Below are 72089 nucleotides of genomic sequence, written 5' to 3' on the forward strand. Positions count from 1 at the left end.
TATGAACTGGACCACATCCATGTTCAAAATATCCAAGGGATGGACTAAATGAGCATCAAAGTCCCACTGAAGCAAGTCATGCTTCATAGCGTCGACTCCTCCACAGCAGTTCCTTCATTGTAGTTTCAGCTGGTCCTCACAGCCTGTTGGCCTTGGGGTAAATCTGTCCCAGTAACATCAACAGCAAGCAAGGTTCAATTACAACAGGACAGTACACATAGGTTGCATCTGGAGTGCCCAGCTAAGGTGACTAGAGTGGCTGCACCACTGGGCCCTACAGGACACCTCCTACACAAGGTCATTCTACCAAATCCAGGAGACATAGCAGCTCTACCTAATATATGGGTGGGGAAACTTTTCTGCCAAGTGCCATTGGGATATTTATAATTTGTGGGCCATACAAAATTAGCAACTTAAAAATTAGCCTGCTTTATTTGGGCAAACATTTACCTCACACCTAATACCTTGGCAAGGCCAGACCGAGTGATTTTGTGGGCCTTATACAGCCTGTGGGCTGAATGTTCCCCACCCCTGACCTAGTACATAGAAACAAACATAGGGAAGCAGCCAAAACATGAAGACAAAGAAACATGTCCCACATGTCAGAAAGGAGAAATCTTCTGAATAAAATCTAGACAAAATAAAGGGAAGAAAACTACCAGATACAGAGTTCAAAACAATGATTGTAAGAATGCTCAAAAAACAGTGAGAATTTTATGAGCATGAAAAAGTACATAGAAATTATAAAAAAGAACCAGTCAAAAATAAAGAATACTGTTAATAAAATAAGAATAATTTACAGGGAATCAACAGTAGATGATGCCAAGAATAAGATAAGTGATGTAGAATATAAGGAAGCAAAAAATACCCAATCAGAACAGAAAAAATAAAAAAAATTTGAAGATAGTATAAGGAGTCTCTGTGACAACTTCAAGCATACCAACATTCACATCATGGTGGTGCAGGAAGGAGAAGAGAGAGAGCAAGAAATGGAAAACCTATTTGAAAAAATACTGACAGAAAACTTCCCTAACTTGGTGAAGGAAATAGAAACGCAAGTTCATGAAGCACAGAGTTCCAAACAAGATGAACCCAATATGCCCACACCAAGACACATTATAATTAAAATGCCATTGGTTAAAGACAAAAAGAGAATCTTACAAGCAGCAAGAGAAAAGTAGTTAATTACCTACGAGAGAGCTCCCATAAGACTGTCAGCTGATTTCTCAACAGAAACTTTGCAGGCTAGAAAAGAGTGGCAAGAAATATGCAAAGTGATGAATAGCAAGGACCTACAACCAAGATTACTCTACCCAGCAAAACTATAATTTAGAATCAAAGGACATATAAAAGGTTTCCCGGACAAGAAAAGGATAATTAAGTTCATCACCACCAAATCAGTATTGCATGAAATCTTAAGGCAGGGGTCCTCAAACTTTTTAAACAGGGGGCCAGTTCACTGTCCCTCAGACCGTTGGAGGGCCGGACTATAGTTTTAAAAAAAACTATGAACAAATTTCTATGCACACTGCACATATCTTATTTTGAAGTAAAAAAAACAAAACGGGAACAAATACAATATTTGTATTTGCATGTGGCCCATGGGCCGTAGTTTGAGGACCCCTGTCTTAAGGAGTCTTCTTAAAAATAAGAAAAAGGTTAAAAAATATAAGCAATAAAATGGCAATAAAAGTTGAATCTAAAAATCAAACTAAATGAATAAGCAGAACAGAAGTAGACTCATAGGTACAGAGGATATTTTCATGGTTTCCAGATGGGAGGGGGATTGAATGGATGGGTGGAAAAGGTAAAGGGATTAAGAAGTACAAATTGGTAGCTACAAAATAGTCATGGGAATATAAAGTACAGCATAGAGAATATAGTCAATAATATTGTGATAACTATTGTATGGTAACAAATGGGTATAAGATTTATCAGGATGATCACTTAGTAAGTTATGTAATTTTTAATTACTGGAGGATACACCTAAAACTAATATAATATTGTATGTCAACTGTAATTGAAAAATAAAAGTATGATATAAAAATAAAAATAATCATTTATTCCAATGATGCAAGGTTAGGAATCCCTGCAGAACCAGACCTAAACTGGCAGTCAGACATTCCTCTAGCAATCCGGGACTGCTGGCTCCTAACCACTTGCCTGCCTGCCTCATCCTCCTTAACCACTCGCCTGCCTGCCTCATCGCCCCTAACCACTCTGCCTGCCTGCCTAATCACTCCTAACCACTTGCCTGCCTGTCTGATCGCCCCTAACTGCCTCTGCCTCAGCCCCCACCCCTGCGGCTTCATCCAGAAGGTTGTCCGGAAGGACATCCAGAATGATATCTGAAAGGCTGTTCGGCTGTCTGGTCTAATTAACATATTATGCTTTTATTATTATAGATTGTCATAAAACTTCCCTCCAAAGCACTGATATTATTAGTAATTCTCTTAGAATTCATCACAACTTTTTTTTAATTTAATTGATAAAAGATGAAAGGCTTCCACATTTAGTGATAGCTTATATTTCTAAACATCCAACTCAATGTGCCCAAACCTGAACTCTTCATCACCACCTATAACCTAGCAAGCCCACTTCTCAGTTTCAGTAATTGGCTCTCACACATTCTTAACCAGAAACCTGGAGGGAATCCTCAGTAGTTCTCTCCTTTAGCTGGAAGCACTTACAGTAAATGAACTTCAACAAGTACTATCTTCCTTGCTCAATCTTAATGATACTTACCTGCTGTAGCTCAGGATATTATGAAACCTGCATTTGTGCAGCCCACTCACCTGAGGCTCTGACAGAGATAGGGAAGAGTGTACAGGAGTTGTGTAGGAGAGTCCAGGCTTGGGGACTCTGGGGTTGAATCTCAGAGGGAAGCCACTCATGTTTACTGTGCTAAATCATTCCCTCACACTGTGGAGCAGATCTTCCTCCCTTGGGTGTTTGCTATCTAGGCGATTTTTCACTGGGGCGAAGACAGTTGCCCCACCCTGATGAATGATCTCTAACCTTACCCTGTGGTCCTTTCCAAAGGCATCCAGTCCAAGCAGAGGGAGCCACGAGATATGGATTGCTGATAGCCACAAATAGTACTCTGGGTCAATCACAAACAGTGTCTGACATTGTCCTACAGTAGAGATTGGAAATCATAGCATATCTACTTAATACACAGACATAAACCAAAACAGTCAGTCAAAAAGGGAAGACAACAAAACAACACCTAAATGAAATAACAAGAGAATTCTCCAGAAGAAGAATGAAATGAAATGGAGATAAGAAGTTTATTAGATATAGCGTTCAGAATAATAATGGCAAAGATGCTCAACAGCATGAGAAGGAACACTTTCAAGCTATTTATATGAGACCAGCATTTTCCTATTCCTAAAACCAGATAAAGTTACTACAAAGAAAGAAAATTACAGGCTACTATCCCTGATTAACATAGATGCTAAAATCATCAACAAAAATATTGACAAATCAGATCCAGCAATATATAAAAATATCATGCACCATGAACAGTGGTATTTATTCCAATGATGCAAGGCTAGAACAATATTTGCAAATCAATAAATATAATAAATAAATAAACAAATTTAAAGACAAAAATACATGACCATATCAATAGATGCAGAAAAAGCATTTGACAAAATCCAACATCAATCTATAATAATAAAAGTGTAATATGCTAATTAGACCAGACAGCCAAACGACCTTCCAGTCATCATTCTGGATGAAGCCATGGCAGCAGGGGCCAAGGCAGAGGTGGTTAAGGACAATCAGGCAGGCAGGCAGGTGAGCGGTTAGGAGTCAGTGGTCCCAGATTGTGAGAGGGATGTCCCAGATTGCGAGGGGTTGCAGGCCAGGCTGAGGGACTCCCCCCTCCCACACAAATTTCATGCACTGGCCCTCTACTTTTTAATAAAAACTCTCAGCAAAGTGAGTATGGAAGGATATATCTAAATATAATAAAGGCCATATATGACAAACCTACAGCCAACATCATACTAATGGGCAAAAACTAATATCATTTCCCCTAAAAACAGGAACAAGACAGGAATGTCTGCTTTCACCACTCTTATTCGTCATAGTACTGGAAGTCCTAGCCACAGTGATCAGACAAGAAAAAGAAATAAAAGGCATCCAGCCGAAACCGGTTTGGCTCAGTGGATAGAGCGTCGGCCTGCGGACCGAAAGGTCCCAGGTTCGATTCCAGTCAAGGGCATGTACCTGGGTTGCGGGCACATCCCCAGTAGGAGATGTGCAGGAGGCAGCTGATAGATGTTTCTCTCTCATCGATGTTTCTAACTCTCTATCTCTCTCCCTTCGTCTCTGTAAAAAGTCAATAAAATATATTTTTTTTAAAAAAGGCATCCAAATTACAAAGGAGGAAGTAAAACTGCCATTATTCGCATATGACATAATATTGTACATAGAAAAACCAAAAGACTCCACCAAAAAAACTACTAGAGTTAATAAGGGAATTCAGAAATGTAGCAGGGTACAAAATTAACACAGAGAAATTTATGGCAATTTGATACACCAATAATGAATACTTAGAAAGAGAAACTGAACAATCACATTTACCATTGCAACAACAACAACAACAAAAAACTAAGATACTTTGGAATAAACTTAGCAAAGGAGTTAAAAGACTTGTACTCAGAAAAGTACAAGACATTGAAAAAATAGATAGAGGAAGATATAGACAAGTGGAAGAATATACCATGTTCTTGGTTTGGAATAATTAACACCATTAAAATGCCCATACTACCCAAAGCAATCTACAGATTCAATGCAATCCTATTAAAATGCCAAAAGCATATTTCACAGATCTACAACAAATACTCCAAAAAAGACCCCAAATAGCCAAAGCAATCTTGAGAAAGGAGGGCAAAGTTGGGAGGGATCAAAGTACCAGATATCAAGTTATACTACAAAGTCATTATATTATAACCAAAACAGCCTGGTTATGAACATGCATATAAGTCAATGGAATAGAACAGAGACCCCAAAAATCAGTCTAAGCTCAATTAATATTTGTCAAAGGAGTGATATTGGGAATATTGTACAGACACGGACAAATATGTATATAAAAGAATAAACTCAAAATAGATAAAATACTTAAATGTATGTAATGAAACTATAAAAATCCTAGAAAAAACCATAGGCAGCAAAATCTCAGACATCTCTTGTAGCAACGTGTTTGCGAATACATCTCCTAGGGCAAGGGAAACTTAGGAGAAGATAAACAAATGGGACTACATCAAAATAAAAAGCTTCTGCACAGTGAAATAAATCATCAACAAAATGAAAAGGGAGCCCACTGTATGGGAGAACATATTTGACAATGAAACATCTGATAAAAGGTTAATATCCAAAATATATAAGGAACTCATACAACTTAACAAAAGGAAGACAAACAATCCAATAAAAAAAAATGGACAAATGACCTAAATAGACACTTCTCCAAAGTGGTCATACAGAAAGCCAAGAGACATATGAAAAAAAAAAATGCTCAAAATCACTAATCATCAAAGAGATGCAAATTAAAATGACAATGAAGTATTACCTCACACCTGTCAGAATGACTACCATCAACAAATCAACAAATGACAAGTGCTGGCAGGGATGTGAAGAAATGGGAACCCTAGTACACTGCTGGTGGGAATGCAGATTGGTGCAATCACTATGGGAAGCAGTATGGAGTTTCCTCACAAAATTAAGTATGGAACTGCCATTAGAACCAGTGATCTCACTTCTAGGAATATATCCTAAGAAACCCAAAATACCAATCAGAAAGAATGTATGCATTCCTATGTTCATAGCAACACAATTTACAATAACTAAGATCTGGAAACAGCCCAAGTGCCCATCAGTAGATGAGTGGCTAATAAAGCTGTGGAACATTTATGGCATGCTATATGGTGGTAAAAAGAAGGATCTCTTTCCTTTTGAGACAGCATGAAGGGACATGGTGCATATTATGCTAAGTGAAATAAGTTGTTTTATTAGTTTGCTAGAGCTGCTCTAACAGAGTATCACAAACTGGGTGACTTGTCATTCAGAGAAAGACAAGTATCACATGATTTCACTCATATGTGGAATCTAGTGAACCAAATAAACATGAACAAAATAGATTGGGAGACATAGAAGCATGGAACAGACTGGAATCTCAGAGGGAAGGCAGAAGTGAGTGGGTGGGTGGGTAGAGATCAACCACAGAACTTGTATGCATATATGCATAACCTATGGATACAAACAATAGGTTGGTGAAAACCTGGGGCAGGGAATGAGGATGGGCTAGAACAGGGGTCCTCAAACTTTTTAAACAGGGGGCCAGTTCACTGTCCCTCAGACGTTGGAGGGCCGGACTATAGTTTAAAAAAAAACTATGAACATATTCCTATGCACACTGCACATATCTTATTTTGAAGTAAAAAAACAAAACGGGAACAAATACAATATTTGTATTTGCATGTGCCCCCCAGACGGTAGTTTGAGGACCCCTGGGCTAGAAGGTTACAAATGAGGGGACAGGGGGACATATGTAATACTTTCAACCTTAAAGAATTATTTTATTTTAGTTTTATATTTGGGAAAGACTTTGCTCTCAAACATCGGCTTTGTTTTGGTTATGTTCTTCTTTCTATTTTCTTATTTTCAGCTGTGAGCAAGTATCCCTTAAAGCCAAATACATGCAAACTGTCCCTAAAGATATCATATGTCTACATCTATTCTTATGGTACCACCATGATCTTTTCCTAAATGAGCTTTCCTGAGATAGTGTAGAAGACATTATTGATTTGTTGTGGATGTTGTTAATCCTCACCTGAGGATATTTTTCCATTGATTATTAGAGAGAGTGGAAGGGAGTAGAAGGGAGGGGGAGAGACAGAGGGAGAGAAACATGAATGTGAGAGAGCCACATTGATTTGTTGCCTCCCACACTCACCCTAACCAGAGCTGGACATCATGCCTACAACTGAGGCATATGCCCTTGACGAGAATCAAACCCTCAATTTTTCAGTCCATGGCTGATGTTCTATCCACTGAGCAAAACTGGCTAGGGTGGCCTTATTGATTGACATCCTATTGACCAACATCTGGGTTCACTTATGCTGGGCTGGACAGCATTTCATATCTTACAACTGCCTACATCATGTGCATACATCTTTTTGTTTCTCTACCTGTGGCTTTTCTCTGATTTATATGTGCTTGCTCATCCCAGGACAAAAGTGGTCTCAGAGTACTAAGCATTTAATTCCCTAAGGGGCAACTTTCAAACAATGATAGAAATGGGTGAAAAATACTCCAGCTTTCCAGTCTCTAAGAGACAATACCAAGGTGTGTCCTGCCTGGTTCTTCAGAGCTCCCCAATGGGATTGAACTTCAGTTGCCTACAGCAGTACCCCACTAAGTGATGCAGCTTTTATGGCTTTCCTCCCTTCTCAGTTTCTCCTTCCTTTTCAATTTTCCATTTATTTTCCTGTGGTTATTTTGACCACTTCCCAAATAAATGACCCATACTCAAGTTGCCTTGGGAGAAACTATAATTAAGATGGGTAATAGTTTGGGAATGTAGTGTCCAGATAGTTCAGAACATCAACAAAACCAGGAAGTGCAATAATAAAATCACAAAGTTTTGGAGCAAATAGGGCCCTAAATATCATGATGTCTTATGAATTCTGTCTCTTTCTCTTTCCCTCTGAAGCCCTTGGCTATCCTGGTTTATTTCTATATAATTCTTTGTTCCCTTGTCACTTGACTAAAGTGAAATAGTGTTGGATTTTTCCAAACTAATTATATAGGCAGGCAAAATAAAAACCAAACACAAGACATCATAAAAGCATAAAACTTGACAAAGTTGCTTTATCAGTTTGCTAGAGCTGCTGTAACAGAATATCACAAACTGGGTGGCTTCACCAACAGAAATTTATTGTCACAGTTCTGGAAGCTAGAAGTCTTAGATTAAGATGTCAGCAGGTTGGTTTCCTTCTGCGAGCTGCGAGGGAGAATCTGTTTCAGGCCTCTCTCTTCATCTTATAGTAGACTAGTGGCCCGGTGCACAGATTCGTACACATTGAAAGGAAATTGGGAGCCCATGCCTGTGTGCCTGGGGAGTTTCCATGTCCCTGTGAGCCACCGGGAAGTCATGTGGGGAGTCTGTCCTCCTCCCCACAGCTTCCTGAAAAAATATTTCCAAATGTCCCTGCTGTGGCCACGGTCATGCCTTGCTGGCTGGGAGGTCTCCGGTGGACGCCTTGATCCGTGCTGGACTCTTTCCACTGCTTGGAGCTGGATAAGAGATACTCTGAGGTGAACAATACAATGTTGGGGACCTTGGGGAGTTGGGGAACTCTGTTGCCCACACCCCCACCCTTCAGATTCATCTAATTTGACTTTTACCCTGATTGTCAGTCACCAACTTGTAGCCACTCTTATATTGCTGCCTATCTCTGTAGCTCCAGGGCAATTGGTAAGGGATTAAATTTGATCCTGATGCCAAAGGCAGAGTTCCAGGAGTCTGGTGGTGATATCAGGCTCATCCTGGTTACTCCGAGTGTCCATGCTTCAACCATTATCCAGAGATTGTAATGGCAGGATTATGGGATATGAGAGATGTAGTGGTGTTCTAATTGACAGGTGGCCGGGGAGGGGCCCGAGACAGGAACTGGGCACTGCATCACTCCCACTCACTGCATCACTGCAGCCTCGCTGCACCTGCTGCCGCCGCCACCACCACTACCACCACCACCACCACCACCACCACCACCACCACCACCACCACCGCAGTCACTTCATAGAGCTGCTGCAGAGGCAGGAGAGGCTCCCACCGCCACAGCTGCGCTCGCCAGCCATGAGTCCAGCTTCTGGTTGAGCGGCACTCCTACTGTGGGAGTGCACTGACCACCAGGGGACAGCTCCTGTGTTGAGCGTCTGCCCCCTGGTGGTTAGTGTGCATCATAGTGACTGGTTGACTGGTCATTTCAGTCGTTCGATCATAACTGTCACTTAGGCTTTTATATATATAGACTAGAGGCCCGGTGCACAAAAATTTGTGCACTCGGCGGGGAGGGGGAAGTCCCTCAGCCCAGCCTGTGCCCTCTCGCAGTCTGGGACCCCTTGGGAGATAACGACCTGCTGGCTTATGCCTGCTCCCAGGTGGCAGAGGCAGGCCCAATCCCTAGGTACAGCCCCTGGTTGGGCTCAGAGCAGGGCCAATTGGGGAGTTGGGGCACCGCCCTCTGTCATGCACAGAGCAGGGCCAATCAGGGGGTTGGGGAGCTCCACCCTGTCACTCACAGAGTAGGACCGATAGGGGAGTTGGGGCACCGCCCCCTGTCACACACAGAGCAGGGCGGATCAGGAGGTTGGGGCGCAACCCTCTATCACCCACAGAGCAGGGCCAATCAGCGGGTTGGGGCGCCGCCACTGTCACACTCAGGGCAGGGCCGATGGGGAGGTTATGGCTCTACCCCATCACACACAGAGCAGGGCCCGTGTGGTGGGCGAGGGTTGGGGCGCCGCACCCTGTCACACACAGAGCAGGGCCGATCAGGGGGTTGGGGAGCTCCCCCTATCAGGCACAGAGCAGGGCTGATCAGGGGGTTGGGGTTCCTTCCCCTGTCACTAACAGAGCAAGGCGGATAGGGAGGTTGTGGCCCCACCCCCTGTCACACACAGAGCTGCAGGGCGATCAGGGGGTTTGGGCGCTGCCCCCTGTCAGGCTGATCCTGGTGCCGGGAGGCCTCATGGCTCCACTGATCCCGGTGCTGGGAGGCATATTACCCTTTTACTATATAGGATAGAGGCCTGGTGCATGGGTGGGGGCCGGCTGGTTTGCCCTGAAGTGTGTCCTGGATCATGGTGAGGGTCCCCGCTGGGGTGAATGGCCAGCCTGGGTGAGGGGATGATGGCTGTTTGCAGCTGGTCACACACCCTTCAGGGTGGGGGTCCCCACTAGGGTGCCTCGCCAGTCTGGGTGAGGGGCTGAGGGCTGTTTTCAGGCTGGTGGGTGACTAAAGCTCCCAACTGCTCCTTTTTTTCTTTTTCTTTTTTAATTCTGGGCCAGCTTTAGCTCTGGCTCCAGCTCTGAGGCCTCTGCTGCTGAAAGCAGGTATCTGGTTTGTTTGTGTTCTATAATTGAAACACTGTATCAACTCCAGCTCTGAGATCCCGGCTCGCTGAAAGCAGGTTTCTGGGGTTTTGTTTAGCTTCTATATTTGTAACTATGTTTCAAACTGCAAGCTCAGAGGCCAGCAAGGCAGGCGGGGAACGTTGGTTTCCTCCGTCACTGAAGCAAGCAAGCCTCATGTTAGTTTCAAGCTGCCTGGCTGCCGGCCGCCATCTTGGCTGGCAGCTAATATGCATATCGCCCTGATTAGCCAATGGGAAGGGTAGCAGATGTACGCTAATTACCATGTTTCTCTTTTATTAGATAGGATGGTCATCTTCTATAGGTATCTCTTCACTTTGTCTTTCCTCTATATGTGCCTCTCCCTGTGTCCAAAATTGTCCCTTTATAAGGACTCCAGTCGTATTGGATCATGGCCCACTCTACTGACCTCATTTCACCTTGATTACTCTGTAATGACTCTATCTCTAAATAAGGTCACATGTTGAGGTCCTGGGAGTTGGTACTCTAACATATCTATTTTGAGGGGACACAATTCAATCATAGCTCTTTACAGCACAGACTTCTTATGAAACTAAAGTGGGATATTGCCTCTGCTTTTCTTATACAAGCACAGATAACTTAGGCTCATGTTCTCATTTCAGCCCAATCTAGCTGAATGCTGCAGCTGTGGCAAAAATCAACAGTTTGTTACTGTATGAGGGTAATAAACTTTAGTCTTTTTGTAGCACATTAAATAGTTCTTAGAAAATATGCAAATTCTTATGTCTTAAACATTATTTTGTGTCATTATAATATAGTTCTAATTAATGCATACACTTACATACAATATCCTCCCTTGATAAACATTTTCACATGTCACTGTATACAATTGCAGAAGTATTAAATTTACATCTTTATATATATATATATATATATATATATATATATATATATATATATATAGTTTAATTTTTCACATGATTAAATGTTTTCTTTTTAGATTCTCAGAATTAAAACTATTGGATTTGAAGTATGTCATTCAGACAGCAATTGCCAGATTTCTTTTCAAAAAGGGTATACCAACTTGTTCTTCTAAGATCAATGCACAAGTGAATTGTTTTTCCACATCCTCGCCAGCACTTGTTTGTTGATGTATTGATGATAGCCATTCTGACAGGTGTGAGGTGATATCTCATTGTGGATTTAATTTGCATTTCTCTGATGATTAGTGACTATGAGAATTTTGTCATGTGTTTCTTGGCCATTTGTATGTAGTATTTGGAGAAATGTCTACTCAAGTCTTCTGACCATTTTTAATTGGATTATTTGTCTTCTTTTTGTTGACTTGTATGAGCACTTTATATATTTTGGATATTAACCCCTTATCAGATATATCATTGGCAAATATATTCTCCATAGAGTGGGTTCCTTTTTCAATTTCTTAGTGTTTGTGTTTTTTTCTGTGCAGAACCTTTTTATTTTGACGTAGTCAAATTTGTTTATTTTCTCCTTAGTTTTCTTTGCCCTAGGAGATGTATCCATAAACATATTTCTATGTGAGATAGCTGAAATTTTACTGCCTATGTTCTCCTCTATGATATTTATGGTTTCATAATTTACATTTAAATTCTTCAGTATTTTCTTGTGCATGGTGTAAGTTGGTGGTCTAGTTTCATCTTTTCGCATGTGTCTGTCCAGTTTTCCCAGCACCATTTCTGGAAGAGGCTGTCTTTACTCCATTGTATGTTCTTGCCTCCTTTGTCAAATATAAATGGACCATATGATATGGGTCAATTTCTGTGGTCTCTGTTCTGATTCATTGGTCTATATGCCTGTACTTGTGCCAGTACCAGGCTGTTTTGGTTATACTGGATTTGTAGTATAGTTTGATATTTGGTATTGTGATCCCTTCTACTTCATTCTTCTTTCTCAAGATAGCTGAAGCTTTTTGGGGTCTTTTATAGTTCCATATAAATGTTTAAAGTATTTGTTCCAGCTCTTGATATTTTAATAGGGACTGCTTTGAATCTGTAAATTGCTTTGGGTAGTATAGACATTTTAATAATGTTAATTCTTTTAATCCCTGAATATGGCATATGCTTCCATTTGTTTGTATCTTCCTCTACTTCTTTTTTCAATACCCTATAGTTTTCCAAGTACAGGTCTTTTACCTCCTTGGTTAAGTTTATTCCTAGGTATCTTATTTTTTGTTGCAATGGTAAATGGGATTGTCAACTTATTTTCTCTTTCTGAGAGTTCATTATTGGTGTATAATATTGCTATCAATATTTTGGGTGTTGATTTAGTATCCTGCTACCTCTCCAAATTCTATTAAGTCTAGTAGTTTACTGGTGGAGTCTCTAGAGTTTTCTATGTACAATATCATGTCATCTGTGAATAATGACAATTTTACTTCCTCCTTTTCAATTTGGATGCCTCTTACTTCTTCTTGTCTAATTGCTGTGGCTAGGACTTTCAGTACTATCTCTCTCTCTCTCTCTCTCTCTCTCTCTCTCTCTCTCTCTCTCTATATATATATATATATATATATATATATATATATATAATATGCTGTGTCTGACCATCCAACCAGTTGCTATGACATATACTGACCACCAGGGGACAGACAATCAATGCAGGAGCTGCCATGATGTGCACTGGCCATTTGCAAAGAAATGGAACCACAGACCTGGCACCCACAAAGCAACACTTGCCTTCCCCCAAGTGGGACAGAGGCCCTGCCACCACCCCAGAGCAACAGCCCACCAAATCTCAACCAACACTGCTGAGACCCCATGGAGCAAAATGCAGCCCATAGCCCAGCTGAGCCTGGAAGCAATGGCTGTGGGCACCGGGTAATGATGTCACATAGCAAAGCCCAGCTTCCTCTCCCTAGCGACTAGCCTCCCTACAGTTTCTTCAGCCAAGGAACACAACTTGCTTTATAGCCAGGTGGAAACATTTTACACTTGAGCCAACTGTCTGTGAAGAGTTTTCCCATGCCTCATCTTATTTGAGCCTCACAGAAGTCCTGGAGTAGGTAGATATGAGACTCTGGAATCCTATTTTGTTTTCATGAGCTGGAAAACAGAGATTTAGAAAGTTTAGAAACTTGACCCAACTGAAAAGAAGAAATGGTGGAACTTGAAAATGACTTCAGGTTTTCTCACTATGCAAAATATAGTCAAACACTGCTACAGTTCAATATTTTACCCTTTATTCTCCCTGTGTTATCTACAATAATAATCTACTTCATGTTGATATTTACTGCTGTGTTGCTGACAATTACCTGAAAGAGAAGTTGGGGTGCTTCACTGGGCTGGAAAAAGTTTAGCTCAATCAGAAAACAGGTCTAATTAAGCAAGTTCATTCTATACGAGAGGCCAGGTGCATGAAATTCGTGCATGGAGGGGGGATTCCCTCAGCCCAGCCTGCACCCTCTCCAATTGGGGACCCCTTGTGGGATGCCTAAACCGGCAGTCGGACATCCCTCTCTCAATCTGGGACCACTGGCTCCTAACTGCTCACCTGACTGCCAGCCTGATCACCCCTAACTGTCTCAGCCTGCCTGTCTGATCACCCCTACCTGCCCTCCCCTCCCTGCCTGGTTGCCCCCAACTGCCCTCCTCTGCAGGCCTGATCTTGCCCCCAACTGCCCTCTTCTGCTGGCCAATTTGGTTCTGATTGGTCAGTTTCTATGCCAGTCAGTGTCAAAAGCTCCACCTCCTAGGCAGCCATTGGCTCCCCACAGCACCCAGATTTGGTTCTGATCGGTCAGTGTCTATGCCAGTCAGCATCAGAAGCTCTGCCTCCTAGTCAGCCATTGGTTCTCACAGCAAACACATTTGGTTCTGATTGGTTGGTTCCTATGCCAATCAACATCAAAAGCTCTGCCTCCTAGGTAGCCATTGGTTCTTCACAGCACCCACATTTGGTTCTGATTGGTCGTTTCCTATGCCAGTAAGCATCCCCGGGCCTATCTTTGGGCGTGATTAGAGAGACAGAGATGAGTAGCAGCCCCCATGGAGTCGGGGAGAGAAAGAAAGGCCCAGCTGTTGATGAAACCCAGAAAGAAAGAGGGCGGGAAAGAGAAAGGCAAGTAGTATTCAACAGCTGCCACTGAGGCTGCGGATCAGACCCTGCCTCTCTCTCTGGATCTCAGCCCCCTGGGCAGTCAATGCTGGGTCGCCAGGCTACAGTGGGGCAGTCAGTGCTGGGTCTCCACAGCAACCCAGTGCTGACTGAAGGACTTCCAGGTTGATCATCCTTTGGTTGTTATGACCCTGGGCTTTTATATATTAGGATATTTAAAAGGTTAAATTGACTCACACATGGACGACACACAAAAAAAGCTCTTGCTGGTGTCAATCGAACACATGTGTTTCAATCTGTCATTATTGATCGTGAATTTGGTTGACACTTCTATTATAGAGAAATGGAAGATAATGATATTAAAATATTTCTTGTGATTAATTTCCTTTCAATGTACATGAATTTGTGCACTGGGCCACTAGTGTTGAATAAGAGTGGTGAAGTGTACATCTATGTCTTGTTCCTGTTCTTAAGGGAAAAGCTTTTAGTTTTTGCCCATTGAGAATTATGTTGGCTGTAGGTTTTTCATAAATGGTCTTTATTATCTTGAGGTATGATCCCTCTATTCTCACTTTACTGAGGATTTTTATTTTTAAAAAAGAATGCTAGATTTTGTCAAATGCTTTTTCTGCATCTATTGATATGATCATGTGGTTTTTATCTTTCAATTTGTTTATGTGATGTATAACATTTATTGATTTATGAATATTGTATTGGCCTTGCATCCCTGGAACAAATCCCACTTGATCATGGTGTATGACCTTTTTAATATATTGCTGGATCCGATTTGCTAATATTTTGTTAGGATTTTAGAATCGGTGTTCAGCAGGGATATTGGCCTGTAATTCTCTTTCTTAGTAGTGTCTTCATCTAGTTTTGAAATTAGGATAATTCTGGCTTTGTAAAAGGACCTTAAATGTTTGGTAAAATTCACCTGTAAATCCATCCCATCCAGGACTATTGTTTGCTGGAGGTTTTTTCATTACTGCTTCTATAACGTCAGTTGCTACTGGCCTCCTCAGGTTTTCTGATTCTTCCTGATTGAGTTTTGGATGATTGTATGTTTTTAGGAATTTTTCCATTTCACCAATGTTGTCCAGTTTTGGGCATATAGTTGTTCATAGTATTTTCTTACAATGCTCTGAAATTCTGTAGTGTCAGTTACTTCACTGATTTCATTTCTGATTTTATTTATTTGGGTCCTCTTTGTTTCTTGATGAGTCAACCTAGAGGCTCATTAATCTTGTTTGTCTTTCCAAAGAACCAGCTCTTGGATTTATTAATCTTTAATAATTTTTTTGTCTCTATGTCATTTATTTCTGCTCTGATTTTTATTCTTTCTCTCTTTTTTTCTACTTCCTATGGGCTATTCTTGCTGTTCTCTTTTTAATTCATTTAGTTGTAAGGTAGATAGTTTATTAGTCCTTTATCTTGTTTCTTGAAGTAGGGCTGTAATGCTATGAACTTCCCTCTCAGGACTGCTTTTGGCATGTCCCATAGGTTTTAGGTGGTTGTGTGTTCATTTTCCTTTGTTTCCAGGAAGTTTTTAATTTTTTGCTTGATCTTATTGGTAATCCATTTGTTGTGTAATAACATGCCATTTAGTCTCCATGCATTTGAGTGTTTTTCAGTTTTTTTAAAATTGTAGTTGATTTATCAATCTTCTTGAATTTGTATAATCTTGTTTTGTGCCCTAATGTGTGGTCTATCTTTGATAATGCTCTATGTGTGTTTGAGAAGAAAATATATTCTGTTGCTTTAGGATGAAACGTTCTGCACAGGTTGGATAGATCTACCTGATCTAGTGTGTCATTTAAGGCTTCTATTTCCTTGTTAATTTTTAGTCTGGAAGATCTATAAAGTGATGTAAGTGGGGTGTTAAAGTCCCCCACTATGACTATATTACTGTCAATCTATCCCTTGAAGTCCATTAAGTGTTTTTTAATGTATCTGGGTGCTCCTATATTGGGTGAATATATGTTTAGAAGGTTATATTTTCTTGTTGTATCATTCCCTTTAGTATTATGATGTGGCCTTCTTTATCTATTATTATGGCCTTTGTTTTGAAGTCTATTTTGTCTGAGTATTGCTACTCCAGCTTTATTTCCCTTTCCATTTGCATGGAATATATTTTTCCATCCTTTCACTCTTAATCTGTGTATATCTTGTGTTCTGAGGTGGGTCTCTTGTAGACGGCATATATATATGGATCATGTTTTCTTATCCATTCAGTCACTCTATGTCTTTTGACTGGAGCATTTAAGCCACTTACACTTAAGGTTATTATTGATAGGCATTTATTTCTTGCCATTTTTTATTTTCTTTATGCCTATGATCCTCTCTCTATCTCTTCTCTCTCTCTCTCTTTCTTCTTCTTCTCCTTCTTCTTCTTCTTTTCTTCTTCAAGCAGTCTCTTTAACATTTCTTACATTGCTGGTTTGGTGGTAAATTGCTCCTTTAATTTTTTTTTCTTTTTATTTTTGCCTGGAAAGCTTTTTATTTCACTTTCAATTTTAAATGATAGGCCTTTTCTTTTCATTACTTTAAGTACTTCATTCCACTCTGTTCTGGCCTGAAATGTTTTTCTTGAGAAGTCAGTTGACATTCTAATGGGAACTCCTGTGTTTGTAATTCTCTCTCTCTCTTGCTACCTTTAAGATTCTTTGTCTTTAACTTTTTTTTCACAAGTAATGCTTTAATGGCTCAGCTTTCTACAGTCTTCAAAACAGACACAGACAAATCCACAGTGTCCTCTAAAACAACTGAAGCCAACAACCTGGGAGACACTGCTCTGCTTCTCTTCTGTCAGATGTTTTTACGGTGATGGTTACCCCAGCTGGTCAGCACCTCCGTGCCTGGCACAGGCATGGCCCGGGGTCCCCTGGGGACCCCAGCGGACTCCTCACATGTTAGTCACACACGTATGGTAAGACACCAGCTGCCTCTGGGGAGAGAAGCGTGGGGAGACAAATACTGATGCATCTGATGCATGCATGTGTCACCAGCAAATACAATTACAAACATCAGACTGAACTGTAACAACACTTATGAAACATCATCATAAATCTGAACGGGAGACACTTTGATTTTTAAAATCAGAGGCTACTGTCGGCCCGCGTGGCTCAGTGGTTGAGCGTAGACCCATGAGCCAACAGGTCACAGTTCAATTCCTAGTGGAACATGCCTGGGTTTAGGGCTTGATCCCTAGTGTGGGACGTGCAGGAGGCAGCTGATCAATGATTCTCTTTCTCATCGATGTTGCTATCTCTCTGTCCCTCTCCCTACCTCTCTCTCTAAAAAATAAATAAAAACATATTCAAAACAAATAAAATCAGAGGCTGCGTGAAAGCACAGATTGAATTTAGTGCACTTTACAAAAAGAACAGAGCTCCTTCCTAATATGAACCAGAGTCTGGCAACACTGGAGTCCTGTAAAACACTGCCTGGAGGGGCAAGAGCATTTGAAAATCAATCTAGAAAGTCCCAAATGGGTATCCAGGCTACTTGTTATGCAACAAGTTAGAATGAGGCTAGAGACCTGGCTGGGGAAAGCATCCTCAGCTCTCTGCATGCCCCTCCGCAACCTCTCTAGTGAAAGGCCCCTCTCTTGATGCCTCACAGCAAAAAAGCTAGAGCGTGAGTCTTAGAATCAACTTAACGACACTGTAACCCCTGGACTGCTTTGCCACTTCAGAGCCTTTCTCAGTCCTCTGTGTGGGCCTCCTGGGCTCAGGGTCCACCCAGCACTCACAGTCAGTCCCTCCTTCCCCTTAACAGGAGGAGTCAAGAACAAGACCTGTTCTCTGTGAGAAAGATCATAGATCTGTTCTGCAGGAAACTGTTACCAGAATATAAAACTAAACAGTTTTAGAAATGAACCAGTCAATGCAAAATGTCACGAGAGGTTAAATGCCTCCAGTTTCAACACACGAAAAATATAAAAGTCATTCTAATCTGACTCTACCTATAAAAGCCTTACCAAAACTTTAAAATATAAGCATAAGGAATGTTTCTCTTCATTACAGTTACCAAATAGCTAGAGGGCCGTTACTAAATATAAAAAAGTCACCAATCCTCTGAGGCCCAGGACTTGGAGAGATGGCCTCGCGCTCCCTCTGAAGGCCTCCTCGCCCAGCTGAGGGCAACGCCAGGGCTGAAGCATCACCCTGTGCTGCCGCTAAGTGTGGGCTGGGACAAGTTGCTGCACGTCCCAGACCCCAGCGCCTCCATCAGTAGCATTTTTTCAACATGTGAGCCAAGGAATACTCATCTCTGGAACACAGATCTGTGGTCAAATGAAGTCGGAAACTGCTACACGATTTCTCCCGAGTCACCGTGGGCATTAACGCCATTAAAGGCCCTGAGCAGTCCTGCTGCACTAGGTGTCCATCTGAGTAGACCTGAGAATCCCCTTCCTGAGTAGCACTGATCAGCACATGGACACGCTGGGAACACAGGTTGGCCTCCCAGCACCTGCGCCCTCTCTCCATTTGGGAGAGCCCTGCAGCCTCCTGACACGCGGTGCCCTGGTTCCGACAGGCACTGACCCAGGCTCGCTGGCCCCTGAAGGCCAACCTAGTCCTCCTGTTCCGAGTGGAAGTGGCGATGGCAGGCCCAAGACGTGGGCATAGCAGGGTAAACAACAGACTGGCGGTGAGGTAATGTCCTTTCCCATGCGCTTGGGTCTTCTGCCACCATCACTTCTGCTACTGCACACATCCTGGTCCTGGGTGACATGCAGGGGCAGGGGCGGAGGCAAAAGCGGACACAGGGGTCGGGGCAGGGGGTGAGGGCAGACCCAGGGCGGGGTGGGGGGGGCAGGGCCAGGGCAGGGGGAAGTGCCAGGGCAGGGGCAGGGCCAGGGCACTCAGGCCACTGCCCCTGCCCCAGGTTAAAGAGCTGCTCCTCCAGGAAGGCGCCCCCCCCCAGGCTGTACTGCTCTTGGTGAAGACTCATTTCTTCGGGCTACAAGTGGCTTCCTCCAAGGACGAAGTCTGCAAGCCTGAAGGCTCTCCCCGGGTAGTGCAGCCCTCTGGGCAGCTGCATGAGGCCCACAGCAGCCCACACGACCTGGGGCACGGGGCGCCTCAGTGGATCCGCAGCGTCCACGCCAGGAGGCGCTGGCTCCTCTCCTTGGCCAGAGGCCCATGTCTGTAACAAGCAGCAAAGCTGAGGGACCCAACTGTCAAGAGATAGCCTACAACATACATCCTGTGCTCACACCACAGCCACAGCAGGTTCTCCATCCACTGGCACACCACACACACTGAAGCAAACCAACAACTAACCATTACAACCCCAAAGGTGCTATACTTAGGGATGCACCTTCTCGCCAGCAGCAGGAGGAAGACCGGTGTCGTCAGGTCGCCCAGCGCCGTCCCCAGGCAGTAATAAAAAACGGGGCTTTGGTCAGTCCCAGCAACAACAAGAACAAAATCACAGACATTCCAAAAAACTGGGATATTAAGCCAGCCAAAGGAATGACATTTCTATTTTTCATTTTTATTTTTTTATTATTATTTTGTTAGCTTTTTTTTTTAGCTTTTTGCTTATTTCTTTGTTTTCCCTTTTTTTTGTTTGTTGCTTCTTTTTTTTTTTTTTTTTTTTTTTTTTTTTTTTTTTTTTTTGCTTCTTTCTTTGGTCTCCTTTTTTTTTTGTTTGTTTGTTCCTTTATTTCCTACTTCCCTTCACATTATTTTTTTCAACCACATGAGCAGCAGACACATAAGCGGCGTGCTCTTGTCCAGGGAGCATCAGCCCCTTGAGCAGCCTGCCTCCAGACTAAGAGCAGAAGCCTCATGTGGCCTGCCCCTGTCCAAGGAGCAGTAGCTGCGTGAGCAGCCCACTTCCCCGTCTGAAGAGCAGCAACCACGCAAGCAGTCCAACCTGTCTGAGGAGCAGCAGCCACACGAGCAGTCTTCCTACGTCTGAGAAGCGGCAGCCCTGCACAGCCTGCCCCCATCTGAGGATCAGCGGCTGCACACAGCCTGCACGCTGCACAAGTCCGAGGAGCAGCAGCTGCACAAGCATCTTGCCCTCGCCCAAGCAGCAGCAGCTGCATGAGCAGCCTGCCCAATCCGAGGAACAGCAGCTGTGTGAACAGCCCGCCCCCTTTCAGGGAGCAGCAGTTCTGCTAGCGGCCCAGCCCCATTCAAGGAATAGCGGCAGCCCACCCTGGTCCAAGGAGTAGCAGCCATATGAGCAGACAGCCTACTTCCGAGGAGTGGCAGCCCTACGCAGTACGCACCAGTCCGAGGAGCAGAGCCACAACAGCTTGCACCTGTCCAACGAGCAGCAGCCGGTCCAAGGAGCAGTAGCCCCACAAGCAGCCCACCACATCAGAGGAACAACAGCAGCGTGCAGCCAGCCCCAATTCAAGGATCAGCAGCCATGTGAGCAGTCCGCCCCAGTTCAAGGAATAGCAGCTGTGTGTGTAGCCCGCCACCATCTAAGGAACAGAAGATACATGATCAGCACATCCTCTGTCTGAGGAACTGCAGCTGTATGTGAAGCCTCCCCCCACCATCCAGAGAACCCACCACAGCTGTGAAGAGTACCCATCAGAGGAGCTGCTGCCAACTGAGGAGCAGCTGCTACCACAACTGCCCGAGGAGCAACCACAGCACAAGGAGCCGCTGCCACATCAAGGAGCAGCCCCTGAACAACTCAATATCTAGATATGTCAGTGAGATCCAACATGGGTAAACAAAGAAACCCTCAAATGAAAGAAAAGGAGGACTCACCAGAAAAGCAGCTAAGTGAAGCAGAGGCATGCAACATGACAGAAAAAGAATTCAGATTAAGGGTCCTAGAATGCATAAACTGGATGGAGGAAAACAACTTATGCAAGAATCAAGAAGAAATGGATGAAAAAATCAATAAACTATGTAAGAACCAAGAAGAAATGAAGAGTGATATAGCTGCAATAAAAACAACATTGAAAGTTTCAACAGTAGACTAAAAAAAGAGGAGGAACATATTAGTGAATTAGAAGACACGGAAGTAAAACACACCCAAACTGAACTGCAATTGGAGAAAAAGATTAAAAGACAGGAGGAAAGCCTAAGAGAGCTATGGGACATCATGATATGAAGCAACATACAAATAATAGGGGTGCCAGAACAACAGGAAGAATAACAGGATTAAAAAACCTATTTGAAGAAATAATGTCAGAAAACTTCCCTGATATGGGGAAGAAAAAAGTCACACAAGCAAAGAGAGTCCCAAACAAGATGAACCCGAAAAGACCCACAACAAGACACATCATAATTACCATGGTAAATGTTCAGGACAAAGAGAGAATCTTAAAGGCGGCAAGAGAGAGACAGAAAGTTACATACCAGGGATCTCTCATTAGATTATCAAATGATTTCTCAACAGGAACACATCAGGCCAGAAAATAATAAAAGGAAATTTACAAAGTGATGCAAAGCAAGGGACTGAATCCAAGAATACTCTATCCAGCAAGGCTATCATTCAAAATTGAAGGGGAAATAAGAAGCTTCACAGAAAAAAATAAATAAAAGAGAGACACTGAGGGAGTTTATCACCACCAAGACAGCAATGCAAGAAATGCTAAAGGGACTGGTGTAAAAAAAAGAAATAAAAAGCTCAGAAAGAAAACAGCCACAAAGAATAGAAATGGCTACAAACAAGTACCTTTCAATAATAACTTTAAACATAAATGGACTAAATGCTCCAATCAAAAGACATCGAGGGGCTGAATGGATTAAAAAAAAACATGACCCATACATTTGCTGTCTACAAGAGACCCACCTCAAAAGAAGGGACTCACACAGACTGAAAGTGAAGGGATGGAAAAATACCTTTCACGCTAATGGAAATGAAAAAAAAAATCAGGGGTAGCAATATTTATATCTGACAAAGTAGATCTCAAAGTGAAGGCCATAACAAGAGATAAGAAAGGCCACTTCATAATACTAAAGGGATCAATACAACAATAGGATATAACTCTGATAAACATTTATGCACCCAATGCAGGAGCACCCAAATACATAAAAAAAAACTCCTGGAAGATATCAAGGGAGAGATCAACAACAGTACAATCATAGTAGGGGACTTTAATAAACCACTGAATCACTGGATAAATCCTCTCAACAAAAAATCGGCAAAGAAACAGCAATCCTAAATGACTCACTAGATCAGATGGACGTAATTGACATCTTCAGAACATTTCACTCCAAAACCACGGAATATACGTTCTTCTCAAGTGCTCATGGGACATCTTCAAAAATAGACCACATATTGGGTCACAAACAAAGTCTCACCAAATTCAAGAAGATTGAAAACATACCAAGCATCTTCTCAGACCACAAGGGCATAATATTAGAAATAAACTACAATATAAAACAACTCAAAATGCTCAAACACTTTGAAGCTGAATAGCATGTTATTAAATATTGATTGGGTTACCAATGAGATCAAAGAAGAAATGAAAAACATCCTGGAAACTAATGACAATGAAAACACAATAACCCAAAACCTATGGGACGCAATGAAAGCAGTCCTGAGAGGGAAGTTTATAGCTCTACAGGCCTATCTCAAAAAAACAAGAAGAAATGGTACTAAATCATCTAACTCTACATCTCAAAGAATTAGAAAGAGAGCAACAAGAAAAGCCCAGAGTGAGCAGAAGGAAGGAGACAATAAAGATTATAGCAGAAATAAATGGCATAAAGACCAAGAAAACAATACAGAAAATCAATGAAACCAAGAGCTGGTTCTTTGAAAGGATAAACAAGATTGATGAACCTCTAGCCAGGCTCACCAAGAAGCAAAGAGAGAGAACCCAAATAAACAAAATCTGAAATGATAGGGGCAAAATAACAACAGACCCCCACAGAAATACACAGGATTGCGTATTTCACAACCTGGAGGAAATGGACATATTCCTAGAAAAATAAAACCTTCCAAAACTCAATCAGGAAGAATCTAAGAACCTCAATAAGCCAATAACTATGGAAGAAATTGAAGCAGTCATCAACAAGCTTCCAGCTAACAAAAGCCCAGGACCAGACGGCTTCACAGGGGACTTTTACTAAACATTCAAGGAAGAACTAAAACCTATCCTCCACAGACTACTACAAAACATTCAAGAGGAAGGAACACTTCCAAGCTCATTCTATGATGCCAGCATCACCCTAATACCAAAAGCAGGTAAAGACAACAAATTGAAAGAGAATTACAGGCCAATATCCCTCATAAACATAGATGCCAAAATCCTCAACAAAATCTTAGCAAATCAGATCCAACAGTACATCAATAAGAACATACACTATGACCAAGTAGGATTCATCCCAGGGATGCAAGGTTGGTACAATATCCGCAAATCAATAAACCTGATACATCACATAAACAAATTGAAAGAAAAAACCACATAGTCATATCAACTGATGCAGAAAAAGTGTTTGACAAAATTCAACACTCATTTTTGATAAAAACTCTCAGCAAGGTGGGAATAGAAGGATCATACCTCAACATAATAAAAGCCATATATGACAAACCCACAGCCAACATCATACTCAATGGACAAAAACTAACACCATTTCCCCTAAGAACAGGAACAAGACAGGGATGCCCACTCTCACCACTCCTGTTCGACATAGTACTGGAAGTATTAGCCATTGCAATTAGACAAGAAAAAGAAATAAAAGGAATCCAAATTGGAAAAGAAGAAGTAAAACTGTCCTTATTTGCAGATGACATGATATTATACATAAAAAACCCTAAAGACTCCATCAAAAAACTGTTAGACTTAATAAATGAATTCGGCAATGTAGCAGGATACAAAATTAATGCCAAGAAATCTGTGACTTTTCTATACACCAATAATGAACTTACAGAAAAAGAGACTAAAAATGCAATCCCATTTACCATTGCACCAAAAAAATTAAGCTACCTAGGAATAAACTTAACTAAAGAGGTAAAAGAACTCTACTCAGAAAACTATAGGATGTTGAAAAAAGAGAAAGAAGAAGGCATAAACAGATGGAAGAACATACCATGTTCTTAGATTAGTAGAATCAACATCATTAAAATGTCCATACTACCCAAAGCTATCTATAGATTCAATGAAATCCCCATTAAAATACCAACGGCATGTTTCACAAACGTAGAACGAACTCTCCAAAAATTCATCTGGAATAAAAAAACATCCCAAATAGCTGCAGTGATACTGAGAAAGAACAAAGTAGGTGGGATCTCAATACCAGATATCAAACTGTATTACAAAGCCACTGTTCTCAAAACTGCCTTGTACTGGCACAAGAACATATAGATCAGTGGAATAGAATAGAGAGCCTAGAAATCGGCCCCAACCAATATGCTCAATTAATATTTGAAAAAGGAGGCAATAACATAATACAATGGAATCAAGATAGTCTCTTCAATTAATGGTGTTGGGAAAAATGGACAGATACAGTTTTCTAATCAAAACTGTGGTACATCTACACGATGGAATACTATGCTGCTCTAAAAAGGAAGGAACTCTTACCATTTGCAACGGCATGGATGGAACTGGAGAGCATTATGCTAAGTGAAATAAGCCAGTCAATGAAGGAAAAATACCACATGATCTCACTCATTCATGGATAATAGAGACCATTATAAACTTTTGAACAATAATAGATACAGAGGCAGAGCTGCCTCAAACAGATTGTCAAACTGCAGTGGGAAGGCTGGGGAGGGTAGGGGTGCAGGAGGTAGGGGGGTAAGAGATCAACCAAAGGACTTGTATGCATGCATATAAGCATAACCAATGGACATAAGACACCGGGGGATAGCGGAGGCTAGGGGACTGTCTAGGGCGGGGGGAAAAAATGGACACATATGTAATACCCTTTGTAATACTTTAAGCAATAAAAAAAATGGACAGATACATGCAAAAAAAATGAAACTAGACCACCAACTTACACCATACACAAAAATAAACTCAAAATGGATAAAGGACTTAAATGTATGATGGGAAACCATAAAAATACTATAAGAATCCAAATGCAACAAAATCTCAGACATATGCTGGAGCAATTTCTTCACTGATACAGCTCCTAGGGCATTGGAACTAAAGAGAAAATAAACAAATGGGACTACATCAAAATAAAAAGCTTCTGCACAGCAAAAGAAACCATCAACAAAACAACAAGAAAGCCCACTGCATGGGAGAACATATTTTCCAATGTTATCACTGATAAGGGTTTAATCTCCAACATTTACAGGGAACTCATACAACTTATCACAAGGAAGATAAACAATCCAATCAAAAAAATTGGCAAAGGACCTACATAGACACCTTTCAAAAGAGGACATTCAGAAAGCCAAGAGACATATGAAAACATGCTCAAAGTCACTAATCATCCAAGAGATGCAAATCAAAACAACAATGAGGTACCATCTCACACCTGTTAGAATGGCTATCATAAACAAATCCACAAACGACAAGTGCTGGAGAGGATGTGGAGAAAAAGGAACCCTTCTGCACTGCTGGTGGGAATGCAGACTGGTGCAGCCACTATCGAAGACAGTATGGAGTTTCCTCAAAAAACTAAAAATGGAACTCCCATTTGACCCCATGATCCCACTTCTAGGAATATATCCCAACAAAACAGAAACACCAATCAGAAAGGATATATGCACCCCTGTGTTCATAGCAGCACAATTCACCATAGCTAAGATCTGGAAACAGCCTAAGCGCCCATCAGTAGATGAATGGATTAGAAAACTGTGGTACATCTACACGATGGAATACTATGCTGCTGTAAAAAAGAAGGAATTCTTACCATTTGCAACAGCATGGATGGAACTGGAGAGCATTATGCTAAGAGAGATAAGCCAGTCAATGAAGGAAAAATACCACATGATCTCACTCATTTCTGGATAATAAATACCATTATTAACTTATGAACAAAAATATATAGAGAGACAGAGCTGTCTCGAACATACTGTCAAACTACAGCAGGAAGGCTGGGAGGGTTGGAGAGCTGGAGGGGGGTGGTAAGAGGTCAACCGAAGGACTTGTATGCATGCATATAAGCATATCCAATGGACATAAGACACTGTGGGGTAGGGGAGGCCAGGAGATTGTCAAGGGAGGGCGGAAAAAAGGAGACATATGTAATACTCATTGCAATACTTTAAGCAATAAATAATGATAAAAAAAAAAAGAAAGAAAACAGGGCTTTGACTCAAGCGCTCTGCATGACTGAAGAGGACTATGCTGGCCACAAACAGAAGGATGAGCCTAAAATCCACAATGCTGTTAGTTGAGTTACGTGTACTGTATGCCTTCTGGCCGGTTTCACAAAGAAGCACACGGTCTCCCCGTGTGGACAGATGTTCGTGGCTATTTCATGAAACTCACTCGGGGTCCAGAATGTGTGGATCGCACACTTCATAACAGAAAGAATGGTTTCTGGGTCCTGGCAAATGTGTCTTTCTGTGATATACGCAATACGGGGCAGATCTGCACTGGTGATCTTTACCTGCACAGTTGACCATATGTATTTCCACTCAATTTGGGGGTTTTGATGGTAACAGTAACAGTCTGACTCAGAAGTTTTAATTTGCCGGGGTCCAGCCCCAGCAGGTCCAGGGGTCCCGAAAGGTGTGGACGGAGTCGGCGAAGAAGGAATGACACGGAGACAGTGTTCAGTTGATCAGCAGCCTAGCCAGAATCTCCAGCCAAGTTCTGGTCTCGATCTCCAGAGAGGTTCTGCTCAGGTTCTCCAGTCAGGTTCAGTCACCAGGTTCTAGTCAGGTTCTCTTGCCATATTCTATAGTCAGGTTCAGTCCAGGATCTATTGCCATGTTCTCTCCAGCGAAGTTCTTCTGTCTCCAGGCTCCCTGTAGGTTCTGTCTTCTGAATTCTGTCTCATGAGTTCTGTCTCTCTCTGTCTGGTTGCATCTGTATTTATACCAGTTGATTCAATCCTATCAATCTCTATTACAAAGGTTAGGGTGTTTCTTATCTCAATTCCAGGGAGTAAAGATTATGTAGCTTAAGCATGATTGTTCATAGTTAAAGTGATTAATTACCCGCCTGGCACTTAGTTGAGGGGTTTTATTCCCTCCCTAACTTCAGGGGAAAATCCCTACCTGGGGATTCAACCTTTCTCGGAGAGGTGACCTTGGTTAAAACACAGCGCCAAGAAGGTGAGCAAACATATTTAGAACCGTATGCCATATATGCCAGGTCCCTTGAAACAGCAAGGATGGACCGGCTCCCGGCATTAATTAAATCCATTTCCTTCAAAGCCTTGCACCTTGGAACTGCCAGTGATGCCCCAAGCGCCACCTGATGGCCACCTGTTGAGGGATGTTTAATGAACCGAAGATGCAGAGGTAAGAGGAGCACACAGGCGATTGATGCCGGACAGAGGGCTACAGCTCACTCAGGCATGTAGCAACTCTGTACGCTCAACCATTGCTTTTATTGGGGTTTGGCACGAGGTTAGTGCATCAGCAGTTAATCAACAAAATTTTGTTTTGGTCTATATTACAATAGCGCATTGAAGACAACTTGCAGCTGTGCACTCCCTTTCTGCTCTACCAGGACTAAACTATTTAATCTTATCCTTTCTCAGGGAGGTAAATGTTCCGGGAACTCAAGATTGTGTGCAATCTTGACCCAGCATGGCTCGTTTGCAAGTCACATGGTGAACATTCACTTCTTCTTGGCAGGACTTCAGATCCTTGTTTACAAATGTCCAGCTACAAATCCCCCTTTTTTTCTTGCTTAATTTGATGGAGCATCAGCGATAACACAGCTGCTTTTCTTTAGTTAATTGCTTGGTTTTCCTGAGTGTTCAGTAGACTAGATATAAAATGATACAGAGAGATTATTAATAATAGCATTCCAGCAGAAGCTCCTAAAGCGGCTTGTAAATGGAGTATAGGATTTAATTTTTGCAATCCCTCAACCATATTTTTTAACACATTTTGCCCAGTTAATCTATACTATTCCTTCTGAAATGTTTCTTGTATATGAGATTATAAATCTAGAATTTCTTCTATTAGATTCTTACGATTGAACAAATGTTTTTTAACCTTTTCCCATGGAAACAAACTTTCATTATAAGGGGTAATGCAAAATGATGAATAATTCCAGTCACATTTCATATGCATTTGTCTTTGCAGACTTACAATTTGATCTATCATTAATACAGCTTGTCGCAGATCAGCAATTTCTGCATGTATTTCGGTATCGATTTGTCTTTGGACGGACCATAATTGTTCTGACTCCTTATGCCAATCAGCTACAAAATTAGTAGTCTGAACAGATTATTGCAATGCTACTCCTGCAACAGCTGCAGTGGCTGTAACTGCTATAAGTCCCAAAATTACTGTAATTAACATTCCAATAAACCTTTTTCCTCTTTTAAGCAAATCTTCTGCAATATACTGTAACATAACAGTAGCTGGAGAATCCTGCCATCTATGATGCATTTGTACTGGCAGCCATACTCCAGGTCTATCTTTCAAAATATAAATGCTTTCAGATGATTGGTTAAATGCAATAGAATAATTTAGACAAGTATAGAAAGAACAATTAGTACAGGAAATTTCCCCCAAGTTAGCATTCCACTTAACATCTCCTTTCATTAATAAAAATGGTAATCGAACACAGGCTTATACAAAGGCAGTTTTGTTAACATAAAATTGTAAGGTGTAATTCCCAGAGTTATTTTTATAGAAGCCAGTCTATGCTTTCAAAGAGTGTAAGACAGATCCCAATTTCCATAAGTCAGGTTGAACAGGATGTCCTTCTTGATGAGGTGTTGGGGATGCAAATTCTCCACCATGTCACATGATGCTTGCATTCGCTTGTGTGGACATGGACTTGTTCTCTCCTCTACACCATCATAGATCAGCTCCATTGGCTTTGGAACAGGCAGAACCTGAAGGGCTCTAATCAATGACACTTCCATAGGAAGTATTAGATAAAACCAGAACCGTCTCTCCTAGACAGGATTCCCAATGGACCCAATTGGACAAGTGCGTAAACATAGGAACATGACATGGTGGAAGCAATGGAAGTGTACTATTGTTATCCCAACTAACATTTTTAAATCCATGGGCACTCAGAAGAAACAAACACCTGTTTTTTGTTGCAGTAGTAGTGTTTTCCAAAATGCTCAGCCAGACTTGTGCCTGTATTGTTAAACAATGGTCTCCTTGACCTAAGCATATTGGCACTCCCTGCATTCCAGTGGTATAATTTTCTATGACTCTACCTTCCTCTTCTGGTTTTAATGGACCTCGATCATCATAAAATCTGGGTAACCAATTTGAGTCATTAACATAAATTTGAACCTTTGAATCCAACCAAGAAACACCTCTATTAAGTAGGGGATTAGGAAAGTAAGCCCAGTATGTATGATTCTCAGCATTTACCTGAGTCGTTATTAGTGCAAGCATAGCAAGGAACAAAGTAGATGGTTGTCATTTCTTTACCATGACGCCGAACCAGTTGTTCTGCCTCTTGGGTAAGCTTCTTCACCTGACCCCAGGTTGGTACAGATGAATGTTGCGTTGACTGTAGAGCTTTGTGTCAACGTCATCTCTGAGAAATCCTTGGTCAGGTCACTTAAGTAGAACTTCCTTTTGGTTCCCATGTCTCAGCTTAAGACGCCTCTCGGGAACCCAGAACTTTTTTTTTACCTGTGGAAATATAAGCATAACCTCGCCCCCATCATAGGACCCATGCAGGATCCCACGGCTGAGAGGACTCATTATGATAAAACACAGGTTGATTCAATTCTTGTGAAACCTCCTTTACCCAATGTCACTGAGCAGCAGTGCTGTCAGTCTCGTCTTGATTTAAAAAATTTAAAGTAAATAGAGCATTTAGTATTCTTCATTTAGGGGATTCTCCCCCTTTTTGTTTTTTTAGCATTTCCTTTAAGGTGCGATTTTGTCTTTCAATAATAGCTTGTCCTGTACTGTTACCAGGGATGCCAGTGATGTGAGTGATATGATGAAATTGAAAGAATGTTTGACATTTTGTAGATAGATATGCAGAACCATTATCAGTCTTAATATTTTTTTACAGTGAATTATGCATATTGAGAATCAGTGACAATATTTACAGCTTAAGGAAAATGTTGCAGTAATAAAACAATGGCAAATAGTTCTGCCCATTGTACTGAAGTGTATGGAGATTGAATTACCTTTGTTAGCTGTTCGGAATGAAAACCAGCTATTCCTAGCTTGTTAGCATCTGTATAAACAGTAGGGCCTTGAACTGGTTCATTAGCTATAATACGAGGCAATATCTATTGAGTTTTCTTAAGAAATTGTAGCCTTTTATCTGTAGGATAATGATTATGTATTTTCCCTAAAAAATGAGCACAAGCAGTTTGCCAATCATCACATATTCGAAATAATTCTTGAATTTCCTTGACAGTAAAAGGTACTATAATTTCTTCTGGATCTAAACTACATAATTGTCTTCATCTTAATCTTCCCTTATAAATAATTTGGCAAACTTTTTTAATATAAGTCTGTAATTTTTTCTGTGATTTATGAGGCAAGAAAATCTATTCAACAACATTACTGTCTTGAACAAGTAACCCTGTAGGAGAATGTTCAGTGTGGAAAACTAATAATTTAAAATTGTCCATGGAAAGAATTCTGTCTAATTGTGCTTGTTATACACGCTGTTCTATCCAAGTTAAATTCTTTTTCTGCAGCAGGTGTTAAAACACGGGGACTATCTAATTCAGATGGCCCCTCTAGGATTTGAAATAAGTTAGTCAATTGATAAGTAGGTATACCAAGGCTGGGTCTCAACCAATTAATGTCTCCTAATGACTTTTGAAAATTGTTCAGAGTCTTTAAACTGTCTCTTCTAATTTGAACCTTCTGTGGAATTATGGAGACATCTGTTAATTTTTGCCCAAGATATTTCCATGGCTCCTGCCATTGTACGTTTTCTGGGGCTACTTCTAATCCATAGTCTTGGAGTTTTTCAAGGAGGTATTGGTAAATCTCCTGTAATTGTGATTGAATTTCAGAAACTACTAAAATATCATCCATAAATTAGAGCATTAGGAAATCTTTTTCTGACTATTTCTAAAGGTTGATGCAAATATGCCTGACACATAGTGGGACTGTTTAACATTCCTTGTGGTAATATTTTCTATTGATACCATTGAGTGGGTTGAGCCTGATTTAAAGCCAGGACAGTAAATGCAAATTTCTCACAGTCTTGAGGTTGCAAAGGAATAGTGAAGAAACAATCTTTTAAATCAATTATAACAATGGACCAATGTTTAGGAATTAGCGAGGAGTTAGGAATCCCAAGCTGTAAGGGTCCCATTGGTTGTATAACTTCATTAATTTTCCATAGATCAGTTAACATTCTCCACTTGCCAGATTTTTTCTTAATAACAAACACAGGTGAATTCCAGGGACTAGAGGAATATTCAATATGACCCTGGTCTAATTGTTCTTTAATTAGTTGATGTAGCGCTTCTAATTTTTCTTTAGGAAGGGTTAAAGAGAACAAAATGGGACAGAGAAAAACTTATTGTGCTTAGTAGCAGCTTTCAGCCTTGAGTCGAGCATAGTTCAGATAAGTACAAAAACTCTCTCTCCTTGCTCTCCCTGATGACAGCTCCGCTCCTTTTCTGCATTAACCATTTGGATATTGGGGATATTGTTGCAGATCCGGTGGCATCTGCTGCTGCTGTATCGGAAATGCAAGGAAATCCTCATTTCTTCTCCATGTGGGAGAAGCAATCTCATCCCCAGGTTCTAAATCTAATAATATTTTGTTTATATCAGTAGGCAAGGGCATCTGGAATTGCCAATGTGCAACTGTGGAATAATTTGGTGGGTCTGAAGGAGGAGCCGTGGGAGTTACTCCGGGCTCCTCCGACAGTGGCTGTTGAACTGGAAAAGCATTTTTGATTAATTCCTGTAACTTATTAGTGGGTTTAACATGAGACGGTGGGATACCATATATTAAAGCCTTCATATGAATTAGCAAATCTTTTAATAACTCTTGTTCGTCATCCCTTGTTTTGCTTTTCTTTTTTAATAATCTCTTCCATTCGCTACCACTAGAATCAGTGCTACTAGTTTCACTTGCTGATGAAACCTAGATACCCTCTTTATCAGTCCTTCTATATCTTCATATCCCTCCAACTTCTGTTCAAAATCTTTCCCATTTTGTTCCATATTATTTTCATGAGGCAAACAAGGTAATGCTCTATTAGGCATGTCTTTATCAGTTTCACAAGCAGAGTGAGAACAAGAGCTAGTAACTTTAACTGGAGCAGCCTCATAATCTGATTCTGACTGCAAAGGTTTAAGAGCCATAGTAATAAAAGTACACAAGGACCAAACTTCATGTCCTATAGGATCTCCATTCTGATGAGCATGCCGTAGTGCATGAACAACCTGTTTCCAAACCTTTAGATTTAACTGATTTCTGCCTATCGGCTCAAACCAATATCAATGCCTTCTTATTTCTCTAGCTAATTTCCTAAAAGTGTCTTGAGACACACTAAACCCAGTGCTTTTAAGCACTGAATGCAGCAGAGTCATATATTGACTCTCTGCTATCGGGGAGTTCCCCATTGTTCTGCCTGGCTTGCCGAAAGTTTTGGTAAACTGTTGCAGACTTTTCCCCTTTTGGTCCTTTGTGTTCCCCGCACTTACTTTAAGGTCCCACGTTCTGGGCGCCAAGTGTTGAGGGATGTTTAATGAACCGAAGATGCAGAGGTAAGAGGAGCACACAGGCGATTGATTGCCAGACAGAGGGCTACAGCTCACTCAGGCATGTAACAACTCTGCACCCTCAACCATTGCTTTTATTGGGGTTTGGCACGAGGTTAGTGCATCAGCAGTTAATCAACAAAATTTTGTTTTGGTCTATATTACAATAGTGCATTGAAGACAACTTGCAGCTGTGCACTCCCTTTCTGCTCTACCCACAACTATTTAATCTTATCCTTTCTCAGGGAGGTAAACTTTCCAGGAACTCAAGATTGTGTGCAATCTTGACCCAGCGTGACTCACTTGCAAGTCACATGGTGAACATTCACTTCTTCTTGGCAGGACTTCAGATCCTTGTTTACAAATGTCCAGCTACAGCAACCCTCGGGGGCAAGGCCGGCCAGCATGTGGGAACAGCGGACCTCTCCACCCGGGGAATGGGTGGCGCTGAGGGGTGGGGTTGGCTGTAGGCAGCTTGGGAAGATGGCCCTGATAGCAGGCCAGGCCTAGGGACCATACCTGTGCACAAATTTCATGTGCTGGGCTTCTAGTCAATAATAACTTTAAATCTAAATGGCTTTAATGCTCCAATAAAAAGACATAGGGGAGCTGAAAGGATAAGAAAACATGACCCATATATATACTGTCCACAAGAAACCCACCTCAGAACAAAGGACTCACACAGACTGAAAGTGAAAGGATGGAAAAAATTCTTCAAGCAAACGGAAATGAAAAAAAGCTGGGGATAGCAATACTTCTATCTGACAAAATAGTCCTCAAAGTGAAGGCCATAATAAGAGATAATGATGGCCACTTCAAATACTAAAAGGATCAATACAACAAGAGGATATAACTCTGGTAAACATATATGCTCCCCATGCAGGAGCACCCAAATACATAAAAATAACTCCTGGAAAATATCAAGGGAGAGAGCAACAACAATACAATCATAGTAGGGGAATGTAATACCCCATTGATATCACTGGACAAAAGTTCTAGACAAAAATCAACAAGGAAACAGCAATCCTAAATGACTCACTAGATCAGATGGAGCTAACTGACATCTTCAGAATATTTCACCCCAAAGCTACAGAATATACATTCTTCTCAAGTGCACATGGGACATTTTTAAAGATAGACCCCATGTTAGGGAACGGGTTAAGTCTCTACAAATTCAAGAAGATTGAAATCATATCAAACATCTTCTCAGATCACAATAGCATAAAATTAGAAATCAAGTACAATAAAAACACTCAAAAACAAGCAAACACTACTTTGGAAACTTTTGTCCACAAAAATTGAACATGGGCAAAGCCCATGTCCTGGAAATTTTGACCCTAAACATTTATCTAATGGTACTTCATAGATATACACACACAATTTTGTGTACAAGAAGGTTAATTGCAGTGCTATTTATAGTAGTCAAATACTGGAAGCAACCCAAAAGTCTGTCACCAGTAGAATGGGCAAATAAATTGTGGTGTACTCATACAATGAAATACTATACAGCAATGACAGTGAACATACCTGCTACATGCAATGACATAAGCATACCTCACAAACACAATGTTGAGCAAAAGAAAACAGATACAAAACAGTATAGTTTTTATAACTCCAGTTATATTGTCCAACTGCAGAGAAAATTCATTAATAGGATAAAACCAGGATCATGGTTATCTTTGGGACAAAGGTATATAATGAGTAGGAGTGGGCATGAAGGAGATGCTGAAATGTAATATGTCTTGATCTAGGATTCTGGTAATACCCTATTTCTTCATTCAAAGATGCTTTCATTTCATGAAAATTCATGGAGCTATACACTTATGATTATGTGATTTTCCATATAAATAAAAATGTTATTTTTTAAAATGTTGATTTTTCCATGAGACTTTTTTTAGCCACTTCATCTAAAGTTACAACCTCCCTCCTTACTCTCTCTCTCCCTTCCCTGCTAGGTTGTTTATTTTAACATACCACCTTCACATATATTCGGTTTCCTCCAGTAGGAGACTCAGACAAAGGTTTCAGTGTGAGCATTTTTTCCGGGAGCTGATACAAAGAAACCTAGATAGAAGGGTGTAAAAGTGGAACAGGGGACTGAAAGGAGCAACCAGAGATAGGAAATTAAGGAAATGTTATATCATAGAAATAGAGAGGAAAAGATTAATTCCCAGGTATAGTATTGCACAAGTCAAAATCTAACTTTCAAACAGATCTGTGGACCCAGAGGATTGGGAAAATCAACTATGCCAGTCAAGATTGCTGATAAGAGTAAAGGAGGTGGAAAAGAAGCAATAGAAGGAAAATAGCAACTGAAAAGACAGAAACAACATGTTATAATCTTATCTAATAAAAGAGAAACATGCAATTGACCATACCTCCCCTACACTCGCAAGCCATGCCCACAAGCCACACCCACCAGCCCATCAGGAGCAAGTATGAAAATAAACCCAACCAAGATAGTGGCAGTCCCAGAGCTGGAGCAAACAGGAGGCTTAGGTTGCCCCTGGCGATGGAGAAAGCTAAGCTTCCCACCTGCCCTGGCCAGCTGTGGGCTCTGCTCAGGCTACAAAGTTTCAATTATAGAAGATAAATAAATCCCAGATACCTGCTTCCAGCCAGCCTCCACTGGGAGCTTGGGTGGCTGGGGGCCATGGCAAACCTGCAAACAGCCATCAGCCCCTCACCCAGGCTGGCCAGGCACCCCCCCCCACCCTGAAGGGGGTGTGGCCAGCCTGAACCCGGCCCTCAGCCCCTCACCCAGGCTGGCCAGGCACACCAGCAGGGACCCCCACCCTGAAGGGAGTGTGACCAGCTTGAAAACAGCCCTCAGCTCCTCACCCAGGCTGGCCACGCCCCCTCAGTGGGGACCCTCACCCCATGGGGGCATAGCCAGCCTGCAAACCACCACAGGCCCCACGCCCCAAGGGAACCCCCATCCTGATCCGGGATACCCTTCAGAGCAAACCAGCTGCCCCCCACCCGTGCACCAGGCCTCTATCTATACTAATGAAAGGGTCATATGCTAATTAGACTGGGAGACCTTCCTGGAGACCTTCCGGAAGTTCTTCTGGACAAAGCCATGGTGGCAAGGCTGAGGTAGAAGTGGTCACAAGCCAAGATGGAATGGCAGTTGTGGGTGACCAGGCTGGTGGGGGGCAGAGCCACTGGAGGTAAGCAGACCAACAGGGGGGCCAGTTGGGGGAAAGCAGGCCATCAGTGGAGGTCAGTTGAAGGTGATCAGGACAGCGCAGGGGGACAGTTTGGAGTGAGTAGGCCAGCAGGGGGGCAGTTGGGGGCAAGCAGACCAGTGGGGAGGGAGGTTGGGGTGAGCAGGACAGCAGGGGGGGCAGTTGAGGGTGATCAGTCTGGCAGGGGGGTGGCATTTGGGGGCCAGCAGGCCTGTAGCAGGGGGCAGTTGGGGGCGAGCAGGCCGGCAGGCAGAGTGGTTAGGGGCAATCAGTCAGGCAGGCAAGCAGGTGAGTGGTTAGGAGCCAGCATTCCCGGATTGTGAGAGGGATGTCCGACTGCTGGTTTAGGCCCGATCCCTGTAAACTGGCAGTAGGACATCCTTCGCGCGGTCCCAGATTGGAGAGGGTGCAGGCCGGGCTGAGGAACACCCCCTTGCCTGTGCACGAATTTCATGCACCAGGCCACTAGTGTGTTAAATAAAGATATTATGAAACCAACTCAGTTGTTTATGCTTGATCATTTGGTAAATTGGATTAAAGCCTAAAATGTTTTTCATCTTAGAAATCTTAGAACTATGATTGGTTCTCAGGGGCTTTATTGGTCCCTGTCCCTTGACTTTTAGGCAAGTTTATTGTATCTATTTTTAGATGTGCTAATGAGGTTCATAGATACTTCGTTAGATATGAAAAATACCCCCATCTAAACATCTCCACTGTGCTTTTTCCTACCCTTTTACCCTTCCTATGAAAAAAAGAGAATATTGTTTACTAATAATTGATTTGAGATTCTATGCTAACTTGCTTATTAAATTTCATATCTCTTTCTTTTTATGTAAATGCTAATTCTAGATTTAGTATTTTGAATAAAAATAGTCATATGTGGCAAGGGTTATAAATGGATTTCCAGCTACTAGTATATCAATTCTAGGCTACATTAGGGATTAAGTGTTGTTGTAGAATGTAGCCTTTGAGGTTTTTGTTTGTTTTTTAAAAATCAAAAGAAACCTCTTTCAAAGTTAAATAATAAGTAGGGTCCAATATATAAAACAGTATTCCAATATAGTAAAATGATATTTAATTAATATAAATGTATTTTATAACATTGAATTTACAGAGTGTATTTTTGCATTATATATATATATTGATTTCAGAGAAAAAGGGAGAGGGAGAGAAAGATAGATACATTAATGATGATAGAGAATCATCAATGGCTGCCTCCTGCATGCCCCCTATTGGGGATGGAGTCTGCAACCCAAGCATGTGCCCTGACTTGGAATGGAACTGTGACCTTCTGGTTCATAGGTCAACACTCAACCATTGAGCCACACCAACCAAACTGCATTGTATTTTTTTAAAGTCACTTATAAAGTTGTTTCAATAAACACAATTCAGCCCTGGCAGGTTTGGCTCAGTGGATAGAGCATGGGCCCATGGACTGAAGGGTCTCAGGTTTGATTCTGGTCTAAGGGCATGTGCCTTGGTTGCAGGCTCAATCCCTGGCCCCATTTGGGGTGCATGTGGGAGGCAACCAATTGATGTGTCTCTCTCACATTGATGTTTCTCTCCCTCTCCCCCTCCAGACCTTTGGACTTTCTCTAAAAAATCAATGAAAAAATATCCTTGGGAGAGGATTAACAAATATAAAAGAACATAAAAACTAAATAAACACAATTCAAAATTGAGATTATGTCAGCAAATTGAAGATGAGTCTGCAACTAATGTCTGCCATGGCTTTTGCTTATTCAGCTTGGAGGAAGTCCATATTCACACAGAAAAATAGTTGCAAATGGTACTTGTTCTTTTAAAACAACTTACCTTGCTCTAACAGGCTTGGCTCAACTTCAGCCTGCAGACCAAAGAGTCCTAGGTTTGATTCCAGTCAAAGGCACCTACCTTAATTGCAGGCTTCTCCCCAGCCTGGGCCGTGGTCAGGCTCATGTAAGAGGCAACCAATAGGTGGGTTTCTCTCACATGGATGTTTCTCTCGGTCTTTCCTGCTCTTTTCCACTCTCCCTAAATATCAATGGAAAAATATCCTCAGGTAAGGATTAACAAAAAACAAATAAATAAATAAAACAATTTACCTTGCATTATTACAATTCCCAATAGTTATATGGAATTGGCCAAAGACAGTTTATCCCGAGGACTACACAAAAAATAATTTAACTTGGAAGCAAAAGATAATAAGCCGGTTGGTTCCAATGTTAAAACTTGCTGTATAACACATTTAAAATGTGTTTATTCCTGATTAAAATATATTAAAAAATAAAATTGATAGCAAATTTTTGATTAAAATATATTTAAAAATAAAATTGATAGCAAATTTCTGTCATATTCCTGAAGTACCTAATCTTTTGTGGAAAGTACTTTGATATTACAAGGTCTAATAAACTTTTGAGAGCAGTATTTTTCAAAACAAAAATATTTATAAAATTTTTATTCTTTAATAAAGTTTTTATTATAGAATAGTTTTTAGAGTTCCATGTAAATTAGGAAGTTAATACACAGTTCCCATATAATCTACACCCAATTTCCTCTATCACAGTATTAAACCTCTTACATTAATATGGTACATTGTTGGGGGCCAGATGTAAGCTGGCAAGGTCCTTGCACCTGAAGGGCTAGCAAGGCTGGGACCCTTACCCACACAGTTTTCCCAGACTTGTTTGGATGGCGATTATCAGTAGAATGGGAGTAACATTTGTAGAATGAGACCAGCCTTTCATAGCTTACCAAGAAGTCTGTAACTATTTACTGAGATATGCTGTACTGAGAACTTGTCCTTCTGCTGTATCTCTCCCTTAGAGATTAAGAGGAACAAAGAATACATTCCTCTTGACAGACCTCCTATTCAGTGTGTTGTGTATAAATAAGATTGCATGACTAATAAACTCGCTTCAGTTCATCAAGAGAACTGGGGTCCTCCTGACCCCGCTTTCCTGTCTTTCTTTCTTTTCTCAATTCCCACCTCCCTGCCTCAGCCCGGCTCAACCCTGTCAGGCTGGCCCTGACAGTACATATGAGACAATTAATGAACCAATATTGATACATTATTGTTAGCTAACATTCATACTTAATTCATATTTCCTCATTTTTTTTCCTAATGCCCTTTTTCTGTTTCAAGATCCCACAGAGGATGCTACACTATATTTAGTTGTGTCTCCTTAGATTTCTCTTGCTTGTGGCAATTTCTCAGATTTTTCTTGTTTTCAATGACCTTGACAATTTTGAGGAGACTGGTCAGGTATTTTGTAGAATTTGTCTCAGTTGGTATTTGTCTGATTTTTCCTCATGATTAGATTGGGGTTATGGTTTTTGGAAGGAAGCCCACACAGGTAAAGTGCCATTCTCATCTCATCATACAATCCACAAGGCTGATCACTGTGAAAGTTAACCTCGATCATCTGTCAGATTTCTCCACTATAAAGCAACTGTTTTTCCTCCTTCTTCCACTCTGTCCTCTTTGGGAGGAAGTCACTATGCACAGCCCTCATTTGAAGAGTGGAATGCTATGTTCCACTACCTAAAGGCCTGAGCATCTGCATAAATTATTTAGAATTATTCTGTTCAAGATATTTCTCTTCTTCCCCATTTAGTTTATTCAACTGTTTATTTATGTAAACATGGATTCAAGATATTTATTGATGTTATAATCCAATACTACTTTATTTTATGGTTCAAGATGCTTTAAAGTTGGCCATTGAGAGCTCTTTCAGTTGGTTCCTCCCTCTGTCTTTTGACATATATTTAATATTTTATTTTATTAATTATATTTGACACTTTATTTTCAGCATTTCCTTATTTTCCTGAAATATAAGATGGATCAAGCTCATTTTGTATATTTTCTGTCCCAGACATAGAATTAGCCATTTCTCCAAAGCTGCCCTGGTTCCTTTTACTGGAGAATGGTATTAGAAACCAAAATTTGGGTGTTAAGTGGATTTACTGTTCCAAGAATATCATTGTTTCTAGGCTGTCTCTACTGACAAACCAAGGAAATATATTTCTGTATTCTATGTTTATATACACATATCTATAAATATGTCAATATGTAACCAACTATATCTATATGAGCTAAATATGGATTCATACTGATTATGAAAAAATGGATTATTCTAGCCTGCTCCCCTTGCTGCTCTTTAACCTCCCATTACAACAGTGAGAAACCTGATTTCTTTCATATAACATCCATTTGGCTAATTTTTCATATCTAGTATACCTGTATAGGAGTTTCAGAACTGTTAAGCTATATATTGATGGGAAGCAATTTTATCAACCCAAATATAGTGCTTATGCGCCTATGTGCAGTTCTTGCCTTTAGAAACTCCATTCAGTTCCAAAGTTACTTAGGTCAGCATCTTCTATCCCATGTCTCTCAGTGAGCTTGTTTCATACACTAGCAATACAGTTAAATGGCTTTGTCACATTCTATATTCCATTCTGGAATTTCTAGACCTTCTAAAAGACCTTTTACAAATTTTGCAGACATTGAAGATTACTTTTAACTCTAAAATTCTATGGGTTTTAACAAATATGTAATGTCAAGTATCCACCATTATAGTATGATACAAAATAGTTTCACCACCCTAAAAAATGGGTGGAACTCTTGACAACCACGATTTGTTTACCATCTCAATAATTTTCCCTTTTCCAGATAGTCATACATTTGGATTTTCAAACTAGCTTAGTTCACCAAACAGTATTTATTTAAGGTTTATCCATGCCATTTCATTGATTAGAAGCTCATTCTTTTGCATTGCTAAATAGTTTCTATCATATGCATATACTATATACAGTTTGTTTTTCCATTCACCTTTGAAGAACATCTTGGTTACTTCCAGTGTGCAGTGATTATGAATAAAGAGGCTATAAATATTCATATACAGTTTCAGAAGTTTTCAAATAGGTTGAGTAAATACCTAGGGGTATGACTGCTGGATCACATGATAAGACTATGTTTAGCTTTGTAAGTAACTGCCAAATTGTGTTCCAAAGTGGCTGTACTGTTTTGCATTTTCACCAGCAATGAATGAGAGTTCCTGTTGCTTTACATAATTGCCAATAATTAGTATTGCCATTTTTGGGTGGTTTTAGCCATTCTAATAGATCTGTTGTAATTATCTCATTATTATTTTAATTTGCAACATCCTAATGACAAATGACTTGGAGCATTTTTCACTATGTTTATTTGGCATCTGTACATCTTTAATGAAGTGTCCAGATCCTCTGCCCATTTTTTAATTGGTCTGTGCCCTTTTCACTTAAAATCCATCCTCATAATTCAAGCATTTGGTATAGTTTTCCATCAAAGGACAGTGCATAATCTTTCTTTATTCTTATAGCTTGGGGTATTGTTCTCAAGTCTGTTTGAGGTGATCCTTATATTCGTATGTTATGAGTTTAGCCAAAGCAGTCAGCTAAGGATCACTTATTTGGGACAAAAATAATGATTCAGGGACTATCAATTCATCCTGGAGAAAGGTAGGGGAGTAGTAGTCTTGGCCCCAAGCATTCACCAAAAGATGTGACTACTCATGAGAAGTGAGCTCCTAGAGATACCTAGGGTTATATCCACACAAAGTATAAGTTGGGATGGAGAAGAGCAAGTGGGAACCATTGTTTTTTCTTTTACAACCATTTGCCCTAAGTAATGTAAATAAAAAAAGGAATACAAGAATAATGTGTACTAACTTATTTTCTAGGCACTTTAGGGTGGTTTCCACTGAACCAAGAGTTTAAAGCTAGCTTTGTTGCCAAGATAATTTCTTTTTTTTTTTTCTTTTTTAAATTAAATCTTTATTGTTCAGATTATTACAGTTGTTCCTCTTTTTCTCCCCATTGCTCCCCTCCACCCCTTTCCCACCCCACCCTCTGCCCTCACTCCCCCCGCACTGTCCGCACGATTTTTGTTCAGTCTCTTCCCGCCTCCCCCACACTCCTTTCCCCCCCAAGAATAGTCAGTCCATTCCCTTTCTATGTCCCTGAATCTATTATAATCACCAGTTTATTCTGTTCATCAGGTTATTTATTCACTTGATTTTTAGATTTACTTGTTGATAGAGGTGTATTTGTTGTTCATAATTTGTATCTTTACCTTTTTCTTCTTCTTCCTCTTCTTAAAGGATACCTTTCAGCATTTCATATAATACTGGTTTGATGGTGATGAACTCCTTTAGCTTTTTCTTATCTGTGAAGCTCTTTATCTGACCTTCAATTCTGAATTATAGCTTTGCTGGATAAAGTAATCTTGGTTGTAGGTTCTTGGCATTCATCACTTTGAATATTTCTTGCCACTCCCTTCTGGCCTGCAAAGTTTCTGTTGAGAAATCAGCTGACAGTCGTATGGGTACTCCCTTGTAGGTAACTGACTGTCTACCTCTTGCTGCTTTTAAGATTCTCTCTTTGTCTTTTGCTCTTGGCATTTTAATTATGATATGTCTTGGTGTGGTCCTCTTTGGATTCCTTTTGTTTGGGGTTCTCTGCGCTTCCTGGACTTGTAAGTCTATTTCTTTCACCAGGTAGGGAAAGTTTTCTGTCATTATTTCTTCTAATAGGTTTTCAATATCTTGCTCTCTCTCTTCTTCTGGCACCCCTATAATTCGGATGTTGGTACGCCTGAAGTTGTCCCAGGGGCTCCTTACACTATCTTCATATTTTTGGATTCTTTTTTTCATTTTGCTTTTCCAGTTGGGTGTTTTTTGCTTCTTCGTATTTCAAATCTTTGACTTGATTCTTGCGATCCTCTGGTCTGCTGTTGGGGGTCTGTATAATATTCTTTATTTCAATCAGTGTATGCTTAATTTCTAGTTGGTCCTTTATCACAACCTTGAGGGTCTCATTAGATTTCTTGAGGGTCTCATTAAGTTTATCGGCGGTTTCTAGAAGATTCTTGAAAAACCTTAAAAGAGTGATTTTGAACTCTATATCCAGTAGTTTGCTTTCCTCCATTTCTGTCATTTGTGTCCTGTTTCCTTGTCTCCGCATTTTTTTTATGCTTCGCCATGTAGATAGAGTGGCTTTCTGTGCTAGGTGTCCTATAGGGCCCAGTGGCTCAGCCTCCCCAATTACCTGAGGTAGACACTCTTGGTGCACCCCTTTGTGGGCTTTGTGCACAGTCTTGTTGCAATTAAGCCTTGATTGTTGTAGGTAACACTGGGAGGGATTGACCTCCAGGCCAGTTGGCTGTGAGAATCAGCAGTGTCTGCAGTGGGAGAACTTCTGTGCTGGAGACACCCCTCCGGGGCAAGACTTGCTTCAATGGGGCTTTGGTGCTCACTGAGTCTGCCCCCTGAGTGTGTCCTTTATGGATCCGAGGACTGCAATCTGGATGGTCCCACTCTGACCACCAGGCACACTGGCTCCTGGATCTAAGTAGGTGCTAACCTAGCCCCTGCCTGAGGCTATCCAGCAGGAGCCAGCTGTGAAGCAATGCAAGTTGCCCTGGGACCTTGGGCCAGCTGCAGTTTGTTAGGTAATTATCAGATTGCAAAGGGCCAGGCCTTTCATATGCAAAAGCCTTCCTGGCTTGGGCAGGGTGGGGTCCCAGGGCATCAACAGGGCAGCGCGAGCAGTTATGGCTGCTCTCAGTCCTGCCCTCAGAGGCCCTGCTTCTCAGTGTCCTGGCAATCTTTGCAAGCACCCCCCAAGAGAAAGCTGCCCTCAAAAGCTGCCCTCGAGTACCGACCGATGCCAGACTGTCCAGTTTCTCCGGCATGAGTCTGGGTCCCCAGAGACTCGCCTGGAACTGGAGCTCAGAGCTTGAGACTCCCTCCCAATTGAAAAAGACAACCGTGTCCTCAGCCACCAACCCTCTCCGAATGCTCCTCTGTACCTCTGTATTTTATTTCCGCACCACACCTCCTCTGAGTCTCAGTATGCTTTTCTCTTTCCTTCTAGTTGTAGAATTTCCACTCAGCCAGCCTTCCTGTGGTTCTGGATGATGTATTTCCCATCTTTTAGTTGTATTTTTGAAGTGGTTGTGCAAGGGAGCAATCTCCAGTGTTTACCTATGCCGCCATCTTGGTTTTTCTCCCAAGAAAATTTCTTTAACCAGGGTTTAAACTCACCAGACCTTGAGCAAAGATCAGTTTCTCTCCACAGATGCTTTAGTCTCTGCCCTCTTAATAGCCAGTACATGTGTCACACTCTGCTGCTAACAATCCCATATCTCTGTCCTCAGGGCACACAGTGTGGGGCAGAACCAAATACCGATCCGAAGTTCTAAGATTATTATGCTGCAAAGATACCCAGAGTTGCCTTTATGAGTCTTCCACTGGGATACAGTCTAAAAAAAGTCAGTAAATGGTTTTTAGGCCACTGGGCTTTATGCCCACAGAGATGCAAAGCTTTCATTTCTTCTTTTAGGATCTCTCAATGAGCATCTAAATGCCTTCCAGACCTCACTTCTTGCTTGGAAGACTATACTATCCTCTTCTTCTCCTCTTCAGCTTTGGTTAGAAAAGTGGAGAAGACTGGACAATTTTCGGTGGCTTTAACTAAGGCAGACCCACATTATCCCCATGACACACTCTGCTCTTTTTATCTGCTGTCATTTATTCATACACTATTCCTTCTGCTGGGAATTCACTCTGCGGGACTATCCAAACACTGTTCATTATGAAAGAATCTGAGCAAATCTCTCTTCATTTAAGAAGTCTTTCTTGTTTCCAACTTCCAAAAAGTTCCCCAGTTTTCAAAGCTTCCATATCACTTGCAGTTTAATCGTTACAATAGTCTATGACAGTGATGGCAAACCTTTTGAGCTCGGCGTGTCAGCATTTTGAAAAACCCTAACTTAACTCTGGTGCCGTGTCACATATAGAAATTTTTTGATCTTTGCAACCATAGTAAAAAAAAGATTTATATTTTTGATATTTATTTTATATATTTAAATTCCATTTAACAAAGAAAAATCAACCAAAAAAATGAGTTCACATGTCACCTCAGACACGCGTGTCATAGGTTCACCATCACTGGTCTATGACATATTTATGCACGCACGTGCACACATACACACACACGGCAATGTTTCTTACATATTATTCTTGTTTTTATTTATAAGACAAGAAACTCATGGCCCTTTCAGAGAAGAAGGAAATAACATGTGCTACATTCTATATAATCCCTGAAGGTCGAGGTGGATTTTACTCATAATAGGTGCTAAATGAATAATGTTAAGTGAATTGATTTATAGTATTCAGTGTAGAAATAATTGCTTTTGTTTTTCTGCGCTTCTGCTATAAAAGTACCATAAAACATCTTAAACATTTTTCTTTTTTTTAATCTTTACCAAAAGTATTACATATGTCCCCTTTTTTCTCCCATCAACCCCCTCTGGCCTACCTCCGCCTCCCACCCCAGGCCCTCACCACTCCACTGTCTGCATCCATGGGTTATGCATATATGCATACAAGGGTTTTGGTTGATTACCTCCCACCCATCCACCCTCCCTTGATTTCACTCTGATATTCTTCACTCTGTTCCATGCTTCCTTGTCTCTGGATCCACTCCATACATCAGTTTATTTTGTTAATTAGATTCCATATATGAATGAGATAATGTGATACTTGTCTTTCTCTGACTGACTTATTTCACTTAGCATGATACTCTCCAGGTCCCTTCATGCTTTCTCAAAAGGTAAGAGATACTTCTTTTTTACAGCTGCATAGTATTACATACTATGTACCACAGCTTTTTTATCCACTCATTTACTGATAGGAATTTGGTCTGTTTCCAGATCTTAGCTATTGTAAATTGTGCTGCTATGAACATAGGGATGCATACATTCTTTCAGCTTGGTTTTTCAGGTTTCTTAGGATATATTCCTAGAAGTGGGATCACTGGGTCAAATGGCAGTTCCATATTTAATTTTGTGAGGAAACTCCATACTGTTTTTCCATAATGGCTGCACCAGTCTGCATTCCCACCAGCAATGTACTAGGGTTCCCTTTTCTCCATATCCTTGCCAGCATTTGTCCTTTGTTGATGGTAGCCATTGTGACAGGTATGAGGTGATACCTCATTATCCTTTTCATTTGCATCTCTCTGATGATTAGTGACTTTGAACATTTTTTCATGTCTCTTGGCCATCTGAATGTCCTCTTTGGAGAAGTATCTATTTAGGTCCTTTGCCCATTTATCAATTGGACTATGTGTCTTCCTTTTGTTTAGTTGAATGAGTTCCTTATACATTTTGTATATTAATCCTTTATCAGATGTATCATTGGCAAATACGTTATCCGATATAGTGGGCTTTTTTTTCATTTGTTGATAGTTTTTCTTGTTGTGGAGAAGCTTTTTATTTTTATGAAGTCCCATTTGTTTATTTTCTCCTTGGTTTCTTTTGCCCTAGGAGATGTTTCTGTAAACATAGTGCTATCAGAGATATCTGAGATTTTGCTGCCTAAGGTTTCTTCTAGGATTGCTTATGGTTTTACAACTTACATTTATATCTTTTACCCATTTTGTATTTATTCTTGTGTATGGTGTAAGTTTGTGGTCTAGTTTCATTATTTTGCCTGTATCTGTCCAATTTTCCCAACACCATTTATTGAAGAGACTTCCTTGACTCCTTTATATGCTCTTGCCTCTTTTGTCAAATATTAATTGAGCATAAATGCTTGGGTTGATTTCTGGGGTCTTTGTTCTGTTCCATGCATCTATATTCCTGTTCTTGTACCAGGCTGTTTGGATTACAGTGGCTTTGTAGTATAACTTGATTTTCAGTATTTTGATCCCTACAGATTTGTTCTTCTTTCTCAAGATTGCCATGGCTATTCATAATCATTTTTTGTTCCATATACATTTTTGGAATATTTGTTCCAGATCTGTGAAACATGCCATTGGTATTTTAATAAGGATTGCATGGAATCTATGGATTGCTTTGGGTAATATGGAAATTTTAATGATGTTAATTCTTGCTATCTATGAACAGAGTATATATATATTCTTTCACTTGTTTATATATTCCTCTATCTCGTTTTTCCACGTTTTGTAATTTCCTGAATACAAGTCTTTTACCTTCTTGGTTAAGTTTATTCCTAAGTATATTAATTTTCTTGTTGCAATGGTAAATGGGATTGTTTGTTTAGTTTCTCTTTCAGACAATTCATTATTGGTGTACAAAAAGGCCATCAATTCCTGGGTGTTAACATTGTATCTTACTACACTGAACTCTACATCTGATTTTTTTAAATATATATATATATTTATTTATTTAGAGAGGAAGGGAAAGGGAAAGAGAGATGGAAACATCAATGATGAGAGAGAATTATTGATGGGCTGCCTCCTGCATGTCTCCTACTGGGTATCAAGCCAGCAACCCGGGCATATGCCCTTGACCAGAATCGAGCCTGGGACCCTTCAGTCTGAAGGCTGATGCTCTATCCACTGCACCAAACCAGCTAGGGAAACATCTGATAAATTTCTTATCTCCATTTCATTTAGCTCTTCTTCTGGAGAATTCTCTTTTCCTTTCATTTGGGGCTTGCTTTTTTCCTCCACATTTTAACTCCCTATTTGGGTTTGTGTCTATGTATTAGGTAGATCTGACATGAATCCCAATCTCTAGGGCAGGACAGTATCAGATGCTATTTGTGACAGGCCCTGAGTATCCTGTTTGAAGCAATCCTCAATCTATAGCTTGTGACTCCCTCCATTGGGGCTGGTTGCCTTTGGAAAGGACAAAGATGTGCAACAAGGTCTATTTTTCCAGGCTTCTGTCTCTGAATTAGATCAGGCAAAGACTCAAAGCCTCAAAGCTTCCAGAGACCAGCCTCTGCCTGCAGTCTTATTGTTATTCCCTCTATCAACCGTAGGGTGGGGCAAGAGGTTTCCCAACAGGTTGGGGCAATGGCTTCTGCCTGCAGGATGATTGTTATTCCCAGTCTCTTAATAGGCCTCAACAAAACTCCACAGGGTGGATTTAGAGGTTTTCCAATAGGGTGGGGCAATTGCCTTCCCTGTAGGCAAAAGCTTCCTGGATAATAAAGGTCTACCTGAGAAAGATGACCTCTGTAGTATGAGGGAATGTCTCAGCACAGAAAACCAGAGTTTCTGCCTTCTGAGCCCTAACCCCAGAGCCCCCAAACCTTGGCTTTGCTCATACAGCTAAGTCCACTCTGCCCTCCCTCTGCTGTAGCCCAAGGAGCGTGGTTGCACATGAAATTTTGTTAATTGGACCTTTAAGAGGGTGCCTGCATTTCTAGCCATCTCTCCCTGGCAGACAGTAACACTGCTGCTTTTCACAGCCTGATGTTTTATGGGCATCTTTCTCAATTCTGGTGCTCTGTGTTTGGGGCCAAGCTTGGAGTTTAAAACCAAGAGTTCTCAGTGGGGAACACACACAGACACACAGCTGATCTAACCCTCCAGAACTTCAGCTGCTCTCTGTAGGAACCTAGTGAGTCCTTTTGTGACTACACACTTCCTACCAGTCTCTATGCACTCTCCACTTTCTGTCGTTGGTTTTGGTTATCAGGATTCTCTCCAGTTAGTCTTCAGTTGGTTATTCAGGATTATTTTTCTGTGTTTTAATTGTAATTATAGTTTGGTCCTGGGACTGTGTCAGTGTAGCTCCCACTTATTCTGCCACCATTTTGGAATCCAGATTCAGTTTTTATCCATTTAACAGATTTTACAGATTAATGCAGAAACAGGTTTGCCTATTAAGCCAAACACTAAAGAATTTTTTTTTAATGTAAAGCAATGTCATTCTTCTCACAATTTTTGTTTTGGAAAATGTCTGCATGCTTTAAACCATGTTATTTATGTGCCTTGTGAATGGCTGGGTAGTTAGTGCATGGGGACTTTTCTTGATTAGCACATGGAAGGAAACAGAAGCACTGTGATTAACAGCTTCTCCTTGAAATGCAGTGTGTTATTAAGAGAACAAGGAGAAAGTGATGCTGAACAGGGAAGCACAGCTATTGTACCCTAAAGACTTTGATTCTTCTATTTGTAATTTTGGAAACATTCCCCAGCAAGAATTAAGCTAATTATTTCAGTGGAGAGAACCAGAGTCAGAGGCACTTCCTAGACTAATGGAGCAGCACTGCAGACATGAGATACTAAAGATCTGGACTGAAATTATAATAAAACTAGGGGCCCAGTGCATGAAGATTCAGCCTGACCTGCACCTTCTCCAATCTGGGAGCCCTCAGGGAAGCCCTCTCCAATCCGGGAGCTTCTGTCTGTCTTTGCAATCATGTGAGTGAATTGTCTGAGAACCTGCCGGAAGCTGGTCCATCCTTGCTGCTTGACACAGTCGCTGCAGGAAAGAAACATCTGCACAGCATATGTTTCAAGGGACCTGGCGTATATAGCATACTGTTCTTAATATGTTTGCTCCCCTTAACGCTGTGTGTTTTAACCAAGGTCACCTCTCTGAGAAAGGTTGTTTCCCCAGGTAGGGATTTTTCCCTGAAGTTAGGGAGGGAATAAAACCTCTTAACTAAGTGCCAGGCGGGTAATTAATCACTTTAACTATGAACAATCATGCTTAAGCTACATAATCTTTACTCCCTGGAATGGAGGTAAGAAACGCCCTAACCTTTGGAATAGAGATTGATAGGATTGGAATCAACTGGTATAAATACAGATGTAAAGAACACAGAACTTAGAAGACAGAACCAAGAGAGACAGAACTTAGAAGACAGAACCTAGAGACAGAAGAACTTCACTGGAGAGATCATGGCAAAAGATCCTGGACAGAAACTGGCAACAGAACCTAGAGACAGAACCTAGCGAGAGAACATGGCAAAAGATCCTGGACTGAACCTGACTATAGAACATGGCAAGAGAACCTGACTAGAACCTGGTGACTGAACCTGGCTGGAGAACCTGGACAGAACATGGCTGGAGAACCTAGCGAGGGAACATGGCTACAGAACCTGGCTGGAGAACCTAGCAAGAACCTAGCAAGAGAACATGGACACAGAACCTGGCTGGAGATCCTAACCAGAACTTCGCTAGAGATCCTGAACAGAACTTGGCTGGAGATCCTGGCTACAGATCCTGGCTAGGCTGCTGATCAACTGAACGCTGTCTCCGTGTCATTCCTTCTTCGCCAACTCCGTCCACACCTTTGGGGACCCCTGGACCTGCTGGGGTTGGACCCCAACAAGAACCCAACCGAGTTTGGTTTGGTGCTCACAGAATAGTACAGGTCTTTTTTTTCCTTTGCTCTATTGGTGGAGATTTCCTAGAATTTGCAGCATATCTTTCTTTTAATTTTTCCTCAACACTCTGACTTTACTTATGTCTCTCACCTTTGCTCTTTCTCCATCCCCCACCTGCAACAGTAACTCGCTCCAGGCTCACTTTGCTCTAGTGTCTAGGAGATCCCACAATGCGTCTGCCACCAGAACTATGATTCCCAGCATTCCTGGTGCTCCCCGCTCTCTTGGTTTATTTGCTGTCCTGCCCCACCCCCCCACCAGCCACTCAGTGTGTGCATGCTGCCCACAGGCCCGCCACCCTGGCCGCTCCGGGCCTATGCATGAGCCTACAGGCTCAGAGCAGCCTGGGTCCCAAGGACGACTGTTCCCAGGACCCAGGCTGCTTGGCGCAGCTGCTCAGTGCCTGCGTATGCAAAGTAATCCACCATCTTTGGTGAGTATGGGTTAATTTGCATACTCACTCCTGATTGGCTGATGGGCATTGCAAAGGTAGTCAATTTACATCTTTCTCTTTTATTAGTGTAGGTTAGTATGCAATGGCTATACCAAAAAGAAAATAAATAGTAAGGTCCCCACATGGATAGGTATGAGAACTATGAAAAGGAGAGTAAAGATAACTTCAACATTCTTAGCCTTGGAGAGGGATACAAATGTATATTTACACATGGTAGTATTTCTGGCACTCTGAGTTCTTGTGATCTCCAGGAATAGACATCAAAAGAGATCATCAGAAACCAATATAGAGCCTGGTAAATTAGCGGGGAATATAACCCAGGTCTCCATTATAACAAGGGAGAACTCTGCCATTGAACTACCCTGGGTTCTCAGGAATTCCTGAGATAAAAATCAAGAGAGTTCACCACAGAAATAGGGCTTGGGTGAGAGGTTTATTTAAAAAGCTCATTTGCAGAGGAAGAGAACATTTAAGGGAGAAAGAGAAATGTTGTTCCAGGAACAAAAGCTGGAAAGGTTTTTAAGAAGTTGAGGTGGAAATGTGATGTCTAAGTGTGACATCTAATTATGTAGAGGTGGGGAATCCCTGGTGCCTGTGCAGTGGAACTACATGCTTCTTCATAGCATTTCACAGCTCATTATCATGTTAAATATCCATCCAGTAGTGTGTTTTTCAGAATTTAAATGAGGATTGGTCACCAAAAAAAAATCTGTTTTTCTTGCTAGCAGCATGCATGAGTAAAAAGAACACTTAAGTATGCTATAGTAAATCTTGCAGACAGCAGTGTCCTTCTTTCTGACTGTTAATTGGCTGTAAGGTGAAGAGAAGATATTTGGCTAGATTAATGAGTTTTTGGCTTTCTTCCAGTGTGGACAGGGGAGTAGTAGACTGCCTATCTTAGTGGGAAGAAGGTGTATTTAACGTAGGAATCCAAGAACATAACATTTCAGCAGGAGACTATGGCCTTCCTAAACTCAGATAAGATTCAGTTGAGCATGATCATAAGTTGAAATTGATTGGTATTTTTGTGGCACCATAGTTGCCTAAATGAATATAGTCTTATTATTCTTCCATCTCTGCTTCTAAGAGATCACAGGGGGTCTTTAGACCAATATTTATAAATCTTTTGAGTAATAAGTCAATTTTCTGGTGAAAGAAATGAGCAGAGCTCACCTTCATGGCAGGGACTGTGGCAGGCATTTTTTGTTAACTCCAGGTTCCTGAGGCTGTGTGCTCAGGCTAGGACCCATTTTCTGCTCCTAGCCAGTTATTTGTACCCAAACAGGTGTTTTGTTTCCTATACTTCTATTTCTTCATTTGTAAACTGGATCTTAAGAACCCCTTATAGAAATACTTTAGTCTCTTTAGTTAAGTTATGAAGTGCTAAGTATTATATGAATATGGAAGGTGATAAGGATGATTTATACCATATCTTTCTTGCCATTTTTTCTTCTAATAACATTATAGAATTAGAAGAAAACAGTTAAAAATGGAAATGAGTATCCTATCTAATAATAGACAAACATGGTAATTGACCATACCTTCATTATGCCTCCCATTGGCTAATCAGTATGATATGCAAATTAACCACCAACAAAGATGGCGGCTAATTTGAATACTGCAGGCAGGGTGGGACAGTGCCATCCCACCTGCGCTGCCACCATCTGGGCCTGCTATTTGCCACCTGGGGCAGTAGGGCGGGACAGCGCCATCCTGCTTGCCCTGACACCATCCGGGCCTACTATCTGCGACTCGGGGCAGCGGGCATCCTGTGTGCAACCCAACCCAGGGTGGCCGAGCGGTGCAGCAGCGATCGGCTGGCCTGCCTGGGTGCCCCGTTTGCAATCTGGCCCAGGGAAGCCAAGTGGGGCAGCAGCGATCCCCTGGCCCACCCGAGCATCCCGTGTGCGACCCGGCCCGGGGCAGCCAGGCGGGGCAGTGAAGGCTTGAAGATGGCTCCAGACAGAGCAAAGGCCTGGGTCCCGGGTGCCAGAGGAAAACTGGTGCTGGCAGCCAGGGGAAGGGAAAGCCTATTGCACAAGTCTTTTCATGCAACAGGCCTCTAGTAGAATAGGAGGCAAAGGCCATGGAGGTGGGGGTAAGATGTACTTTCAGGTGGCAATGGAAACAGTAGGCTAATCAGTAAAACAGAGCAATATGAGGAGTCTGATCTTACGATTGAACCAGTACATGAGGAGGAAAGATGTCTCAGAAACACAAGATTACAGGAAGGAAGAATAATAACAAGACCAAAATATGTTATGCCCAGAGAACTCTATGGCTCAACAACAGTGCTTTGATCTTCTGAGGTGCTGAGTTAAGTGCCCTGGTGGTTTCTGAGGGGGTTAATCTGGAGTTGCTTTGTATCAGTCATGGACTGTTGATGTGGTTGCATTTGCCCCCACTGTTTCCTGCAGATCCAAAGCAATATCTTCTCATCTTCTGGAGACAAGAGGAATGTTTTGAAATTTGAGGATGTGTGTGTCTGAGCATCTTGGGCCATAGCAGGCAATGCAATTTCATTCTCAAGTGCTATTGTTAGATAACTGAAGATTCCTACATCCTTAACTTTGACAAACTGTTCAAATTGGATGATTGTGGCCATTCTGCATAGGTCAGACTGGGTGAGTTACTTCCTGAGATTATTTAAATGTGAAGATTTTCATCTCATGTTTAAAATAAGTAAAATACAAGGCTGTGATGATAAATGAATCAAATAGCCAACAGTTTTCAGTACTTAAAAACATACAGGTGATTAACTAGTTTCTCACATCCTCCCATTCCTTCTTTCACCTAAAATTAAATGCCCTTGTAGCATTATCACAGTTTATTCATCATCACTCACTCATTGATCAAAGATTTAAATGTATACATGTAATCAATAGCCTTATAAAGGAGTGGGTTCTTAAATTGTATATCTGCCCTTTCTGTTCCAATATCACAAAATTAGGGGTTTTCAAAGATGTGTTATTGATTGAAGTAAATTTATCACTTCTACTGCAGGCTGGGCAGGACATAGAGAGCCACCATCCAGGTCCCCGTGTGCGACCTAGGGGTGGAGGCTCAGACAAAGCGATCACTGATCGCTTCACCTGAGCCCCTGCCCATCCGCCAGAGACACGGGGCCCACTCCCGTGTGCAACCCAGGGGCAGGCAGGGGCTCAGGTGAGGCGATTAACATTGCTTGCCTTTGCCTGAGCCCTTTCCCACCCGCTGGGGACACGGGGCCCTCTGAGAGAGAGAGAGAGAGAGAGAGAGAGAGAGAGAGAGAGAGAGAATTTGGCACCCCGCATCCCTCCCTGATCGACCACTGTGATTCCAAGCCAGTGAGGGCTGCCTTCAGGCCGCAGCTCCGGGTCCCTCACCCCCACCCCAGGCCCAAGAGCACAGTGCTGGACAGGGGCACCCAGGGGTTCGGGAATGCAGTGCAGCGAGGGGCCAGCATGATGTGGGGGTGGGGGCTGTGTTTACACTGCCAAGTTCTCCACTTCTGCCCTGGCCCGCACATCCCTCCTCCTTCCCCTCATAGGCCCAGCTCCTGCCTACATGCTTGCTGGGCAGGCCCAACTGCACCGGGGAGAGAACCATGTTGATCAGGATGGCCACTTCCTGAAATGAGACGGCCAGACACGGCAATTCATGAAGGCGATGAGGCCCGTGGGGCATGTGCAGCCCTCGGGTGGCAAGAGTGGCCGGCCAAGCCAAGTCTGGCTTCAATGGGGCCAGTGGGAGCCCGAGGCCACCCCAACCCCTACAGGTCCAGGGCAGATGGTGGCTCAGTGGAGAGTGGCGTCTCCATGCATGATGGCCAGGGGTGGCTGTGAGCTGCTGCAACCCCGCCCCATGCTTCAGGGAGGGGGAGAAGGTTTACAGCCACCAGCACCCTAGGCTGCACCACCTGTGCCTCAGCCTGCCAGGTTGGCAGGGTCCAGAGCAGGTGAACTGCTCCCTTCCCCCAGTGGTAGAACAGGGAGGAGAGCGCTGGGTGCAGGGAGGGGACCTCAGCTGGGATCCTCCTGGTGTGGGGAAGGGGCCCATCCTGGGCCCAGTGGGGAGCTTAGGAAGTCTGGATAAGCAGGCGCTGGTTCATACCAACTCTTACTCTGCCATCTTCCTCCAGCTCTTCAAGCTATCCCCCCTGCCCCACCTGTCTGGGGGAATGGGCTCTGGGTGACCTCCCTGAGCTCAGACTGTGGACCCAGAGACCTCCAGGGAGAGTGCCCAGTCGGGCCCGGGAAGGGGCCGGTGCAGAACTACCAGGGCAGAGTTGCTTCCGTGTCTTAGTGAAGTTTGCAACTGACCCAAGGAGGAAACCCAAGAGGAGAAAGGCCGGGAAGCATGAATTGCCAGCACTTTAGCCACTTGAAAACAGCTCCACTTGAAATGTGAGGCAGTTGTATGTTCAGCTGAGAAGTGAGGGGGCTGAGTTGCACTGTCGCTGGGCTCCTGTCAGTCTGAGGCCCAAGCATCCACCATGACAAGGAAAGAACAGAGTGAGGGGCCCAGAGGAAGGGAGGACAATTGAAGAAAACCGTGTCTAGACTTTCCTCAGCCCTCTTCTTCTTTCTGCTGCCTACAAGAGCCCCAGGCCCGGCCACAGTTCTGTCTCCACCTTTTAGTCCCCTATTCTCCAACCGCAGAGGAAAGAAATAAGGAAGGAGTCTGTGCTGCCTTCAGAAAGTATCTATATACCTGATCGGCCAGTTGCCTTCCACAGAGGGAGGCCAGACTGCGGCTTAGGCCCGCTCCCCACAGGGACATCAGTAGGACATCCTGTGAGGGCTCCCAGATTGTTAGAGGAGGCAGGCTGGGCTGAGGGATGTCCCCCAAGTGCATAAACTTTTGTGCACCGGGCCTCTAGTATATATATATATATATAGGATAGATAGATCCTGAAGAAGTGCTGAAAACAGCAGAGTGTTGTGCAGTATTCAAATGATACTGCACAGATTCAATCCTAAAATTAGAACTACAAGCTGTTTTCTGCACTTCAGGCTAAACTTTCTTTCCATGTCTGTGATTATCTTTCTGGAAAAAAAGGTTCTGGTTCATTTAAAAATCTACTCTGCTTACAATAAAGAGGGCCATAAGAAGCCTGAGCTCTCCTGCCTTTCTCAGAGACTATGTATGCAGGACTACACCAGTGTTCTCTGAAAAGTGAGGGTTAACATACACAGCCTTTGCCTATGACACAAGGACTGTACAGAGGAAATTTGGACCCTGTGTGCCTTGCAGATTCCTCCAGGTGCGGAGCACCTGAAAACAGGAGCTTATATCTAGGATTTTCTTCTTCTTTTCAGTTTTAAATTTTTAGAGCATTGAAATTCAACTGATTAATGTATTTTTTTCCATGTATAATCTTTATTGTTAAAAGTATTACATTAGCCAATTTTTAGCCACATTACCCCTTCTAGCTCACCCCCACCCTCTGCCTCAGGCCTTCACCATACTATTGTCTGTGTCCATAAGTTATTCATATGAATACAAATTCTTTGGTTGATCTCTTCCCTCCCATGCACCAAACCCCCAATTTCCCTCTGAGATTTGACAGTGTATTCCATTCTTCTATGTCTCTGGATCTATTTTGTTCAATAACTTATTTTGATCATTGTTTTATTCACACATATGAGTGATCTCCTGAGATACTTATCTTTATCTGACTGGCTTATTTCACTTAGCATAATACTTTCCAGGTAACCTCCGTGCTGTATCAAAGGGGAAGAGATCCTTCCCTTTTATTCCTACAATGAATTCCATCGTGTATATGTACCACAGGTGTTTTATCCACTCATTTACTAATGGGCACTAGGGCTATTTCTAGATCAAACTGCCCATGGCCCCTCGCCCAAGCTGGCCCTGCCCCCAGGCAGGCCCCTCCCCCAGCAGGGACCCCCACCCTGATCGGGGACATGGCTGACCTGCAAACTGCCCCAGGCCTCTCACCCAGTCTGGCCCCGCCCCCCAGTGGGGACCCCCCACTCCAATCTGGGGCCCCCTTCAGGGCAGGCCAGCTGGCCCCCACCCATGCACCAGGTCTCTATCCTATATAATAAAAAGGTAATATGCAAATTGACCCTAAAGGCAAAATTACCAGAATGACCACTGGACCAGTCACTATGAGGCTCACTGAGCACCTCTTGGTGATCACTTGATGTCCATCCGCTGTGGGGGCAGGGCCAGCGAGTGGGCTGGAACAGCCAACCTCTTGGTCCCTTCCCCCAGCCATCAGGCACTGATCACCCAATGGCGAACAGGGAACTGGGGGTGGGTGGTGGCAGGGGCCAGGGCTGGCTGCGGGCAGCTGGAGAAGATGGCCTTGATCATGATGTTGATCCTGCTAATCCATAAACATAATATATTCTTCTATTTTTTTATATCTTCTTTTATCTCTTTTTTCAATGATTTTTAGTTTTCTGAGTACAAGTCTTTTACCTCCTTGGTTAAGTTAATTCCTAAGCATATTAATTTTTGTTGTTGTAATGGTATATGCGGTTGTTTTAGTTTCTCTTTCATCATTGGTGTATAAAAATGTCATCAATTTCTGGGTGTTGATTTTGTATCTGCAACATTGGCAAATTCATTTATCAAGTCTAGTAGTTTCTGATAGAGTCTTTAGGGTTTTCTATGTACAATATCATGTCAACTGCAAGTAATTACAGTTCTACATCCTTCTTTTCAATTTGGAAGCCATTTTTGTTTTCTTCTTGACTGATCAGGGTGGCTAAGACTTCCAATACTATGTTCAATAAGAGTGGTGAAAGTGTACATCCCTGTCTTCTTATTCCTGTTCTTAAAGGAAATGGTTTTAGTTTTTTCCCATTGAGTATGAGGTTGGTTGTAGGGTTGTCATATATGGACTTTATTATGTTGAGGTATACTCACTCTATTTCCACTTTTCTGAGAGTTTTATCAAAAAGCGTGCTGGATTTTGTCGAATGATTTTTCTGCATCTATTGATATGATCATGTGATTTTTGTGTTGCAATTGCTTTATGTAATGTATCACATTTTTTGATTTGCAAATGTTGCACTAGCCTTGCATCCTGGAATAAATCTCACTTGATAATGGTGTATGGCAGTGATGGCAAACCTATGACACGCATGTCAGAGGTGACACGCGAACTCATTTTTTTGGTTGATTTTTCTTTGTTAAATGTCATTTAAATATATAAAATAAATATCAAAAATATCAATATTTGTTTTACTATGGTTATAAATATCAACAAATTTCTATATGTGACACGACACCAGAGTTAAGTTAGGGTTTTTCAAAATGCTGACACGCCAAGCTCAAAGGGTTCGCCATCACTGGTGTATGGTCTTTTTAATGTATTGATGGGTGCGATTTGCTAATACTTTGTTAAGGATTTTATCATCTATGTTCATCAGGGATATTGGCCTGTAATTCTCTTTCTTTGTAGTGCCTTTATCTGGTTTTGGAATTAGGATAATGCTGGCCTCCTGAAAAGAGGTTGGAAGTGTTCTTTTCTCTTGAATGTTTTTCTTTCTTAATAGTTTGACAAAGATTGGTGTTAGTTCTTCTTTGAATGTTTGGTAAAACTCTTCTGTGGAGCTGTCCATATCAGGCCTTTTGTTTGCTGAGATTTTTTTTTTTTTTGGTTACTACTTCTATTTAATCAGTTGTTATTGGCCTTTCCAATTTTTATGATTCTTCCTGATTCAGCTTTGAAAGATTGCATTTTTCTAGGAATCTGTCCATTTCATCCACATTGATCAACTTCTTGGCATATAGTTGTTCATAGTATTTTTCTTTCAATCCTTTGTATATCTGAGGTGTCAGTTGTTACTTCATGGCTTTCATTTCTGATTTTATTTATTTTGGACCTCTCTCTTGTTTCTTCATGAGTCTTGCTAAATGTTTGTCAGTCTTGTTTATCTTTTCAAAGGACAAACCCTTGGTTTCATTGATCTTTTGTATTGGTTTTTTAGTCTCTATGTCACTTATTTTTGCTCTGATATTTATTATTTCCTTCCTATTACTTGTTCTGGGATTTTCTTGTTATTCTCTTTGTAATTGTCTAAGTTGTTGGTATAAATTGTTTATTAATAATTTTTCTTGTTATTTTGTTTTGTCTTTTAAGTAGGCTTGTAGTGCTATGAACTTCCCTCTAGGACTACTTTCACTTTGTCCCACTAATTTTGGTTTGTTGTGTGTTCATTTTCATTTGTTTCCAGGAAGTTTTTGATATTTTTCTTGAGCTCATTGGTAATGCGTTCATTTTTTAATAACATGCTATTTAACCTCCATGTGTTTCAATGTTTTTGAGAGTTTTTCAGTAGTTGATTTCTAATTTCATGCCATTGTGATCTGAGAAGATGCTTAATGTGATTTCAATCATATCTAGGATCTTGAACTTGTAGTGACTTGTTTTGTGTCCTTACATGTGGTATATCTTTTAGAATGATGCCTGTGCACTTGAGAAGAATGTACATTGTACAGTTTGGGGTGAAATGTTCTGTAAATGTCAATTAAATCCATCTAATCCAGTGTGTCATTTAGAATCACTGTTTCTTTGTTGATTTTCTGTCTGGGAAATCTATCCAGTGATGTCAGCTGCGTGTTAAAGTCCCCTACCATTACTTTATTGCTATCAATCTCTCCATTAAAGTCCTGTAGAAATTTCTTTATATATTAGGTGCTCCTATACTGGGTGCATATGTTTACCAGAGTTATATCCTCTTGTTGAATTGATCCTTTTAGTATTATGTAGTGACCTTTCTTGTGATGGCCTTTATTTTGAAGTCCATTTTGTCAAATATGACTATTGCAAACTCAAGGGGGGTTTTTTTGTTTGTTTGTTTCCATTTGCATGGACATTTTTTCCCCATCCCATCACTCTTTTTCTGTGTGAATTCTGAGGTGGGTCTCTTGTAGACAGCATATATTTGGGTCATGTTCTTATAATTATTCAGCTATACTATGCCTTTTTAATGGAGCATTGAATCCATTTACATTTAAGATTATTAATAACTTATTTACTGCGATTTTAATTCATTATGCCTATGATTCTCTCTCTTTCTCTATTTTTTCTTCTCATTACAATAGTTGCTTTAGCATTTCTTAAAATTCTGGTTTGGTGGTGATAAACTCCTTTAGACTTTTTCTTGCCTTGGACTCTCTTTACTTCACCCTCCATTTTGAATGTTAATGTTGCTGGATATAGTAATCTTGGTTTAACTTCCTTGCTTTTCATTACCTTGAATATTTCATGTCATTCACTTCTGACTTGTAAAGTTTCTGATGAGGAATCAGCTGATAGCTATATGGGAGTTCCTTTGTAGCTAATAGATTGCTTTCCTCTCACTGCATTTAAGATTCTTTCTTTGTCTTTAATTATTGGCATTTTAATTATGATGTCTGGGTGTGGGTTTCTTTGGGTTCTTTTTACTTGGGACTCTTTGTGCCTCGTGAACTTGTGTCAATTTTTCCTTCACTAAGTTAGGGAAGTTTTCTGCCATTATTTCTTCAAACAGGTTCTCTATCCCTTGCTCACTTTCCTCATCTTCTGGTACTCCAATATTGTGTGTAGTGGTATGCTTCATTTTGAACCACAGCTCCCTTAAGCTATCCTCCTGTGTTTAATTTAATTTTTCTTTTGGTTTCTCTGATTGAGCGATTTTTTTCTGCCCTGTCTTCTAATTTATTGATTTCATCCTCAGCTTCCCTTAATCTGCATGTATTCCTTGCTATGTCATTCTCCATTTCTGACTGGTCTTTTTTCAGAGATACTATATCTTTTCTTATGCTGTTGAACATCCTTTTAACCATTATTCTCAACTCTATGTCTGATAAATTTCTTATCTTCTTTAATTTAGCTCTTCTTCTGGAGAATTCTCTTGTTCTTTCATTTGGGGTTTATTTTTTAGTCTCCTCATTCTGACTGCCTTTTTGGGTTTGTGTCTGTATATTAGGTAGATCTGCTTTAACTCTCAGTCTCTGGTTCAGGACAGTGTCAGATGCTCATTGTCACTGGTCCAGAGTACTGTTTGGAGCTATCAGCAATCCACAGCTTGTGTCTCCCTCTGCTGGGGCTGGGTTCCTTTGGGAAGGACCAAGATATACCCCCAGGTCTGCTTTTCTTAGCACTGGGCCCAGAAGATCAGGCAAAGACTTAAAGCTTCCAGAGATTCACTTCCCTGCACTCATTGTTATTCTAAGTCTTAATTAGTCTCGGGCTCTTGACCACAGCAAGGTGTAGACTCCACAGGGTGGGGCAATAGGCTTATCACCAGGAGGGCAATTGCTTCCCCCCTTAGGAAAACGTTTCCTGGATGGTAAATGTCTGCTGGAGAAAGATGTCCTCTCCATTATGAAGGAATGACTTGGCACAAGAACCCGGGGTAGCTGCCTTCTGAGCTCTAAACCAAGAGTATCCAAGCCTGGATTTTCCTCCTATAGCTCTAGTTACTCTTCCCTCCCTCTGCTGGAGCCCAAGGTGAGTGGCTACACAAGAAAGTTTGTTCATTGGTCCTTTAAAAGTGTGCCTGCATTTCCAGCTGTCTCACACTGATGGACAGAAACCCCACTGCTTTTCACAGGCAGATGGTATGTGGGCATTTTTCTCAGTTCTGGTGCTCTGGCCTGGGATTTAAACCACATAATTCTCAGTGGGAATCCCCCATAACTGAGATATCCCTCCTGAACTTTAGTGCTGCCTGTGGGAGCCTGGCCAGCTCCCTTTTGCCTCTGCACTTCCTACCAGTGTCTATGTAGTTTCCACTTTCAGTCCTTAATTATCAGGGCTCTCTCCAGCTAGTCTTCAGTTCATTATTCAGGATGGTTTTTCACTATTTTAGTTGTAATTCCAGTTAGGTCCTGGGAGAATGTCAGTGTAGCAGCCACTTATTCTTACACCATTTTGGAACTCCAATAGATTAATATCTTTAATGTTCCCAATATTAATATGCATTTTTACTTTTTGCTGGGAGCCGGTCCATCCTTGCTGTTTCAAGGGACCAGGCATATATAGCATACGGTTCTTAATATGTTTGCTCACCTTCTTGGCGCTGTGTTTTAACCAAGGTCACCTCTCCGAGAAAGGTTGAATCCCCAGGTAGGGATTTTCCCCTGAAGTTAGGGAGGGAATAAAACCTCTTAACTAAGTGCCAGGCAGGTAATTAATCATTTTAACTACGAACAATCATGCTTAAGCTACATAAGCTTTACTCCCTGGAATGGAGATAAGAAACGCCCTAACCTTTGGAATAGAGATTGATAGGATTGAATCAACTGGTATAAATACAGATGTAACAAGACAGAAAAAAAAACAGAATCAAGAACACAGGGCTTGGAAGACAGGACCAAGAGAGACAGAGCCTAGGCACAGAACCTACACAGAACGTTCTCTAGAGACAGAAGAACTTCGCTGGAGAGAGCATGGCAGGGGATCCTGGACTGAACCTGACTAGAACCTGGTGACTGAACCTGACTGGAGAACCTGGACAGAACCTCTCTGGAGATCCTAAGCAGAACCTCTCTGGAGATCCAGACCAGAACTTGGCTGGAGATCCGGGCTAGAGATCCTGGCAAGGCTGCTGATCAACTGAACGCTGTCTCCTTGCCATTCCTTCTTCGCCGACTCCGCCTACACCTTTGGGGACCCCTGGACCCGCTGGGGTTGGACCCCGGCATATGGCGCCCGAACAGGGACCCCTAGGTAAGCGCCCCACTCTCGGGATGGATAGGACTCCACCGTAGGAAGAGGGTGGATAGTCTTCGCCGACTCTGTCCACACCTTTGGGAACCCCTGGAACAGGATTCCCCTAGGTAAGCCCCCCTCATTGAGAACCCTCACACTCGGGACGGATAGGACTCCACCAGGGTGCTACAGACCCCCCTATAGAGGATAATTAGGGTAAGAAGGTGGATAGTACAGAACTTAGATTGAGAAGATGTGCCATACTGAGTCCAAAGAAAGAAGACTCTGTATTGATTCTTAGATTGAGAAGATGTGCCATACTGAGTCCAAAGAAAGAAGACTCTGTATTGATCTTTACATTAAGAAGATGTGCCATACTGAGTCTAAAGAAAAAAGACTCCGTATTGATCTTTTAACACATGTGCTTGATAGCAGAGGAGTTAAGGTTACTCCCAGTCAGATGGAACATTTTATACAAGAAATATGTCCATGCTTTTCTGAGGAAGGAAACGTGCCGGAAAGGTAAATGTAATGGCATGGGAGAAGGTAGGCCCAAGGAGCCTTATCCTTAACCCCACTGCAGCCTTTCTACCCTGGGAAAGTGCAGGCTTGGCAAGCTCTCCCTGGGATGATAGATCAGGACTCAGGTAATAGCGGAAAGCACCAATCCTACTCTTAAAATGGATACAAGAGAGCATTTGAGGTTTTTCTTTTTAATGCCTGCTTTTAAAAAATAAAAAAGGGGGAATTTGCCGGGAGCCGGTCCATCCTTGCTGTTTCAAGGGACCTGGCATATATAGTATACGGTTCTTAATATGTTTGCTCACCTTCTTGGCGCTGTGTTTTAACCAAGGTCACCTCTCCGAGAAAGGTTGTTTCCCCAGGTAGGGATTTTCCCCTGAAGTTAGGGAGGGAATAAAACCTCTTAACTAAGTGCCAGGCAGGTAATTAATCATTTTAACTATGAACAATCATGCTTAAGCTACATAAGCTTTACTCCCTGGAATGGAGATAAGAAACGCCCTAACCTTTGGAATAGAGATTGATAGGATTGGAATCAACTGGTATAAATACAGATGTAACAAAACAGCAAGAGACAGAACTTAGAACACAGAATTAAGAAGACAGAACCTACACAGAACGTTCTCTAGAGACAGAAGAACTTCGCTGGAGAGAACATGGCAAAAGATCCTGGACTGAACCTGACTGCAGAGGTTGGCAAGAGAGCCTGACTAGAACCTGGTGACTGAACCTGGCTGGAGAACCTAGCAAGAGAACATGGACACAGAACCTCTCTGGAGATCCAGACCAGAACTTGGCTGGAGATCCTGGCTAGGCTACTGATCAACTGAACGTTGTCTCCGTGTCATTCCTTCTTCGCCGACTCCGTCCACACCTTTGGGGACCCCTGGACCTGCTGGGGTTGGACCCTGGCAACTTTTGAAAAAGTATCAAAATAAGATTTAAAATTCCAAAGTAGTAAGTGGATGCTGCACAGACATGCTCCCAAGACCAAACTGGAATTATAATTAAAATACAAAAAATCTCCCTGAATAATCAACTGAATACTAGCTGAAGAGAACCCTGATCACTGACAGATGAGGGAAAATGGAGACCACTTAGAGGGGTGGAGTTGCAAAAAGACTTGCTGAGCTCCCACAAACAGCAGCTGAAGTTCCAGAGAGATATCTCAGGTTCAGGGGGTTACCACTGAGAACTCTGGAGTATAATCCTCAACCTGGACCTCCAGCAGAGAGCACCAGAACTGGAAAGGGTACCGACATAACATCTGGCTGTGAAAAGCAGTGGGGGTGCTGTCTGCCAGAGAGAGAAGGCTGGAAATGCAAGCACCCTCTTAAAGGGCCAATGCACAAAATTCCCTGTGAAGTCACTCACCTTGTGCTCTAGCAGAGGGAGGGCAGAGTGAACTGGAGCTGTGTGAGTAGAGGCCAGGGTTGGGGCTCTGGGATTAGAGCTCAGAAGGCAGGCACCCCAGTTTCCTGTGTTGTCATTCCTTCATGCTGCAGAGGTCATCTTTCTCATACAGACAATTGCTATCTAGGCAGTTTTGCCTGGGGAGAAGACAGTTGACCCACCCTGTTGGAAAAATTCTTATCACACCTGTGGACAATTGCCTGAGGGCTACTCAAGACTGAATCCAATCAGTCTGCCAGCAGAGGTGGTCTCTGGAGGCTTTGAGTCTTTGCCTGAACTAATTATTCAGAAACAGTGTTTGACACTGTCCTGCACTGGAGATTGAGAGGCTTAGCAGATTTACCTAATACATAGTCACAAACCCAAACATGCACCAAAAGAGAGGAGACAAAGAAACAACCCCCAAATGAAAGAACAAGATAATTATCCAGAAGAAGAAATAAATGAAATGGAGGTAAGAAATTTATCTGACATAATGTTCAGGATAAATGATGGTAAAGATGCTCAACAACATGAGAAAAGATATGGTAACTATGAAAATAGAAATAAAGAATGACATAGCACAAATAAACAACACATTGGAGAGAATACATAGCAGATTAGGGGAAACTGAAGGTTGGATCAGTGATTTAGGAGACAGGGTAATTCGAGAACCAGAAAGAAAAAAAAAACAATTAAAAAAACAGGAAGACTTATTAAGGGAGCTGTGGGACAACATGAAATGTAACTATATTCACATAGCAGGTATGCCAGAAGAAGCATAAAAGGTGAAAGAATAGAGAACATGTTTGAAGAAATAATAGCAGAAAACTTCCCTACCCTGGTGAAGGAAAAAATCACACAAGTTTAGGAAGCACAGAGAACCCCAAGCAAGAAGAATCCAAATAGGCTCATGCCCAGACACATCACAATTAAAATGCCAAAAATTAAAGACAAAGAGAGAACCTTAAATTCATCAAGAGAAAAGCAATTTCTTACCTACAAAGGAGCTCCCAAAAGGCTGACACATGGTTTATCAGAAACTCTACATGCCAGAAGGAAATGACATGATGTACTCAAAGTAACGAAAAGCAAGGATCTTAAACCAAGATTGCTATATTCAGCAAGGCTATCATTCAAAATATAAGGTCAAATAAAGAGCTTCCTAGACAAATAAATAAATAAATAAATAAATAAATAAATAAATAAATAAATAAAGGAATACATCACCACCAAGCCAGCATTACAAGAAATGGTAAAGGGACTGTGTAATAATGAGAAGAAGAAACAGAGAGAAAAACCTAGGCATGAAGAATTAAAATGGCAATAAATAAGAACCTATCAATAATAACCTTAAATGTAAATGGATTAAATGCTCCAATCAAAAGGCATAAGGTACATGCATGGACACAAAAACATCACTCAACTATATGCTGTCTACAAGAGACCCACCTCAGAAAAAAAAGACTCATACAGGATGAGAGTAAAGGGATGAAAAAATTTTTCCATGCAAATGGAAATGAAAAAAAAAGCTGGGGTAACAATATTCATATCCAACAAAATAGACTTTAAAATGAACGTCATCACAAGAGACAACAAAGGTCACTACATAATACTAAAGGGATTGATCCAACAAGAGGATATATAACCCTGGTAAACATATATGCACCCAATATAGGAGGGCCTAAATATATAAAAAATACTTCTAGAGGACTTTAAGAAAGAGATTGACAATAATACAGTCATAGTAGGGGAGTTAAAAAAAAGAAAAGTAAAGAAAAAATATCAAAATAACATTGTTTTTGGTGTTAAATTTTGTCAGTAGCCTTTGCAGTAAGGGTGGTAATATAATAAAAAAAATTGCCCTGACCTGTTTGGCTCAGTGGATAGAGTGTCAGCCTGTGGGCTGAGGGTACCGGGTTCGATTCCAGTCAAGAGCATGTGCCTTGGTTGCGGAAACATCCCCAGTAGGGGGTGTGCAGGAGGCAGCCATTTGATGTTTCTCTCGCATCGATGTTTCTAACTCTCAATCCCTCTCCCTTCCTCTCTGTAAAAAATCAATAAAATATATTTTTAAAAAAAGATTAAAAAAAATTCATTTGGCAAATGGAATTAAAAACAGTTACATGCATATGCACATACTTGGCATATATACATATATGAACACACACATATATATATATAAAAGGCTAATATGCAAAGTGTCCTCTCCGGAGTTTGACCACTCACTATGACGTGCGCTGACCACCAGGGGGTGGCACAGAACGAAGGAAGGCCCTGGCCAGCAGTCAGCTGCAGGGGAAGGGAGGCTCCAGCTGGCAGCCAGAAGGCCTCTATCGGCCCTGATTGCCAGCCCAGCCTAGAGACCCTACCCGTGCACGAATTTCATGCACCAGGCCTCTAGTATACATATATACACATATACACATGTATGTGGTTGCACCCTTTGAATGGTCTTCATGAAATCATTATTGGTACCTATTAGCCAAACCTCCATGGGAACTGAGGCAATATTTTGCACTATGTAGTTAAAACTCAGATGGCTGTCAATGAAGAATACTTCCCCTCTAGGCAAAGTCTGACTTTGATGCAGACCTTTTTGAGAGATCTGTTTTTGTCATCAGTAATTTTTGTCTAGAGTGCGGTTGAGTAGAATAATATACAAGCAGGAAAACCATTGCTTGTTGGGTTATTTCATTTTTGCTTTCTATCTCTAGTAGGGCTTTCTAATAATGTTCTTTAGATTCTGAGTCTTAAGAAAAATAACTTTGGAATTATACCTTTGAATTTGTAGCAGATGGTTGGTAAGGAGTTCCAGAAAGTCACACATGCACTCTTTCCCATTATGCAACCCAGGCATCTCTAGCAAACATATTCCTTACAACTTCAAACCTGAATAAAACTCTATCATTTAGAGATATAGTTATTCTCTCACAGTATTAAAATCAATTGGTATAAGTAATTTGAGTCATTTCAAATTTAATCATACTAAAACAATAATAATATAATATTAGTGAAAGTAGACAATAAAAACTTCCATCCACTTGACACTGATTGGGAAACTATCCCAAGTGATTAAAAAATGGAGTCTACAAAGTTGAAAGGAAAACTAAAATCCTGGCATGGGCATGAGTAAACTGAAAGCTCCCCCCAGGAAAGCTAGCATTTTTCTCTTCATTGCTAGCCAAATACACTGGTAAATATACTTATTTTATTTTAAAATAATTAAGATATCACAGGGACCACGTTTTCAGATTAAATAAACTTTATTGTCCCTGCCTTGAATGAGGCTAGAGTTTAATAGATTTTATATATAACATAAAATGTTATATTTATAATATTAATTTATAAGTATTATAAATTTGTATATGGATATTTATATATTTTTTCAATCTCTGAAAAAAGGGGAAATGTGTACTGGCATCTTAAAAACCTTTTCATTTTAGCTCTTGAATTCTCTATTGGCAGCATCATAATTCCTGTGGTAGCTACTATGACAGCCAAACAAAGGATTAAGGCTGTTTGTAGAAAAAGCAGCAGCAGTTGAATTCATAAGCAATAGGAACTCAATATACTTGTAAATGCCTCTCACAATAGAAAACAAGGGAGATAAAACACCAAGAAATGGAACTATTTACTTCTCTTAATATTTCTTGAATTCTGAAGATAGAAAAGCTTTTTTTATTTGCTGTACTTGCAAGATGCTATCTTGGATTTTAACCACATACAGAACAATTCTTTGTGCTTTTAATTTTTAAATATTTTAAAATAAATTTTTAAATATTGGAAAAAATATTCCACTCTCCTAACACACTATTTTAATTTTTGTTTTCTCTTTCTTTGTCACTTTTATATAAAATGTTTAATCTTCATATAGCTGTAAACCTAGAACAAGTAAATTCTTGCAAACTATTTTATCTAAAAGATTATTAATTTTGTTCAGATTTCTAAGGAGAATTTGCAAATATTGTAAATAACTATATAATAGTATGTAGAATTAATACAGGATTGTCATTATTATCATTTTGATTGGGAAAATGAGACATTTTTGGGGGGACTAGCAATCTGAATTTGTGCCAGTAACCTAATGCACATTCTTGTTAGCCAATAGTCTAGTCATTGCCCCTTCTTTAATTATCTGGTCCTCCAAGACCTGTTTACCTAAGAACTACTCCCATTTTAGAGAGGCCATAAACCATGAACAATACACAACCCCCAGACGGAGTTATCAGCACTTGGGCCAGGCCAGGCTTTTAGATGTGGTCTCACAGCCCCCGCCCCAACACACCGGGCTTTTTGCAAAGCCCTCGAAAAGTCCAGAAGTCCCATCTCATATTTGGGGGACAAAGAAACCAAAGAGTATGCAGTGGTTCTCAACCTTCCTAATGCCGCGACCCTTTAATACAGTTCCTCATGTTGTGGTGACGCCTAACCATAAAATTATTTTCGTTGCTACTTCATAACTGTAATTTTTCTACTGTTATGAATCATAATGTAAATATCTGATATGCAGGATGTATTTAGGCGACCCCTGTGAAAGGGTCGTTTGACCCCCAAAGGGGTCGCGACCCACAGGTTGAGAACCGCTGATATAGAGGGAAAGCTTCCTCCATAATGGCTTGCTCAGGATTTGGAGAGAAACAGAGTTCCCTGAGTCACTGTACCAGTACATGTGAAACATCTGAAAATAAATGGGGTTTTCCTGTGTCTCCAAGTACTCCTGTGTGTTCTTCGGTCACCTGGTAAATTCTGTAACAATATGATATTAGACAATTTATTTTCAGTTTTTGTATTATTGTAGATGCTATAATAAATATCTTTATACAAATAGTTTTTTTTTTCTTCTACTGAATTATTTTCTTCAGATATATTTTCAAGGGAGTGAGAATGCTGGATCAATGAAATACTATTTTTGTGCTTGACTTACGGAGATATATTGCTTTCTTTAAAGGTACTGGGGGAAAGCCTTAATTCAGGATTGATTCTGAAGAACTGACACAGAGCCTTATTCAAATTCATAAGAGCTTTAATAGGAGAAACTTACATACAAGAGCAAAGCAGTTGCTTCCAGTAGTGGCAGCCAGGAAGAATCCACACTCCTCCCAGGACAGGGTCTCTTTTATAGGGGGCTAATAGTAAAACCAGATGGTGGGTAGTCACATACACCACCAGGAAGAACAATACATTCCTAAGTTAGCAGATAACTTCTGGGAGTTATCACACGCTATACATTCATTAACCTCCTTCCTGGGGGCATGACCTTTACCTTTGGGCAGCATTCTGGTTTTCTGTGTAGTCAGTCAAGACTGAGGCTACAAAGATTTAAGAGTTTGACATTTCCCAGATGCTTTTGCTGCTAGAACCATATAGCATCTCTAATGAATTCCCCTACTCTCCACCCCAGATGTAATTTGGATCCCTACATTTCATATGCCAATCTTTCACAAATTCCCTCAGACCCATAATGGTTTGGAGTTGGATGGAACAGCAACCCTATATGCCACAGGTGCCCAGCATAATTAACAAATAAACAACAATAATGCCTATCAGAGCCCCCTTCCATGGTAGTGATATAGAATGAAACCAAGTGGGGTGGAGGAGGTCAATAGGAAAACAAACAAACAAACAAACAAAAACAAAGGGGACATCTGTAATACTTTCAACAATAAAGATAAATTAAAAGAAGGGGGAAATAGGATCACTTCCTAACTGCTGAATAGTTGAGATTTGGTTAGTCATCTGGGTCAGAGCAAAGGATATGTTCTGATGATTATCAGGAATATATACTCAACAATCAGTATGTATAAGAGTGCAAGTTCTTCCCTGGGCAACAGTAAACATATCTAAAGCCATGTGGTTCTTCAGCACTGCTTTTCTCACTTGAATAGTTTCTTGATCTAAAAAATCTATAGCATACTTAGAACTATTAAGAGCTTGGGCAGTATGATTAGCTAATACAATGATCTGCCATTCTAGACTGCAGTGACTGCAGGTGGAGAGAAAAAATCATAAAGGATGCTTCTACCATTCTACATGCTTATATCTCCCCCAGAGTGTAGAGATGTCAGGCAATTAGCTGGGGGATGGAGAGGGGGTGTGTTCAGAGTCTTCTGGATGTAACCAGATAGTATCGGGGCCATCCTAGAATACATATACCTGTTTAATTGTATGGCAGGTAGGGCCAGTCATAAGTGCCACATGTCCACAGCTACCCTGCAGGCACTGGGTAGGCTCCAGTTCTATTAGGTGTTTGGTATTGAAGCCACTGAGTAGCATTTAAGGTTATACTAATCAATCAACAGGGGCTGAAGTACCCATAAAGTGACTTCCATTATAAGTAGCAATGCAGTAGGAGGTACGATGGGCAAGAACTACAGTAACTGGGGATCACCACCCTGACATCCTAAATTCTAGGGTACAGGACTGGATGGGGATAATTAAACTCTTCCCACATGAGGGGATAGATAATAGTACTAAGAATCTTATTTCATGAAAGAGAGAGCAGGGTGGGTGGGAAAAGCAGTGGTTTCATTACAGGACAGAGGGAAATCCATAGTGATCACTGCAGGCCTACAGCCAGCAAACACACATCAGGCAGAAAGGTTGGTGGAATGAGTCTTCCATTGGAGTCCTTTGCCTGCAGAAGAGGACATTTCTCTACAGACCCAGCAGTCACCCTCATTTTGGATTAATGCCAACGAGTGGGCCTAGGTGGCAAATAGGTCACCTTTCATGAAATGGCCAAAAAGGCAAAGAAGTTACAGGCACCAGCAATGGTAAACCATGACTGGGAGTGGTTTCTGCTTTGGTTCTCAATATTACACCAAGTTACCAGCCAGGGATAAAGCAGTTGGTGGCATTAATGTAAGGGAAAGAATGATAATACTCCAAATCGCCACAAAGGACATGCTTTTTCTTAGTCATTGATCTGATGGGCTCTGCACCACCAGCCAACAAGGGAGTGTTGGAAATAACCAAGGAGTTACCTGCAAGTTAAGATTTTGTCCCTCCCCTTAGGCTCCAATGAGCCCAATCCATCTGGGGGTAAATCTGCCATACCTAATATACTCATAGATGACTGGTACCTGGCCCTTGGTCGTGTGGAACCATTAACAATATGGCATTACATGGTCCCAGTTGCGGAGTCCATTCAGCAGTCAAACTCTCCAGCTAAATCCTCAACGTTGTCAATGGTCTGCTGGTTAAGAGATAATGTGCACTAGCCCTAGCTGGTTTGGCTCAGCAGATAGAGTGTCAGCCTACAGACTGAAGGGTTCTGGGTTCGATTTCAGTCAAGGGCACATGCCCAGGTTGCAGACTCGATCCCCAGTAGGGGACGTAGAGGAGGCAGCCGATCAGTGATTCTCTCTCATCACTGATGTTTCTAACTCTCTCTCTCTCTCCCTTCCTCTGTGAAATCAATAAAAATATATTTTAAAAGAGAGAGAGAGAGAGACTATGCACTAGGACGTGCTTGTCTGGAGTAGCTGTTGAGTTCCATCAGAGCATCAGAGCTTCTGGCAACCTATGTGACCATCTCTAAAGAGTGGGTTTTTCTGCACAGAGCCTGTTTCAACAGTCCATTCATCTTCTCAATCAATCCAGCGGCTTTAGGATTATAGGGCAGATGGATGTGCAATATTATATTGTTCTCAGTGGCTCATTCCTATATCTGGTGACCAATTAAATGAGTCCCTTGCTCACTGTTGATGTTTGTGGGCCATCTCTACATAGCACA

General features: G+C 41.4%; 1 protein-coding gene across 1 annotated transcript; it reads right to left on the minus strand.

Moving 5' to 3' along the window:
• Positions 1-18793: 18793 nt before the first annotated feature.
• On the minus strand, positions 18794-34993 carry LOC132225890 (nuclear envelope integral membrane protein 2-like). The gene is given in 9 exon segments (XM_059680856.1): positions 18794-18944; positions 19104-19220; positions 19319-19627; positions 26418-26491; positions 26494-26797; positions 27469-27538; positions 31874-32120; positions 32345-32536; positions 34931-34993. Coding segments are annotated over 9 exon segments (1527 nt in total).
• Between the last annotated feature and the right edge of the window lie 37096 nt (positions 34994-72089).

Source organism: Myotis daubentonii, chromosome 2, assembly GCF_963259705.1.
Source record: "Myotis daubentonii chromosome 2, mMyoDau2.1, whole genome shotgun sequence".
In the NCBI taxonomy this organism is placed as follows: domain Eukaryota; kingdom Metazoa; phylum Chordata; class Mammalia; order Chiroptera; family Vespertilionidae; genus Myotis; species Myotis daubentonii.